General features: G+C 50.2%; 1 protein-coding gene across 1 annotated transcript; it reads left to right on the top strand.

Moving 5' to 3' along the window:
• Window positions 1-45479: 45479 nt before the first annotated feature.
• LOC120393211 (maestro heat-like repeat-containing protein family member 7) lies at window positions 45480-71325 on the top strand (the record flags this gene model as incomplete). Its single annotated transcript, XM_039517785.1, has 14 exons — window positions 45480-46249; window positions 47185-47321; window positions 48322-48419; window positions 52113-52208; window positions 53450-53529; window positions 54897-55020; window positions 55646-55732; window positions 57923-58027; window positions 59188-59323; window positions 63090-63190; window positions 64246-64395; window positions 65026-65180; window positions 65534-65673; window positions 70918-71325. Coding segments are annotated over exons 1-14 (1849 nt in total), but the record flags the coding sequence as incomplete, so codon positions are not given.
• Window positions 71326-71542: the final 217 nt, after the last annotated feature.

Raw genomic sequence — 71542 nt, 5'->3', positions numbered from 1 at the left:
TGCACGCATATAACAGTGGAACTGCTGTACTTCTCCACAGAGATTCATGTTCAAGTCAATGTGGTATGAGTAAACTAGCTTTTGGGAACCTTGTGAATATTGTTCATCAGATAAGTCCATATCGTTTAGAAAATAAAATCTACTTGATACTTCTTTGTACACTTCACCTCTCCTCTTCATATGAGCTTCAAGTGCATCAATTATAGCGTAGTAAGTAGATACGCGAAATTTGTCTCTAGGATTCAATGCTGTTTCTGTTGCACTGCTATCATTTGCTTGTTTTTTCCTGATTTACTTGCGGGACTGGGTTTCTTTGTAGTTAGTATCAGGCAAGATATCTTTTGATATGTCTTCAAATCTTTTGAAATCATTCCTCAAAGTGTGTAAGTGGTCTGCTAATGATTGACAGAGGTCTGCACATGTTTTCAAATCCAATTCTTTTTCTTGGAGAGTTTGACTTGTGTGGTAAAAGTATTGTTGTAAAATTTCATTCCACATGGTCAACATGAATACAAACTCTAGTTCTTGCATCTTGTTTGCAATGTTTTCTGCCTCTCGTATAGTTTCTCCCTTTTGTAATTGGTCTTCAGCTATACTTTCTAATGCATCCACAATCTTTGAGTAGGACTCCAGAATTGCACTTATTGCCACTGCATGTGCCTCCCAGCGAGTATTAGAAAGAGATTTCAGCACACGATCATTGCCCAAATATGTTTTAAGAACTGCCCATCGGTGTGTTGAGGCAGAGAAAATGTCTAAAGTAACTGGACTGTTGAGAAAAACCTTACTGTCACCGGACAACAATCAACAGCACTGCGGCCAACAAGATTGAGAGAGTGTGCAGCACACGGTATGAATATGGCATATTTGTTCTGTTCTAAAAGCTTCTTCTGCATTCCTTGATAACACCCTGACATGTTGGCAGCGTTGTCATAAGACTGACCTCTGCACTTTGAGAAATCTATTTTGCAAACTTGGCACAAATAATGCAGTACTTGATTTGCCATTTCTTCACCAGTGTGGCTTTTCAAATTGAGGAACGTTATAAATCATTCAACTGGTTTTCCAGCTGTGGGAGACACATATCTTAGTACAATACGCAACTGATCAATATGTGAAAGATCAGGTGTAGAGTCGACAGAGAAACTGAAGTACCCAGCAGTACTTATTTCATCCACAATAGCTGACCAAACTTTGTCACTCATTAGACCAATGAGTTCATCACATATTGTCTTGGATAGGTATGATGGGTTACCTTTGCCAGCATTCCCATATTTTGAGATATGGCATGTTAAAAATGGGTCAAACTGAGCCACAAGCTCCAACACTCCTAAGAAATTTCCATTCTGCAATGATCCAGATGTGTCATTTGATCTCCGGAAAGGCAGACCATGTTCAGCTAATATTTGAAGAACGGCTATAACACGCTGCAAGACATGTTGTCAGTATTCACGCTCCCCTTTAATTTGTTCTTCCAATTTTTGTGTCAATCCAAAGCCCTGTCTTCGATTTAAATATGTCAACATTGAATCTCTGTGAGTAGTACTATTTTCATGTTGTTCAATTAAAACAGTATTCCACCAGTCACTAAATCCATCTGCAGCAAACTGGGATGTTGAAGGTTTATATGCAAAAAGTTTGCAAACAAAACAGTACACAGACCCTGTTGATGGTGAATACAGTAGCCATTCACGAGTGTATTTCTCACCATTCGCTTTCATGCCAAAAAATATTTTTTGTGGACAATATCTTGTTTGTTTGCCACTGGTAAATGTCCAATCTGATTTCTCAAATGGCCCAGTGTGGTGTTGACAGTCATTTGGTCCACGATCTATCCAGTAAGCTACATCATCGGTACTGAAGTCAACCCACACACCAGGATCTTTTCTCCTATTATTTACAGCATGAGCAGGTTCAATCTCTGACACATCCACACCTTCTAGAACAATGTCTACCACCAGGAGTAGGATGATCAGTTACAGTCTCTGATTTCCTTGCATTATTTCAATCTACGTTAGTAGGACACCCCCCTGGTTTAGGTGGGGATGAGTAATACAAAGAGAACAGAAAACCGGGGAACAGTGTGTAGTGGAGTGTAAGGAAGTCTAACAAAGTTCTGATTTTTCCCATGATTACTACTTCGATGATGTTTCAAAAAAAGCAAATATCTTTTTTTTTTGTTTAAATACCTCTTTTTTTGGTGCCCCCTGCTTTGCTGGTGCCCTAAGCACCCTAATAATCTTTGTACAAAATATTCCTTGTGAGATATCATTTAAAAACTAGGTTTCAGAGTAGCAGCCGTGTTAGTCTGTATCCGCAAAAAGAACAGGAGTACTTGTGGCACCTTAGAGACTAACGAATTTATTTGGGCATAAGCTTTCGTGGGCTACAGACCATTTCTTCGGATGCATAGAATGGAACATATAGTGAGGAGATATATATACCCATACAGAGAGCATGAAAAGGTGGGAATTGTCTTACCAACTCTGAGAGGCCAATTAAGTAAGAGAAAAAAGCTTTTGAAGTGATAATCAAGATAGCCCAGTACAGACAGTTTGATAAGAAGTGTGAGAATACTTACAAGGGGAGATAGAGTCAATGTTTGTAATGGCTCAGCCATTCCCAGTCCCTATTCAAGCCTAAGTTGATTGTATCTAGTTTGCATATCAATTCCAGCTCAGCAGTTTCTCATTGGAGTCTGTTTTTGAAGCTTTTCTGTTGCCAAATTGCCACCCATAGGTCTGTCATTGAATGACCAGACAGGTTAAAGTGTTCTCCTACTGGTTTTTGAGTATTATGATTCCTGATGTCAGATTTGTGTCCATTAATTCTTTTGCGTAGAGACTGTCCGGTTTGGCCAATGTACACAGCAGAGGGGCAAATCCTACATGCATGTGAGTAAATTTACTCATGGGAGGAGTCCCATTGACTTAAATGCAGATTATTTGTGCAAGTATAGTTTAATCCTGGAAACACTTACGCACTTGAGAAACTGTTAATAATTCATCAGTTTCATATAATGCTGTTAATACACTTGGGATCAAATTCTGTGAGCATCCACTGAAGTCAATGTACCTTTGTGCAAGGGCACCATGTGATTCTTGGCACCATTAGTGTGAAAGTTTGAATGCACTGGGATGGACTCTTGCCTGTATTGGAACTCTACCTTCTTGATAAAGTCTTGTCTCTCTGATCTGTAGTTTCCTGGTTAATAAAAGGGATCAGGAAACTTGCAGTTGGGCTCTTTGCCACCCATCATCAGTCAGAAACTTTTCAAGTCATTATGCCACATAATGCCACTCAAAGCTCTGTATACAGTAGGCAGCATGACTGATCTGTGCCTAAAATTAGCAGGGTTCTGATGTCGGCTGAGCAGTGCCACAAAAAGAAAACAGTATGGGCCTTTCCTACTGTGGAGGCCAAGAATTAATTAATAGAAGTTTGAAGGGATCTTAATGTATGTTAGCTAATTAGCAGAGGTTAAGATGTTACCCTGTAACTGGTGCAGAGTGAATTGTGTGAAAAGTCGTTACGACCTTGTGAATTGCAGTCTTGTTTTCTGTTCTAGTATTGCAGACAAATAAGATAACGAATAGGCTTATGTATAAACAAATGCAAATGTTTACTTTTACTGTCTGCAAGTATGCTAACCATGGTCTGCTAGAAAGGTATAAAGATTGTTATAATTGTTTACTAATGGAGAGAGATCCGTCCAGGGCAAGGGGCAAACCTAGCTCCTGACTCTCTCTCTCCCTCTTGTGATCACTAGAGTATTATAATAAAGTATTTGTTTCTGCTGCATCCAAACAAAAAGTGAGAACTGAGTTTTTCTTCGACAATTTGGGGGCTCGTCCGGGATGGCAACGCCCACGGACACACAGACGGCTGCTACGGATCGTTCCCCTTCGAACCCCATGGCGCCACAATAGAGGTAAGAGACCTTTTGAAATCTCTACTGGGGTATCGGAGGAGGACTGTCTGTGGGGGACGTCTGTTTCTGCTGGGCTCACGCCATCTGAACTTATTGACTGTGCAGCAGGATCAAATGCAGAGTGGTATTGGGGAGAGGCCCCAATAAGGTTAGTTTATAGCAGTACTGGGAACTGCTGAGTTGGCCAACAGGTACATGCATAAGGTAATGCATGAGGTAATGCATAAGGTAATGCATTAGAATGCACCGGTGCTGAGGGGTTTTGTTTTACCGCCTCAAGAGGGGTTGTCATACCGCCTCATAGTATTGGTCCGGACCAGGTAACGATGCATCTTGGTTAAAAAAAAAAAAAAAAAAAAAAAAAAAAAGATAAAAAGAAAAAAAAATTTTAAAAAGAGATAAAAAGGGTTAAAAGAAAAGGATAAGAGGCCTTGGTGTGTGTGTGTGTTTACCTGTGTGAGTGTTTGTTGCTGGAAGACGCCCAGATTGCCCTGTGAAGCGATTGCTAATGATCAGGAGTAGTCTAACGCAAGCCCAGTAACTAGAGGATCTGTAGGAGATCCGACCCACGGTGGGCTGACTCAGCTTGGCATAGTCCGGCGAGGAAGCTGCCTGGGTCTAGGAGTGTGTGAACCCATCTTCCCTCCCTTTCCCTTCTGTGTGGGCTACTGACAATCTGATCGTTTCCCTGTAAGCAATTAGAGTATGCGGCTTTATCTCCCGGAAATGGAGTCTTTAGCCGACGCTCTTTGCTGAAAGGACGTGTACGAGAGTCGTAGTCTTTCTTGTGAGTCTCTCCTGTTTGTGCGTACCCTGTAGGAGAACTCCTTAGATTCTGGTCCATGCGCGGACAGGGAACCCTCTGAGTTTGTGTGATTGGAACATGGGGAGGGACAGTCTAAACTTTCCACCTTACCCCTAAGGGTACCCTGCATATTACATGTACGTACATTATGGTCCTCAAACCTGCAGGTATTTAAATGATTGGACTCTATACACGCGTGAAAATTCATTTAAACAATGCCCATTAGAAGGTACCTTTGACTTAGGTAAACTTACATACCTCCGAGAAACCCTTAGATCACACGCCTCTGCTGCGCAGTGCGAGCAGTTTCTGTCTTGGTGGGAGGAAGCAACAAAGAGACTCCATGAGTCTCGAGTGCGGAGTCTGAAGGACTCCCAAGATAAATTAAAAATTGAAGTACAGGATTTAAAACTTAAATGTAAGACATCCAAAGGTATTCCTGCTTCAGTGCAGCCCTCTGCTTCTCTTTATCCTCAGTTAGTTAAGCCTGACAGTGAGGAAGAGACTGCAGAAGATATAGTGGATTTTTTTAGCAGCATTCCACAGCCGCTGCCAGCCCCCCCCACGACCCCCCCTTCTCGGGCTGTGCAGGCAGTGGTTGTCTCGCCGCCACAAGTATCAACTGCCCAAGTTGTTCATTCTCCTTCTTCAGAGGAATTATCTTCTTCCTTACTCACTGACACCAGTAGTCCGATTAACCCTGCTTCTGCTGGTAACAATGCTGGCTACTTTCTTAGAAGCACGACACAGGCACTCCAGGCTCCTTTGAGAGACTTGCCTGGAGCTGGGGCTGTAGGGGGGTTGGTTAAGGTCCATGCCCCTTGGACGCCTGGGGATCTTAGAAACTTGGTGAAAGAATTTCCTAAAATCAGGAGGAGCCGGTAAAGTTTAGAGAGGAGCTCCAGACAGTGATTCAGTGCTATAATCCATCTTGGGCAGATATTAATCAGCTTTTACGAGCTGTCCTGCCCGCTGAAGTTCAACAACGCCTTAATAGACAGGCTGCTTGGCCTGATGCCGACCCTGGTATTGCGGATGCTTTGACAGAGGCTAGAAATCGTCTCTTGACCTCTATTTCAGAAGTTTGTCCTAAGAAAACAGATTGGACCAAGATTGCAAATTGTAAACAAAATAAGGGAGAATCCCCTGCTGATTATCTTGATAGACTAACAAAGGTCTTTGAACAGCATTCAGGAATTACTGATCCAGCTGATAATGCCAGGGAAGCGGTAGGAGCTGCTTTTGTTCAGGGACTCTTGCCGAAGGTTCAGCAACCATTGAGAACTATTTGTATTGGCTGGCAGAGTAAACCCCTTTCAGAATTGGTGACAGTTGCAAATCACTGTACGGCTTGCATAGACCAGAAGAAAGAAACTAGTGAAACAAAACTTATGGCTTTACAGTTACAAACTTATCAGCTTAGGGGTCGTGGAGGAATGAGAAGAGGACGGGGACGAGGTCGTGGGAGAGGTATGGGAAGGGGTTCCTCATATCCTGCCCAGAATCCTGCCCCGACTGGGAGCACTGCGTGCCACTTTTGTGGTCAGGAGGGTCACTGGAGGAATGAGTGTCCCAATCGGTTAGCTCAAAATCCTACTCAGTTCCCAAATCCTGAAGCTCCTGTATTCTCCCCACAAGGAACCCCTTACTAGGACAGCCTGAGGAAACGTAACTGCATCATGAATCCTTTAATTCCTATTAATCAAGAAGGTCCATTTGTTGATTGTGATATTGCTGGTAAATCTGTTACTTGTCTTGTGGACACTGGGGCTAGTAGATCTGCTCTGAGATCCTCGGAGTTTCCCTCTGTTCCTTTGTCCACTTTGTCTGTTAATGCTGTGGGCATTTCAAACTGTCCTGTTTCGCATCCTGTCTCAGTACCCCTTGAAATTTGTCTTGGCCCTCTAGAAGATAAACATTCCTTTCTACTCAGTTCTACTTCTCCTGTGAATTTGCTGGGAAGAGATCTGTTGTGTAAATTAGGTTGTACCATTTACTGTACACCAGATGGCGTATTCTTACAGGTTCCTGGTGAGAATACTAACCTGGTGTTGGCCACACTCCATATATCCGAGCCAGCTGCGTCGAAGTCTCCACTCAGCCCTGACCTTGTACATTTGTTGTCACAAGTGCCCCCCCATCTCTGGTCTCGTCATGCAAATGAAGTGGGACAGATTAGAACTGCCGAACTGGTTAAGATTCTTGTGGACCCTGCTAAGCTTTTGCCGAGGATTCCACAATACCCACTGCGTCCTGAAGCAGTGGCAGGCATAGCTCCGGTTATAGAATCTTTATTGCAACAGGGTATTATTGTTCCCACTATTAGTTCTTGTAATACTCCTATCTTTCCTGTCAAGAAGCCAGGAAGGAACACCTATCGGTTTGTTCAAGACCTTCGTGCTATTAATGCTGTGGTTTTGCCTTCTTTTCCAGTGGTTCCAAATCCAGCTACGATTCTTTCTTGTATTCCACCGTCAGCCACTCATTTTACGGTTGTAGATTTGTGTTCAGCTTTTTTTTCAATCCCAATTCACCCGGATAGTCAGTATTTGTTTGCTTTTACTTATAAAGGATGTCAGTATACCTGGACCAGGTTACCCCAAGGGTATACTGAATCTCCATCTCTGTTTTCTCAGATCCTAAAGAAGGATCTGGATGATGTGGTTTTCCCTGGAAAATCAGTTCTTATACAGTATGTGGATGACCTTTTACTGGCGTCTTTCTCTTTTGAATCTTGTAAAATTGATACTCTGACACTTTTAACTGCTTTAGCTGCCAAAGGTCACAAAGTATCCCTGGAGAAGCTCCAACTGTGTCAACCCAAGGTTCATTATCTTGGTCATGATATTTCTCACGGCAAGCGTCATTTATCAAATTCTCGTGTTTCAGCTATTTTGCATATGCCTAGGCCTAGTACTGTTTCTCAAATGCGCATTTTTCTGGGCATGACTGGATATTGCAGACAGTGGATTTTAGGTTATGCTACACTGATTAAACCCTTGCAGGATCTGACTAAGTCTGGTACCCTGAACCTCTTCCTTGGCCCCCAGAGGCTGAGAGTGCTTTTGTTGTTATTAAACAGAGACTTTCTACTGCTCCAGCCCTGGGACTTCCTGATTATACTAAACCATTTACTCTTTTCTGTCATGAGCGTAATGGGTTTGCTTTGGCTGTATTAACGCAAAAGCACGGGACAAACACCGGCCCAATTGCTTTCTACAGTACTGCCCTGGACGCTGTGGCGGTAGGATTCCCCCCATGTTTACGGGCTGTTGTGGCTGCGGCCCTTTCTGTTCAGTTATCTGAATCTATTGTCTTAGGTTCTCCTTTGCGTGTGTGTGTTCCGCATGCTGTGGCTGCACTCTTGTTAAAATCTAGGACGCAGCATTTATCCGCTTCTCGTCTTATCAAATATGAGCTGGTTTTGCTATCTTCCTCTCATATTACTTTGGCTCGTTGCCCTGTTCTTAATCCAGCCTCTTTGTTGCCTGGACCTGATGATGGAGACCCGCATGATTGTGTATTTGTAACGTCTGTTCTTACTCGTCCTAGGGATGATTTACTGGATGTGCCTTTGCAGAATCCTGATCTCCTTTACTTTGTGGATGGCTCGTGTTTGCGAGATTCTAAGGGTAAATTAGTTGCTGGTTATGCTGTCTGCACTACCAGTGCTGTTGTTGAAAGTGCTTTCCTTTCTTCAGTGTTTTCCTCTCAAGTAGCTGAACTTGTGGCTTTGACTCGAGCTTGTGTTCTGGCTCGAGATCAAACGGTCACTATCTATACGGATTCTCGTTATGCTTTTGGGGTGGTTCATGATTTTGGATTGCTTTGGAAATATAGAGGCTTCCTTACATCCACTGGTTCTCCTATTAAGAATGGTTTTTATGTTTCTGCTCTTTTGGATGCTCTTTTGTTGCCTAAAGCTATAGCTATTGTTAAATGTACTGCTCACAAGACCCCTCATGATGAAGTTACCCGTGGAAATGCTTTGGCTGACTCTGCAGCTAAGGCAGCGGCTCTTTCTGCACCTCAGGCTGCAAATTCCTGTGTATTGATAGAGCAGCCTTCACTGGCCTCCCTTGACGATCTGGCTAAAATCCAGGAGGCAGCATCGAGAACTGAGAAGCACTCTTGGAGTGCTGCTGGCTGCATTTTACATTCTGATAATCTTTGGCGTGCCCCGGATGGTCGCCTGGTGGCACCGAAGATGTTATTGCCCTATCTTGCTCGCATATACCATGGGATGGCACACGTGAGCAAAGGGGGGATGGTTGCTGCAGTTGCCCGAGATTGGTTTGCACCCATTTTCCCTTCTGTTGCCCATTCCTACTGTCAACACTGTGTGATTTGTCAACAACACAACATTGGTAAAGCTGTTAAAGCTAAGCAGGCAGCCCACCCTCCTCCTTGGGGACCTTTTGTAAATATTCAGATTGATTTTATTCAAATGTCTAAATGTTGTGGTTATGAATATGTATTAGTTTTAGTTGATGTATTCACCACTTGGGTTGAAGCTTTTCCCTGCAGGAAGGCAGATGCCAAGACTGTTGTGAAACTTCTGCTTAAGGATTTTGTCCTCGTTTTGGCATTCCTGTGAGTATCAACAGTGATCGTGGAACTCACTTTACTGGACAGATTGTAAAGGAGTTATGTGCAACATTGCAGATCCAACACAACCTTCACTGCCCTCATCACCCACAATCTGCTGGGACAGTGGAACGCCAGAACGGGATTTTAAAAAATAAACTGGCCAAGATTTGTGCTGAAACGAACTTAAAGTGGCCAGATGCCCTTCCATTGGCACTGATGAGTATGAGAGCCATTCCCAATCGAAAGACTGGACTCAGCCCTCATGAGATTTTGACGGGGCGCCCAATGCGACTACCAACTGCACCCCCACTGACCTTAGCTCAAATGGACATTCATTTGATGGATGATATAATGCTTAAGTATTGTCAGGCACTAATGAAATGTGTTAAGTCTTTTTATACACAGGTGAAGGAAGCCTTACCGAAGGATCCTGTGCAACCTTGCCACTCGTTGGAACCGGGAGACTGGGTCTACATAAAGATCCATCAACGAAAGACTGCCCTGGCTCCACGCTGGAAAGGCCCTTTCCAAGTCCTGTTGACTACCAACACTGCTGTGAAGTGTCAAGGACTACCTGCCTGGACCCATGCATCGCACTGCAAAAAGACCCCTCCACCTCGGGAGGACACACCTACTGATGATCAACGTGCTCCTTCTTCTAGCCCTGCTGTTCCTGCTGGACAGCGGAAGAAGAGGACAAGGTGACGTACTGGTGACCTCTCCCTTGTCCTCTGACGGACCTACTGTGCCTTTGGATTTTTCTAAAGGAATTCCCACATTACAACCCTCTTCCCTTTATCATGCTAGACCACGATTGTTTTTGGGGAAGAGAAGAAGATACATTCGTTCTGCAAACTCCTCCAGAGTCCAGGGATTCCTGACTAAAAGAGACATTATGAACTGGCCCTGGTGGAAGAAACGAAGCATCGTTTATTGGCAAGGAGGGAACTGTGGGGATCGTGCTTGGGCATGTGGGGTTGAATGGTGGCTTGGATTTCTTCCAGGGGCAGGGCTCTGTGCTTATGGACAAGTACCCTGGGGATGTACTGCCCTCCCTAATTGGCTTTCAGATAATGACTACCAAAAGCATCTTGCTACCACAAAGGTTACCCCCACTAGCCCCACTAGCCCCTCAACCCTGGCCGTCACTTCTGTAATTTATCCAGATGTAAACAAAATTGTATATTCTAATGAGATTCGTTGGCCCAGACCTTCCCATCTTAGTGATTTATTAGAATATTGCTCAGAAAGCCTATATTTTAAAGTTCACCAAACTTCCTATGAGCGAACCATTGAGTGGAAAACAAATGGATCAGTGGAAATAGGGATCCATAATATTACTGCACATCAGCCCCGAGATTTTATAAATGGAATTGATAGGTTCCATAGTGAAGTAGATATGATGGTTTTTCCTGGAATTTGTGCTATGTTACCTGAAAGAGGCCCTTATTGTTATTTGGTTACTCAATTAGTGAATAATCAAACGACTACCCACAGAGTTTGTTCTGCTACTGGAAATTTTACTTGTATTGAGACCATTCCAGTGACTGATAATGTGACCTGTACTTTATTGCAATACACTCCCTCTTATGCTATTGATGTTAATACCTCTCAGAAATATATGAAGGTCTACAACCAGCAGATGTGGTATAGACCTACGCTGAGGGGAAATGTGCCAGAATATCGGTGGACTGTACTTAACACTACGCTAGGGACTGTGAAGTTTACATTGCCTTTATCTAGTTTTCAGATCACCTCTACATATCTAAATTGTTCACAAGGGGCTGCCATTAGATTAGCACAACAGAGGGCCTGGGTTATTTCCTCTAGAAAGAAGAGGGATCTAGCCGGATCCTTGTGGGATGGGGCCAATTCTGCAGCTGCTGTTTGGAATATTTTTAAGACCCAGGAACATGATGAGAAATTGGGCCAATTAGAAAAGGCCACCGGCCTGATTTCTGGGGCACAGCTAACACAAGTGCAAACTGGGGTGGGTGAGTTACATGTCATTTCCGCCCTTAGTTCTCTGACCCAGAATTTATTGCGAGAGATGGTACTGAATATCACTGCGGCTGGGAAGGCATTGCAGTGGGATCTAGCATGTTCGGAAATTCAGGATTTCCTGAATGACCAGCTGATGGCCATTCGGAATGATCTAGTGCACCAAGCTTGGCCCACTGCCCTTACAGTCACGTCAGGAGTACCATCTGATCTGTGGCCATGGAGACATACTTGGAGACTTTCTGGATGGAAATGTGGACGTTCACAGTGCTCCTTCCAAGCATATGGACCGGTTAAGGGGTGGGCTCCCACATACCGAATCCTGCCGGGTCCATGGGGAGGATGCATGTGGGATTGGGTGATTCACCGAGATATCTGGGAAGTGAGGCCACCTGATTCTCCTAATCTCTTTTTAGTTAGTGCTCCTGGGCTTACCGCTGATGTTTGGATGGGGTTAGGGAATTTATGGACATTTTGGCCGTTAGAACCACCACAGCTTCAGTGTATACGGAAACTGGAGCCAGGGGAAGTTGTCACTGTTTATGACCATATTTGCTGGGAGGGTAGTGGTCAAGGAACTACCCTTACAGGACACCCACTTTTCAGGCTAATGATAGCTGTGTGTACGTTAATACCACCACGTTACAAGATATACATATTAATCTTACCACTGCTGCAGGCAATCATATTATTTACTGGCCTGCAGATAGAATGTTACATGTAGCTCTTAGATTTCAGGTATATTTTAATTGGACTAAAGTAATACCTGATCGCTTTCAGAATTTGCTTTCATTGTTGCCAGAGGTTCGCAGAATCTCTGCGTTGCAAGGACAAATTCACATGCTTCAGAATATATATCATGCTGAACAGAATGCCTTTCATACAGCTTATAGAGTATCTACTTTATGTACTAAGTTTGATATATTGTGCTTTGTTACCAAAACTGCACGACAACCCCATTATTTTATTCCTATGGGGATGTTATTGTTTGTAGTGTTGTTAGTTGGTGTGGGATTATGTTATTGTTGTTGTTGTTGTAATAGACGTAATGATGGTAATAATACTTTTCATGTTCATACTAATCATTCATTGTCATTACATCCCATGAAGACCCCTAATGTTACCATCTCTCCTGTAGACTCTGAGATCCATGATTTAATGCACATTGAAATTTGACATATTTGTTGTACTAGAAGTACAAAAGGGGGGAGTGTGGAGGCCAAGAATTAATTAATAGAAGTTTGAAGGGATCTTAATGTATGTTAGCTAATTAGCAGAGGTTAAGATGTTACCCTGTAACTGGTGCAGAGTGAATTGTGTGAAAAGTCACATGACCTTGTGAATTGCAGTCTTGTTTTCTGTTCTAGTATTGCAGACAAATAAGATAACGAATAGGCTTATGTATAAACAAATGCAAATGTTTACTTTTACTGTCTGCAAGTATGCTAACCATGGTCTGCTAGAAAGGTATAAAGATTGTTATAATTGTTTACTAATTGAGAGAGATCCGTCCAGGGCAAGGGGCAAACCTAGCTCCTGACTCTCTCTCTCCCTCTTGTGATCACTAGAGTATTAAAATAAAGTATTTGTTTCTGCTGCATCCAAACAAAAAGTGAGAACTGAGTTTTTCTTCGACACTACCCTCACCTCTCTTCTTTTCCCCCATCCCTGCCCCCCCATGACAAGTATTCTCCTTGTTCCTTTCCGTGCTCCCTTGTATCCACCTGCCCACCTTCCTGCCTTTCACTCCATACACACAACTTACAAAAAAGACTGTTTGCCTGGCACTGACTCCTCTTCTTCCCTGCCACCACCATCAGTCTATCAGGGCTATGCTGGGAACACACTCTATATAGCATCAGCACCGAGTACACTTCTTGTAATCAGCTCTCTATTCTTAGGGTACGTCCAGACTACCCGCCGTATTGGCAGGTAGCAATCAATTTATCGGGGATCGCTATATCGCATCTCATCTAGACGCGATATATCAATCCCCGAACACGCTCCCTGTCGACTCCGGAACTCCACCGGAGAGAGCGGCGGTAGCGGAGTCGGCGGGGGAGCCGTGGATGTCAATCCCGCGCGGTGAGGACGGGAGGTAAGTTGGAATAAGATACTTTGACTTCAGCTACGGTATTCCCATATGTAAGGGGACTGTTGCCCCCTTACTAACATTCAGTGGGGGTGTTTTGGCTGCTAGCTCCCAGCACTAAAAGGGGAGGGATTGATGGCAAATCAGGACCCTGAGACTGACAGTCCCCAGGAACAATGGCAAGAGGCCAATGCTCCAGGTCAGCCTGATTGACAGGGCAGGCCGGCTAATCAGGGAGACAGAAGGCCAGTGTGGGTCCAGTCCTCCGTGTGTGAGCAGGAATGTGCCGGAGTCGGACAGAGTGGGGCCGAGCTAAGGAGGAAGCAGGGGCCCAAGCTGAGCTGGAGAACAGAGCCAGGCCAGATCCAGAGGGGCCAGAGCTGCAGCCAGAGAGCCAGAGGCACAGCCCAGAGAGAGCAGATCCTGTGCTGGGAGCGGAGCTGTAGCCAGAGAGCCAGAGGCACAGCCCAGAGAGAGCAGATCCTGTGCTGGGAGCGGAGCTGCAGCCAGAGAGCCAGAGGCACATCCCAGGGAGAGCAGATCCTGTGCTGGGAGCAGAGCTGCAGCCAGAGAGCCAGAGTGTGGTGAGCAACTGGGGCCAGCCAAGGGGGGGAACCTTGGTAAAAGGGCCCAGCGCAGAAAGACGCTCCAGCCAAGGGTCCATGCAGGCCAGGCTGGGAGGGGGATCTTAACCTGACTGGGGGGCTGGCACTGGGAAGAAGGATCCCACCACCCAAAGCCCGGAGGTGTGTGGTCACCACCATTTCAAGTGTCCCACCCACAGCATCCCTGCAGCACAGCCAGGGCCTGAGAAGGAGGCCTGGGGCCTACAAGGAACAGACTGCAAAGTGAAAGTGACCATACATACTGGTTTTACCAGTACAGTACTGGTTTTTTGGACATTGGTCTGGTTAGTCGTGAGATGTAACCAGTACAGTTTAGGACTACAAAATCAAAAATTATTAATTTATCAAAAGATTGAGTACATCAAATCAATCCTTGATAAACCAGCCTAAATCAATTTTATTAATTTATCCTAGTTTTAGTTTTATTTTACACTACGGTTCTCGTCGTTGGATCTCGGCAATACTTGGCATTCAGCACACGCACTCTCACTATATTGTGGCCACGGCGCCTCTTCAATAATACTCCCGCGCATTACATACAGCCCGACCGTGGGAACTCGATGATGACGTCATCACACAGAGCCCGCCAAAATCGACCAATTCGGTGTTAGCTTCGGACTATAAAAGGCCCTCCGCAGCACAGGACAGGCACCAGTGATCTGGCATCTTCGGACCATGACACTGGCCCTCAGAGCTCCGCGCTCCCTCGGTTACTCGAAGCTCCGCCCGTTTTCACGGCGCACCTCGCTGATTCGCCAGGACCCGATGACTTCGCCCCCTTGGACCAGGATCGACGCCTTCGCCCCTTTGGACCAGGACCGGCGTCTTCGCCCCCCTCGATCCTGGACCGGTGACTTCGCCCCCTCGGACCAAGACCGACATCCGACGAAGTTTGTAATAATTGTTTATTTTTGGACACCCATGGCGCCAAAACGACGAAAGTGCGTCTTCAATGATGAGTTAAAATCGAAATATACATTCATCAAAGCAAGTACTAATAATGACAATAGTGAGGTGGAATGTGTAAAATGCAGAAGTATATTTTCTATTGCAAACAGTGGAAAAACTGACATTGAAAACCACATACAAACAGTCAAACATAAACGGGCCATGTCTGCAGCAATTGCAAGTATGAGTGTGACATCATATTTTAAGAAAAAACAATTTGAAGATGCTGAAAGAAAACTAGCTGCAGCTGAAGGTTTATGGGCGTACCACACAGTAATGCATAATCACTCATTCCGATCAATGGATTGTACCTGCAAACTGATTAAAGCATGTTTTGATGCCAGGTTTACATGTTCTAGAACAAAATGCGAGGCAATAGTTACTGATGTGCTGGTGCCTTATGCGAAACAGTTATTGGAAGAGGATTTAGATGCTGCAAATTTTATTTCTATTTATTCGGATGCATCAAACCACAAGGAAGTAAAGTTGATTCCCATAATAAAAAGATATTTTTCATACCAGTATGGAATACACGTCAAAATTTTGGAAGTAAAAGATTTGCCAGGCGAAACATCTGACATAGTTACTGATTATATTTTGGAAGTGTTAAAAAAGTATCGTTTAGATACCAAGGTACTTGGATTTTGTGCTGACAACACCAATACTAACTTTGGAGGAATGCGAAGAAGTGGGAAAAATAACATTTTTACCAAGCTGAAATCAAATTGGGGTGGAAGAGAGCTTGTGGGAATTGGTTGTGCTGCTCATATTTTGAACAATGCTATACAAACTGCAGCCGACCGTGTACCAATTGATGTGCAAACTTTTATCACCAAGTTTTATTCATACTTTTATATATATACAGTGCGCGTTAATGCATTGAAAATTTTTTGTGAATTCGTGGACATCGAATATAAGAAAGTCTTGGGATACAGTGCCACACGATGGTTGGCGTTACGACACGCGATTGAGCGCGTCCTACAAATATATCCTGCCTTAAAATCATATTTTGCCTCAAACGAGAAGAGCCCCACAATTATCACAAATTATTTTGATAATTCAGAGACAGAGTCTTGGCTTTACTTTTTGCATAACGTGTCATCAATGTTCCACAATGCTATTTTGAAAATAGAAGGACAGGAGATTTCTATTATAGAAACTAGCAATATTTACAGTGACTTAAAAACAAAATTAGCTGACAGAAAAGCAAACGTTTTCTTGCCGTTACAGGTACGGCAAAATTTGAAGCAGCTTGAGGAAGAAGGCATATTAAAACCTGCTATTTTCAAAGAAAAAGTGGCAGAATTTTATGACACGTATTCAATATCTAGAGGAATGGGAAGGACCTATTAAGCATACCGAAAAATTCAGTTGGGTTTTGTTAAACGCTAAACTCACCCATGACAACATTCAAGTTTGCAGTGATTACATTCTTCAGTATTTTTCTGAAATCAATTTAGCAGAAGATGAACTGTTTGATGAAACCTGCTTTTTCCTGCGCTACATTACAGATGAAAAAATTACTCACTGGATACAAAATTCTGTACCAGTATCGAACAGATGGGTTGAAATATTCAAAGCCTTCAGTGAAAATGATGTTTCCTACAAAAATATTGGCAAATTGGTAGAATATTGTCTCTGTTTACCAGGAACCAATGCACCTGCCGAACGTCTTTTTTCTTTGATGAACAATATCAGGTCCAGTGATAAAATCAATTACATGTTGAAACTTTGAAATGTTTGCTAATTACTAAATATAATTTTAACCAAACTTGCATGGAATTTTATAAAAACATCCAGGAAAACGAATTATTATTAAAATCAATCCACTCTTCACAAAAATATAAGAAGCAAAATTAGGAATGTAGATTAAGTACTTTTGTACCATTTTATATTAAAACCATTTTGTTTTACTGCTACACTTGTTTCTTTATTACTTGGATCCCAAAATCCTAAGTATATAATTATGTACTAATCTGCCCATATCAAATATTTGTTTTTTTTCGCAAAATTACTTTCATAATATATAATATAAATAAAAGAAGTACATTTTATTGTATTCTTTCACTTAAAGAAAAAAAAGATAAGCATACTCCGCAATATTTTTCAATTTATATTCTACGACAGCGACTATTACTCATGCTGGCTGAGCTATTTTAAATGTCCTGGTTTTAAATTTGAAAAAAATGGTCACCTTACCTTAGGCAGCAGCCGGCAGCAGCAGAGGCAAGGGAGAGAGACACGCTGTCTGCTTCAGGCAGGGAAGCTCCAGCCTCCGGGGCGGGGAGGAGAGGAGGAGAGGGCTGCCGAGCAGGGCCCCCCCCTCCCCTCCGAGATGCTACAGTCAGCAACAGCAGCTTGCACTCACTGCTGTTATGCTAGGCAGCGGCGGCAAGGAAGAGAGACACGCTGCGTTCAGGCAGGGAAGCTCTGGGGCCGGGCGGGGAGGGGTGGGGGAAGCTCCAGCCCTGGCGGCGGCGGGGGGCGCTCCAAGCAGGGGAGAAAACATTGGTGGAGCAGAGCCCCTGCTTGGGAATATTCCTGGGGCTAAAGCCCCAGGGAGCCCATATAAGTTGGCACCTATGTCAGTGATGATGGTGGGGGAGCCAGTTGGCTTACAGCCAGAAGGCAGCAAATCTGAACCTTCAGCTACAGGACTCCATCCATATTCAGCTGCCCTGTGTTCCCAGCAAACGGCACCTTGAAGAGGACTTAAGGCTCTTGGTCTCAATTCAAAGTGAGACTGGAATCCTTCCTTTGGCCTGACTATTTCAATGCAAGTTCTTTAGGGCAGTGTATCTATTGGGTTTCTGGGAAACTGGGTGGGCGGAAGCCCACCCACTGCTAAGTGATCCCTTTAGGGCAGTGTAGTGGGGTGGTCCCCTACTCCTGTCTGGGAGGGCTGCAGTGGTAAAAGGAAGTGGCCGCAGCTGGGCCATACCCCATCAGGCCACAGCTGGCCTGTACAAAAAGGCTGGGAACCAGAAGCTCAGATACTCTCCCTCTGCATTCAGAGAGAGGGAGCCTGGCTGCAGGGAGCTAGACACAGGGTACCTGAGTGGAGCAGGGCTGGGGAAAGGGAGAGGAGCCAGGGCGCTCCTGCCTGGAAAGCCCCAGGCTGCGGCCTAGCAAAAGGCCAATAGGTACTGGGGGTTGCAGAGGGCAGCCCAGGGGTAGGCAAGGCAGCAGGTCCAAACCCAACCTTGCCAGTGATGAGTAGGCTGATACTGCAGTCTGCCCCAGGGGCTAGACAATGACTGGCAGTAGCCTTATACAGAAGCGAGGTGGGAATAATGGGTGGGGTTCCCCGGGGCGGGGGGAGACCCTAAGACTGAGGGGTTACTGCCACAGGGCAGCGCCCCACATAACAGGGCACCGGGTCCAGGAGGGACATGGGGGGCCAAGTGGCAGGTGGATCACCGGCCTGCAGAGGGTGCTCCGGGCTGGAAATCGAGCTAATTCCCAAGGACAACCAACAGGAGGTGCCGCAGGGATGAGTCCGCACGGTTACAGGCAGGGACTGTGTTTTACTGTGTTCGCTCAGCAACTGGCACGGTGTGGGCCTGAGTGCAGCGAGCTAATTAACTAATAACGCCACTCCTCTGCTGAGCAGGAGCGGGTATCAGGCCCTACAGGTTGATTTCTCCTCCAGTAGGAAGCCAGTGATATGGAGTCAGGGTACTGGCTTAGTGCCGCTTGTTTAGTTGCTGTGTATAAACCAGTCCTGGGACAGCGGGGGTCAGACCGCAATCAGAATCCTCAGGCCAGACACCAATGCCTACTTCCCAGGGAGCAACTTCGCTCCCAAGAACTGACTCCAGTTAGAGACATTCAAGGCAGAGAAACAACTCTCCTGCTGCTTGCAACAGCTCCCCCATGAAAGAACCCACATCCCAAAGCTAACCAGGACTTCCTAAGCGTGTCTTCCAAGACTGTGTGCCACTCACACCCCAAGAAAAGGGATTTCTAGGTCTGTGTATAACAGCACCACCTGCCAGAACAATAAGCCTGGGCTGGCTCTGCTGCAGCATGCCACACAAAGCCAAATTGCCCATCCAGCCTCTTATGGTTTGGGTTGATTTGGGCCAGCTGGGTCACGGCTGGTTAGAATTTGGACTCAGAAACTTTTCCTGGTTTCATCTCCAAGCCATTTCTCGGAGGGGGCGGGGGCAGCCAGGCATTCAGGGCATGGGTGCCAGCTGGACACAAGACTGTGAAGGGACAGGATGGGAGTAGGTCCCTTGTAGGTTGAAGCTGCAGCACAAGGTGTGAGTGGCAGCTATTTCCCTAGACCACAGCAACTTGCTTAATAACTCCAGGGTGAACAGCCACAAGGAGATGAGGAAGGAAACCCACATGAAATGGCTGTGACAGCTCCCCCTTCCCAACCTTCCAGCCACAGGCCGGGATTGCAGAGCTCTGGCTCACTCCCCAAACCAACCTGGCCACAAGAATGCCGGGCTTCCCAGCTCCCACCCCAAACCCTCCTCTGAATTTCTACAGTTAGGGGGGAGGGATAGCTCAGTGGTTTGAGCATTAGCTTGCTAAACCCAGCATTGTGAGTTCAATCTTTGAGGGGGCCATTTAGGGATTGGGGGCAAAAATCTGTCTGGGGATTGGTCCTGCTTTGAGCAGGGGGTTGGACCAGATGACCTCCTAAGGTCCCTTCCAACCCTGATATTCTATGATTCTGTCCACTTTCTCCTCCTGATGTCCTGCTCCAGACAGATCTCCTTGATGCCACAGGGATGGAGAGGATCCTCTAAATCATAATATATGGAGATATACCTATCTCATAGAACTGGAAGGGACCCCAAAAGATCATCAAGTCCTGCCTTCACTAGCAGGACCAAGTACTGATTTTGCCCCAGATCCATAAGTGGCCTCCTCAAGGATTGAACTCAGAACCCTGGGTGTAGCAGGCCAATGCTCACTGCCCACTCATCTCCCCTCCATTCCCAGCTCACCCTGAGTCTGGGAGCCTATGACTGGGCTTCACAACATCTCCATAAAGCTGATCGTTGAGTAGAGGACCCAAACCCCAGCCCTAGGTGCGCCGCAGAGCCCAGTGGGTGAGCCTCTGCAGGACCCAGCTACCCTGTGCCTTCCAGGGTCACTCGCCCCATGCGGATCTCTCTCTGCAGCCTCCTACCTGGAAGGGAAGTAGCCTCCAACAGCTCTTTTGTTGTAAGTGGCTTCCCAGAGGCCTGGCCAAGTCCTGGCTGCCCCTGTCCAGTGCTGAATCAGTGGAGCATCCCCATCCATGGAGGCAGGTGCAGGGAGAGCACATGTTTGAGCAGGGGGGTGGGAAATAATCAGCCAATCATGTGGGAACCTGTCTTCAGCATAACCCAAGGGCCAGCCCCATCCCTGGCATTGGTTGGCGAGAAGAGGTGGCGAGGGAGCCCTTGTGAATGAAGCCCCCACACCAGCCTGCATCGATGTGCCTCAGCTCTGAGCCACTGAGACCCACTACTGAGGTCCCAGGGCAGTTCAATCTCCACAGTCCATGGGTCTCTCTGGTCACAATGCCAACTGGGGTGTGGGGCGAATTAGCACCAGTGGGAGCGTGTAGGGGAGGAAGCTACGCTCCAGCCACCCACACCCTGGGATCCAGGCTGAGCCCCCAGCATCCAGCTGTGCAAAGCCTGGGGGACACCCCATGAAATCACCCCCTGCCCCCCACCTCCACCATTTCATTTCAGGCCTCTTGTAATGATGCTTTCCCCACCCAGCAAGAAGAAGGCCCCCCCATCCACAGCCTAGTCCTTATCGCTGGAGCCCATCTCTAGTCAAGCCCCTCTGCTGGCTCATAGACTGAGCGTTTTACTGCAGAGACGTGGGCAGCAGGCAGGCTCATGGGTGCTTAGGGCAGGGGGTGCCAGGCTACAGGACCTTTGTGGGTCAAAGCAGCAGCAGCGCAAGACCATGCAAGTCAAGGGAGGCTGCTAAGCTGGCACCGAATGCGTGCCTCTGATATTGCCCAACCTCTCCGAAAGAGGCTGTTGCACAAAGCATTGGTTAAATATCACTAGACCCAAGGAAAACATTGCCTAAGAGCCCCAGGCACACGTCCAAAGGATCAGATCATCACAGGCAGTTAGCTGCCCAGAAGGATGCCTCAGCATATCCTGGATCCATCCCCATGTGAATTCCAGCACCATTTGCTTCCCCGCCGGCCTGGTGAATTGGCCAGCATGCTCAGATATTGCAGAGGATCCCCAGACTGGCAATAGCCAGCGTTCTCTTCCCAGTACTGGCCTCCCCTACATGCACCGTGCTCCCCCCTCTCACACCACCTGATCCCCAAGGCCCAGAGAGAATGAAAGGGGGAGACAGTTACCAGGCTGAGCAAGCATCACCTCAACCAGCTCTCTCAGCCCATCTCTGCTGATTCCCCAAAAGCACGACCCATCACCCACTGCTATCCCAACCTGGGTTCCACCCCAACTGTCCACCCCACCCCCTGAGCTCTGCCCATGCCCCTCAATCCCTACCCACACCACAGCCCCAGATTCTCCCGCCGCCATCCCTCAGCTCTGGCAATGCACCCACATCCTGACTCCATTGTCCCAGGGCCAGATCTATGCAACCATTCCCCAGCCCATTCCCATCCCTGTCTCCCCTAAACTGTCCCTCCCTGGGTCCATTGATCCTTGTTTCACCACAGTCCACCTTGCCTTAGGAGTCAGTAATGCTCTGAAGTGACCAGGATGTTGTCACAGTGCTGGATAGGCAATGGAAATGCCTGTGGATCCCTGATAGGACAAGCCAAGACCCCATCACTTGCCAAGGAGGGCAGGTAACCCAAACTCTAGCATGCAGCAGGGAAACAGAAAACAAGTGTCCCTAGAGATAGATACAGGACAGGCCCAACAAGGAAAATATCAGAACACCACTGGCCATCACATACAGCCCCCAGCTAAAACCTCTCCAGCACATCATCAATGATCTACAACTCATCCTGGAAAACGATCCCTCACTCTCATAGACCCGGGAGGGCAGGCAGGCCAGTCCTCACTTACAGACAGCCCCCCAACCTGAAGCAAATACTCACCGCAACACAGAAACACTAACCCAGGAACCATTCCCTATAACAAACCTTGTTGCCTACTCTGCCCCCATATCTACTCTAGCGACACCATCATAGGACCCAACCACATCAGCCGCACCATCAGGGACTCATTCACCTGCACATCTATTAAGACGATATATGCCATCAGGGGCCAGCAATGCCCCTCTGCCATGTACATTGGCCAAACCGGACAGTCTCTATGTAAAAGAATAAATGGACACAAATCGGATATCAGGAATAGTAACATACAAAAGCCAGTAGGAGAGCACTTCAGTCTCCCTGGACATTCTATAACAGATTTAAAAGTAGCCATCCTTCAACACAAAAAACTTTAGAAACAGACTTCAAAGAAAAACTGCAGAACTAAAATTCATTTGCAAATTTAACACCATAATTTGGGCTTGAATAGGGACTGGAAGTGGCTAGCTCATTACAAAAGCAACTTTCCCCTCTCCTGGAATTGATACCTCCCCATCAATTATTGGGAGTGGACCACATCCACCTTGATTGTATTGGCCTTGTTAACACTGGTTCTCCACTTGTAAGGTAACTCCCTTCTCTTCATGTGTCAGTATATTTATGTCTGCATCTGTAATTTTCACTCCATGCATCTGAAGAAGTGGGTTTTTTATCCAAGAAAGTTTATGCGCAAATAAATCTGTTAGTCTTTAAGGTGCCACCGGACTCCTCGTGTCATCCCTGGAGCTTCTGGCCATGTGACTGGCAAGTGCAATGGGGACAGATGGAATGGGTCACTCATCACAAGGAGGTTTGCTTTGGTAGAACATCCCATCCAGCCCATGTCCTTCCATGGGTGTTAAGAAGTAAAGATTAGACCCCAGCGGGTGTAATTTAAAGTAGCTCAGCTGCCTTCCATGGAGCTTCCCCAGTTGAGGGTCTGGCCATTGGATGCAGTCCTTCATCCCTCTCCTGGAGAAGGCCATCACTTCCAAACGCCTGAATGCCACAGAAGCACATGGCTTGAGGAACCACCAATAGTCTGTGGAGCCTTTTGCCCCAGGTTAGGAGGTACCAGAAGTTGCAACTTTGTGGTGACCCATACCTGAAATGAATTTGGTAGGACTCAGTGCAGTGGCCAGGCATCCCCACCATGGAACCACCTTCCAGAGAGGCCATGGAAAATGGGCCTTGGAAACGTGAACTCCCCTTTCAAGCCCAGCTGTGGGCTCTCCAGGCTAGGGCTGAGGTACCTGGGGAGAAGAGGTGAGGCCAGCCCAGTGTCCCTGCCAGGCCAAGCTGTGGAAGACCAGGGAGCTTTGGTCTCCAGGACTCTCACCCAGTTCCTTTTACCAGTCCTAGAGCCACTTCATTAAAAGCTGCCTCCCCCCCGCCCCCCAGCCCTCAGATCCCAAGTGCGGAGGAGTCTGTGGCCTGGAGACAGTGCGGGGTGTGGGAGGGAGGATCCAGAGGCTGCAGTACTGATGCGGTCAGGGAGGGAGAGGAGGGCGCCGAGGCTCTGGCATGTGGTGACGGAAAAAAGAGTTTGCGAGACCATCACTGAGGATGGAAATAGTCAGTCGCTCATTCTGGGTAAGAGAAGGAGGAATCCAGGTTCCAGCCTGCCAACAGAGGGGTCATCAGCGGTCCTTTGAGCTCATAGCCACAGCGGAGCCATGCTGTCCGGAGAGGAGTCAGCTCCGGCACCTCCTTCGCTCCAGAGGACGGTCTCATTGGTGGAGCCACTGCTCTGGGATGTGGAGGCAGGGGAGGGAGGATGCATGGGCCCAAATGGGGAACATCAATTCTGCCTTTACATCATGAAGCCCAGCTGCCTCCCAGGGTGGTTCAAGGAACCGCAGCTGCCCCTGCCTGGGACATCATGCAGGGTCAGATGCATGGTGTAGATCAGCCTTTCTGCCCCAGGATCCTTTCCCAGCCACTAGCTGGGTTCAGCAGGACTTAGCAGGTGCTGTGGGAGGAGAGATAGCTCAGTGGTTTGAGCATCGGCCTGCTATATCCAGGTTTGCGTGTTCAATTCTTGAGGGGACCACCTCGGGATCTGGGGCAAAAATCAGTACTTGGTCCTGCTAGTGAAGGCAGGGGGCTGGACTCAACAACCTTTCAAGGTCTGGTCTAGGAGATAGGACATGTCTGTTAATTTAAATCTATGATGGCTGACAGGAGTAATGGAGTCACCTCTCTGACTCACCCATGGATTGCAAACGCCTGGCTATGTATAACACCCTCTGGTGCATCCTTCTCTCTGACTCCCACTACTGCAGCCTCTGAGCACTTCCCAGGCAGCTAAAGATAGCACAGTGACAGCCTTCCTTTCTCCATTCCCAGCCCAGAGAGGAGGGAGCCAGAGTCCTTAACAGAGTTCTGCTGGAAGGCATAAATGGTCCCGTCAACCAGTTCTTTGATCTCTAGACAATTGCAGCGATATTGGAGGCTGGGGCTGCGCCAAAGAGCTAGTAGAGGCTCCTTGACCTCCATTTCCTCCCTTTCAGTTTTCTGATTTCCCCCTAGGTCAATCAGGTTCTGGCTGTGGCTGCCTGGAACATTCCTCAGAATGTGGGAATTGATTGGACATGGTGATCCAAATGCCCTCTGTCTGCTGAACAACCAGAGACCATTTTGGGTGAGTCAGGGGCTCTATTTTACTTTATCGCAGTGCAATGCCTTGCCGTTAAATACCAGCGAGGCCGGGAGTGCAGTGAGATTCAGGAAAGGATCCTTCTGCTTGATTCAGGGCATGAGCCGCCTTCTATCAGACAGGAACAGTGGTGGTAGTTGAGGATTCTTAGAGTCACTAGCCGGGGTCTTTCCTTGAACCCATCGCTCACACCGTGCAGCGATTCAGAGACCCAGCACACACAGGGTGGGGTGAAGGCGAATGCCAACTTGGCTTTCTGCTCACATAGACCCTTACTGTTGTGTATTTGGTTGTCATGGTTTTTGGTTCCTATGGTAACTGAGTTAGATTATTAGGGGATAGCTCAGCCAGCTTCAGCCGGCTGGGTGAGTTCTCTGAGTCTGTAAATAAAATGGTGGTTTTGTTAGCTGTCTGCTGTCTGGCCTCAAGTGATTTCTTCCTAAACCGGCTGCCCCCAAGGATATAACACTTACCTCCTTGCTCTATGCCTCCACGGTTAGCTTGGTCAGGCCCCAGAGCAGCCTCCGTGCACCAGGTACCTACATGAGGGTGCAGACGCACTTGGCCGAGTCCCGGAGGTCCCACACCTTGATGTAGGAGGTTGAGACGGTGAAGACCAGCCCCGAGTGGTTGCAGTACTTGATGGACATCACATTGTTGGGGTGGCCCTTCAGCGAGGCGATTTCCTGGCCCGTCACCAGGTTCCACATTTTGCAGCTCCAGTCTGGGAGAGGAAGCAGGAGCACATGACACTGCAGGACCTTTCCGTCCTCAGCACAGGAACCCCACAGCTCCCCCCGTCACTGCCTCCCCCTGCTCCCAGGGGCGAGAGGGGAGCTCAGTCCCCGTGGGCCACCCAGCCCCTGGCACCTGCGCCGGACCTGCCAACGGAGGGAGGGTCTATCAGTGCCAGGTAAACACCTGCTCACTAGAGGCTGGGCAGAGGCCCCAACAACTGGCTTCAGGGATGTCACCACACAGCTGTTCAGCCTAATGACTCATGCAGCATGGCTGCCCTCTGCTGGGAGGAGCCAGAACTGCACCGGCCCGTTGTGGGGCTTGGGGCTCTCAGGCAAGCCGGCGCTGTCCGAGCAGGAGGCTCGTGTCCTGTCCCTGCAGTTCAGGGCGGCTCAGGCACTCCCTGGGGTAACAGGCTCACTCCCCAGCGATCACACCCAGAGCTCAGCAGCCAGCCCGCCCCCGAGGCGCGCACCTTTGGATCTGGAGAAGAGCAGCTCGTCAGTGGCATCCACACAGAGAATGGGCTTGGAGTGTCCCTCCGCCAGGGAACTGCACTGCAGGGGGGTCGTCCAGGCACTCCTGGCACCGCCCACGGGGTTAATGAGGCCCCTTCCGTGGGAGAGAGAAAGGGTGTCAGCAGGGGGTCGCTGGCTGGGTGACCCAGGACAAAGCCAGATCCCACCCCGTGAGGCTGCCAGGACCTGCTAGTGGGGCTCCATAAGACCATAAGAACGGCCGTACCGGGTCAGACCAAAGGTCCATCTAGCCCAGTATCTGTCTACCGACAGTGGCCAATGCCAGGTGCCCCTGAGGGAGTGAACCTAACAGGCTATGATCAAGTGATCTCTCTCCTGCCATCCATCTCCATCCTCTGACGAACAGAGGCTAGGGACACCATTCTTACCCATCCTAGCTAATAGCCATTTATGGACTTAGCCACCATGAATTTATCCAGTCCCCTTTTAAACATTGTTATAGTCCTCGCCTTAACAACCTCCTCAGGTAAGGAGTTCCACAAGTTGACTGTGCGCTGCGTGAAGAAGAACTTCCTTTTATTTGTTTTAAACCTGCTGCCTAATAATTTCATTTGGTGACCCCTAGTTCTTGTATTATGGGAATAAGTAAATAACTTTTCCTTATCCACTTTCTCAACATCACTCACGATTTTATATACCTCTATCATATCCCCCCCTTAGTCTTTTTTCCAAGCTGAAGAGTCCTAACTAACCTCTTTAATCTTTCCTCATATGGGACCCTCTCTAAACCCCTAAGCATTTTAGTTGCCCTTTTCTGAACCTTTTCTAGTGCTAGAATATCTTTTTTGAGGTGAGGAGACCACATCTGTAAACAGTATTCGAGATGTGGGCGTACCATGGATTTATATAAGGGAAATAATATATTCTCAGTCTTGTTTTCTATCCCCTTTTAATGATTCCTAACATCCTGTTTGCTTTTTGACCGCCTTTGCACACTGCGTGACATCTTCAGAGAACTATCCACGATGACTCCAAGATCTTTTTCCTGACTCGTTGTAGCTAAATTAGCCCCCATCATGTTGTATGTATAGTTGGGGTTATTTTTTCCAATGTGCATTACTTTACATTTATCCACATTAAATTTTGTTGCCCAATCACTTAGTTTTGTGAGATCTTTTTGAAGTTCTTCACAATCTGCTTTGGACTTAACTATCTTGAGCAGTTTAGTATCATCTGCAAACTTTGCCACCTCATTGTTTACCCCTTTCTCCAGATCATTTATGAATAAATTGAATAGGATTGGTCCCAGGACTGACCCTTGGGGAACACCACTAGTTACCCCTCTCCATTCTGAGAATTTACCATTAATTCCTACCCTTTGTTCCCTGTCTTTTAACCAGTTCTCAATCCATGAAAGGACCTTTCCTTTTATCCCATGACAGCTTAATTTACGTAACAGCCTTTGGTGAGGACCTTGTCAAAGGCTTTCTGAAATCTAAGTACACTATGTCCACCGGATCCCCCTTGTCCACATGTTTGTTGACCCCTTCAAAGAACTCTAATAGATTAGTAAGACACGATTTCCCTTTACAGAAACCATGTTGACTACTGCTCAACGGTTTATGTTTTCCTATGTGTCTGACAATTTTATTCTTAACTATTGTTTTGACTAATTTGCCCGGTACCGATATTAGACTTACCGGTCTGTAATTGCCGGGATCACCTCTAGAGCCCTTTTTAAATATTGGCGTTACATTAGGTAACTTCCAGTCATTGGGTACCGATGCCGATTTAAAGGACAGGTTACAAACCTTAGATAATAGTTCCGCAACTTCACATTTGAGTTCTTTCAGAACTCTTGGGTGAATGCCATCTGGTCCCGGTGACTTGTTAATGTTGAGTTTATCAATTAATTCCAAAACCTCCTCTAATGACACTTCAATCTGTGACAGTTCCTCAGATTTGTCACCTACAAAAGCCAGCTCAGGTTTGGGAATCTCCCTAACATCCTCAGCCGTGAAGACTGAAGCAAAGAATCCATTTAGTTTCTTCGCAATGACTTTATCGTCTTTAAGTGCTCCTTTTGTATTTCGATCGTCAAGGGGCCCCACTGGTTGTTTAGCAGGCTTCCTGCTTCTGATGTACTTAAAAAACATTTTGTTATTACCTTTGGAGTTTTTGGCTAGCCGTTCTTCAAACTCTTCTTTGGCTTTCTTATTACACTCTTGCACTTAAGTTGGCAGTGTTTGTGCTCCTTTCTATTTGCCTCACTAGGATTTGACTTCCACTTTTTAAAGGAAGTCTTTTTATCTCTCACTGCTTCTTTTACATGGTTGTTAAGCCACGGTGGCTCTTTTTTAGTTCTTTTACTGTTTTTCTTAATTTGGGATATACATTGAAGTTGGGCCTCTATTATGGTGTCTTTAAAAAGGGCCCATGCAACTTGCAGGATTTCACTTTAGTCACTGTACCTTTTAACTTTTGTCTAACTAACCCCCTCATTTTTGTATAGTTCCCCCTTTTGAAATTAAATGCCACAGTGTTGGGCAGTTGAGGTGTTCTTCCCACCACAGGGATGTTGAATGCAATTGTATTATGGTCACTATTTCCAAGCGGTCCTGCTATAGTTACCTCTTGGACCAGCTCCTGCGCTCCAGAGCAAAGCAAACCACAGACAGTGGCTGTGGGGAAGCTGGCTCCCCAGACAGGCACCCCGGGGGCAGGTCACACCCTGTTGGTGCTAATGGCTCAGGGACTCGTGCAGACCCTACCTTGGCTGGGGGCAGAGGGGGGCGGGTGAGAGCCCAGCTGGGACTGCCGGGACCTAGGGCAGGGTGGGGATGGTAGAGGGGGCATCGAAGGCCCAGCTGGGACTGCCAGCTCTGGGGCCATTCCCGGTGCCAGCCATGGGAGTCACTGTCTGCCATTCACTGCTCTTGGGGCTGGGCTCCCTGGAGATTCACCCAGGGCCGGCTCTAGGCACCAGCAAACCAAGCAAGTGCTTGGGGCGGCACATTTTCAGGGGCGGCATTCTGGACAGCTTTTTTTTCCTGCTTCAGGCGGCAAAAGCCTAGAGCCGGCCCTGGCAGCAGCAGCGCATCGTGCGCAGGGGGTGCCCTGGGGCCGCTGCGGTTCGCGCCTTGGGGGAGCAGCACCCGCACCTTGTGGCTGGGCCGGGTGGGCTCCAAGCAGGGGACACTCAGGCTGGGGGCTGCCCTGCGGGGCGCATGGAGCCGCCTGCAGGTGCCACAGGGCGGCCACCCCCCAGCGCCGCAGCCGGAGCTGAGTGAAGCGGCCCGAGCCACCCAGGGACTGCGGCAGGGCAGCCAGAAGCAGCAGGGACGTAGAGGGCAGGGCGCTGCCATGCGGGGCCCACATCCCGCTCTCTGGGGCTCTGCTCTCTGGGGCTACCCTGCCCTGGTTCCTCAGCCCCCTGCCGGGGCGGTCCCCACGCTCTGCCCTCCTGGGTCCCGGCCGGTCCTGGAGGCGGGAGCCCTGGCTGGAGGGACCCTGGGCTGAGGCAAAGCCTGGGAGCCCCACTGCATCCCTCGACCCTGCCAGCGCCAGGCCGGCTGGAGCCGAGGGAGGAGAGAGTGGAGTCAGCACTGGTGGTGGAGAGCCCAGGGCTGGGGCGGCAGGGAGTGCGGGTGGGGTGGGGTAGGGGGGATGGAGAGACCCCAGGGCTGGGGCAGCAAGAGGTGCGGGGGAGGGGGGGAGAGCTCAGCGCTGGTGCAGAAGGGGGTGTGGATGGGGTGGGGTAGGGGGACAGGGAGAGCCCAACGCTGGGGCAGAAGGGGGTGCATGTAGGGGGGGAGAGCCCAGGGCTGGGACGGGGGCAGCCAAATTCTTTTTTCCTTGAGGCGGCAAAAAACCTAGAGCCGGCCCTGGATTCACCTTCCCACCCGCTCCTTCCCCCGTGAGGTCTTACTTGTCCAGCGCGGAGCCCTGGCTCTGGTTGCTGGTGAGGCGAGAGAAGACGTCGTGGTTGTTGCACGGCCTGGTGGGAGGGGATGAGGAGATGTGAAGCCAACGTCCAAGTCCTGAACCGGGTGTTCAGAAAGAGACCCAGGATTACAAGCCTGGTCCAGGGATCTACTACCTGCCCTGCACCTCCACTCAGCACAGGGAGGCCTGCAGTGCTAGCCCATGGCACAGCTGGATCCAGCCCCGAGCACTATACCTGGGCACCGCTGATTGCACAGGCTGATCCCCCCATGGGGCTAGGCCCATGTGCTCTCCAGCCTCTCCCCAGCTCACCTGCATTAGGGGGTGCTGTGCCCTGTGTGTCGAACTGGGAATGTTCTTAATGTGTTCTTTGAATGCTGAGTGGGGAGTGTTGGCCTGGGAAGGTTGCAGGGGAGTTTTGCTGGGACTGTCTGCATTGGGGGATGGGAGACTTTCCTTGAGGGAGGATACCTGAGCAGGTAACATGAGAACCCTGGAAGGGGGTTGGAGGCCAGGTGACACCTCTGCCCGGGAACTGGACAAAGGGTGGGAGAGGAGCCGGGGGGGGAGGCTAAGTGAGAGGCTGGAGGGAGTTTCAGTTTGGAGCTGGCTGGGAAAATGGAGAGGAGTCCAGATGGGGCTCTGATCTCCCAACGGGGCTCTGGCCTCCCTGCCCCCCCCACCCCCGCAAGAGGGACCTAACTGAGGGGGTCCTGTTGTCTGAACCTGCAAGACCTGTCTTGGACTGTGTTCCTGTCGTCTAAATAAACCTTCTGTTTTACTGGCTGGCTGAGAGTCATAGTGAATCACAGGAAGCCTGAGGTGCAGGGCCTTGTCTCCCCCACACTCCGTGGCACTCGGTACCCTACCCATCCTCAGCCTGAGCCCCCCGGCCCAGCGTTAGCGGGCACTGTGCTCTGTACCCTACACCCTGTATCTCCCAGCCCTGCTGCCCAGCATTAGAGGCGCTGTGCTCTGTACCCTACACCCCGCATCTCCCAACCCTGCTGCCCAGCATTAGAGGCGCTGTGCTCTGTACCCTACACCCCGCATCTCCCAACCCTGCTGCCCAGCATTAGAGGCGCTGTGCTCTGTACCCTACACCGCGCATCTCCCAGCCCTGCTGCCCAGCATTAGAGGCGCTGTGCTCTGTACCCTACACCCCGCATCTCCCAGCCCTGCTGCCCAGCATTAGAGGCGCTGTGCTCTGTACCCTACACCCCGCATCTCCCAGCCCTGCTGCCCAGCATTAGAGGCGCTGTGCTCTGTACCCTACACCCCGCATCTCCCAACCCTGCTGCCCAGCATTAGAGGCGCTGTGCTCTGTACCCTACACCCCGCATCTCCCAACCCTGCTGCCCAGCATTAGAGGCGCTGTGCTCTGTACCCTACACCCCGCATCTCCCAGCCCTGCTGCCCAGCATTAGAGGCGCTGTGCTCTGTACCCTACACCCCGCATCTCCCAGCCCTGCTGCCCAGCATTAGAGGCGCTGTGCTCTGTACCCTACACCCCGCATCTCCCAGCCCTGCTGCCCAGCATTAGAGGCGCTGTGCTCTGTACCCTACACCCCGCATCTCCCAACCCTGCTGCCCAACATTAGAGGCGCTGTGCTCTGTACCCTACACCCCGCATCTCCCAGCCCTGCTGCCCAGCATTAGAGGCGCTGTGCTCTGTACCCTACACCCCGCATCTCCCAACCCTGCTGCCCAGCATTAGAGGCGCTGTGCTCTGTACCCTACACCCCGCATCTCCCAGCCCTGCTGCCCAGCATTAGAGGCGCTGTGCTCTGTACCCTACACCCCGCATCTCCCAGCCCTGCTGCCCAGCATTAGAGGCGCTGTGCTCTGTACCCTACACCCCGCATCTCCCAGCCCTGCTGCCCAGTATTAGGGGGTGCTGCACTCCATACCTGACACATCACCAGCCCCAACCCCCCTGCCCGGCATTAGGGGTGCTGTGCTCTGTACCCTACACATCTCCCAGCCCCAGACCCCTGCCCGGTGTTAGGCAGTTTCTAGTGTCTGCTCGGAGACCCAATTCTGCCATTATGTCCAGCCACATCTCCTCTCATGAGGCTGAATCCTCCCATCTCCCCAGACTCACCATAGCCCAGGACTTGGGGGGCACCTGCTGGCAAAGTGGCCTCGATCCCCACCACGCAGGCAGGGGTCATTCAGCCGGCGATAGCCCTTCTCTCGAGCCCTGAGTGCCTGTGTGTCATGGCTGCCTGCAGGGGTTCAGGGCCAGCAACTGCTTCGGGGGAGAGAACAGGGCCTGGCTAGGTAGGGGCTCAAACCGATGAGTGTCAGTTTGGATCCTCAGCGAGCCGTAAGGGTGCAACGCGGGACGGGGGGGCAGGGTGGTCAACCCCAGCCAGTTCATCATAGACCTTGTCCCTGAGGCCTCAGTAGAAATGGGGATGTTCACCTGGCTGCACGCAGATGCGAAGGACTGGAGAGGGAGGTGGCGGACGTGCCCTTTTGATGCCCGTGCCTGAGCACATGGGGAGAGCGGGGGCGCAGGCATCGCTCCATGGTACTGCTGGCAAATGTCTGTGACTCAAGTGCCCTGGGTGCACATGCCCCTACGGTGGAAGATCTACAGGCACGGGATGGTGCCTAAGGGGAGCTACAGAGCCAGTGGTGAGAGGGTTTGGCCTTTGACAGTCTGCTCTGGGTGCCTGGGCTGTCAGATCCCAGCCAGCCACTGGCATTGCCAGACCTCCTGATCTATGGTGCTGCTGCTCTCCCTGCTTCTAGGAGTCACTGCCTCCCCCTGGGCCAAGATGTGACAGTGCTGCCCGTGGGAGACAGCTGAGGTCACTCAATTAGGGTGAACTGCAAACAGAACGGGGCAGACAAACCCCAGAAGCTGGTGGTTATTCCAATACTTAGATTTACCAAGCCAGCACAGAACAGCTTCTACCATACCCCACTGGTTACTCAGAAGTTCAAACACTGCAGTTCCCTTAAAGTGACCAACCTCAAGCCTCCATCCAGACACACATGTCAGATATGATGATGATTACTGAAAATCTTATCTCATCATACAAAAGAAAAGGTTCTTCCAATCTCAAAGGATCAGCCACATACCCAGGTCCAATTATAACTAGATCTTACCTAAAATACACGCTATAGCCAATTCTTATTAACTAAGCTAAAGTTTATTACAAAAGAAAAGCGAGAGAGTGTTGGTTAAAAGACCAATATACATACAGACTTGAATTCAGTTCTTGAGGTTCAGATACATAGTAGAGGTGAGCTTGTAGTTGCCAAAAGTCCTTTTAGAAATAGTCCATAGGTTATGGTCCAATGTCCATATTCAGGGTGACTCCAGTCAGTGACTGGGGATCTCAATCCTTATGGCTTAAGGTTCCCCCCTCTTGAAACCCAAAGCAGATATGAGATGAAGTAGGATCATGTCCTAGGGTTCTTATACATTTCCAGCAGCCTTTTGGCTTGAGAAAACAATAGGCCTAATGCTCCTTCTCCCAAACATCCTGGCAATTAACACAGGGTAATTTAGCCATTAAATAGTTCAGATACGGGTTACCACAACCTTCAAAGAGACACATAGAAAATAATACTATTTCACTCAAGCATCTTCCTAAATGTTAATATTCCTTTTTTGATCTTTAAATTAAAGCCATAGCAATAAACAAGTCTTGTTTGCTTACATCACAAGACCTGAGCAAACACCTACCCTTCTACCTCTAACAATGCAGACCTGCATTTCAAAGCTCTATTCATTACACATCTTCCTAACCAGTTTCTAAAGTTCAGCCCTGGGTCAGGTTAGTCTGTGTTAGGCCTGAATGAAAATATAGCAGACAAAACAGTTATGCTAACCTGACTGAAATCAGGCTAGCAAAGGTTTTGGGTAATCCCAGAGTGGAAAAGTACTGAAAAGCAGCATTGTTTTACAGAGCCCTGGAAAACGTGAGACAAGCCTGAGATAAACCAGGGATTGCATGGCTGGCATACCATTAGCTGTGCTAAGGACAGTGTTTGAAGAGCTGATAAGGAACTCTAGCATCCCACGGTTCAGATTCTAACTTTTGGTTGAGTTATAGGTTTGTTTAAAAACTCCCCTGTATTTCTAACTTTTGGGTGTTGTTAAGATATAATTAATAATCTAAAGTTGTAGACATAAAGTCTAGGCATGTGTGTATATTAAAAGTGTCTAGTTTTAAGTTGTTAAACAAAGGGGGGTGGGTTTTGCTCAAGTGAGTGATGTATGACGTAATAAAACTGTCTATATAGGCTAATGCTAAGCTGTAAAAAGGGGCTGGTTCTCACTGGAGATGAGCAGCCTTTTGTTGATGCGTGCACTTGTCAATAAAAGGCTTTAGATCGGACCTTGCTGGTGTTGCCTGTCTCTTTGTGAACAGACAACGAATTTCGCTGTTGGGGTTAAAGTCCCTAACATCTTTGGCGACTCCGGCCGGGACTTTGTCTGACTCTCCGGCGGGGGATCAGACTCTGAGGCAACGCAGCGCGCATCCTCTGGTTTAGAGGAGCCTTGCCTGGTAATCTGATCTCTGCGTCGGTGATAAGGCGAGTTCTGTGAACCAGCTGAAGCTCGTAGAAATCCAGCAACATCCACCTACCCGTTGAGTAGGGTTAAGGTTGCCTGGGTTAGAGTCCCAGTGCAGATTGTCGGGGTTTGAGTCCCTGACAACTTAGGTCTGGGTTAGAGTCCCAGTCCAGGTCTGGGTTAGAGTCCCAGTCCAGGTTTACATAGGATCCAAGTAGTCTGGGTTAGAGTCCCAGCCTGGGTTTGAGTCCCAGTCCAGGTGTTTGAGTCCCCTGGAGAGGTAAGTGAGCGCTCGACGCGGGAGGTGGGGGTTAGAGTCCCTTTACCTCGACGCGGGAAAGAGGGGTTAGAGTCCCCTTACCATATGGGACAAGTTGGCAGTAAGTGCCTGGGGGACGCCCCATTGTCTCTAATACTTAAAAATTAAAAGAAGATTTCTGGAATTGGGTAGCTTTTGGAGCTGTATGTTTAAAGCTGTATGGAGAGCTCTTGTAAAAAAAAAATCCCCCAGCATATGCCCCAGAGCCACACTGGGAGGAAGACTGTCCGTGGGGACGTCTGTCTCTGTTGGGCTCACGCCATCTGAATTTATTGACTGTGCAGCAAGATAAGATGCATAGTGGTAATAGGAAATAATGGCTTTGGTGTGTGTGTGGAAAATGGGAGAGGGACAGTCTAAATATTCCACCTCACCCCCTAAGGGTACCCCAGCATGTTACATGTACGTACATTATGGTCCTAAAACCTGCAGGTATTTAGAGAATTGGAATCTTTACACGCGTGAAAATCTATTTAAACAATGCCCATTAGAAGGTACCTTCAATCTAGATAAGATCATATATCTCAAAGGAGCTTTTAATCACCAAAGAAAAGCCTCTGACACAGTGTGAGCAATTTGTCTAGGAATGGGTTAATTTGAAATTTAGCTTGACTTGGTGAAACTGGAGAAGCCACAGGCTGGAATCTGAACTGGAATCTCTAAAAGAGACACTGCAGGAGATTCCAGGGTGTAAAAAACAGCTCTCCCAAGAGTGGAAGCATGTTGAAAATTCTGGACAAGCTGTATACAGGATAATCTCCCGTCTGCCTATTCCCCTTCTCTGAACGTTATACAGACGTGGCCAGTTTGGACATGTGTGAGTATTAAAGTGGCTTAAGGGTTGAAGTATTTATGTTCTTCCTGAGTAATGTGGGAGCGTTCCCAACACTCTTCATTGTTGTTTTATTATTTTTAATTAAGCTTTAAAATTTGGTTATAGGGTGTGTTTTATCCTCCCCCAACGTCCTGCAGTAGATGAATTGGTAACAGATTTGTCACAGTTTGGTGAGCAATTGAGAATGGGGGAGCCCTATAGAATTTACACCATCTATCTGTTTTACCTTTGTTATTTTGTGTTTCTTTGTTTGGCACTGTTGGTGTGATATGTTGAGGATTGCATGATTAAAGGTGAGCCTACTCTCAGCTGCAGTAAGTCTGAGAACTGGAAAGGGGATCTACCCTCAGTTGCAGCAGGACTGGGCAATAAAGTAGTTGGAGAAAAGAAACAAATATGTACTTAATAACTAGAATTAAGTAATTAAGAGCATAGATCATGACCCAGGCAGCAACTCAAACCTGCGCCCAGGGCAAGTTGCAGGCTTTGAGACAAGATTTCCAGTTAGAAAAGGAAGCCCTGGTTAAGCAAGTACCAGTCCTTTAGGGACTTGCCAAAATGTAACTATTTGTGCTCAGCATACACCGTAACAGCAGTGTGTTTGCTACAAGAGGAAATTAAATAATTAAACACCAGTGGGCCGTGCATTTTGCCCAGGTGGCAAGCCTCACAAGGAAGAACTCGGGTAGTTTTGTGAGTTAAAATGTTTTAGAGAAAAGACCAGAAGGGTGGGGGCTAGTTAAGAAGCCAACCCTCCTAGTTAAAACTGGTAGTGGAATACGTTGGTACACATGAAAAGAGACGGTTCAAAAAAAAAAAAAAAAAAGGATCGGGCCCAGGCGGCCAGGCAACAGACAGAGAGCTTGGAGAACAGGTTGGAAACTTTTAGGGAGTAGTGAAAAACCAAAACAGAGTAAGTAAGTATACGCATAGGGGTTCATATACTCAGAAGAATATTTGGAATGGTGATCTGAGTTGGTAAGTGGCTGTTGAAAGGACAGGCAAGTGATTTAAGGCACAGTGAAAAGTTAACTCTATAGTTGCTGGAGGGAACAGCAGTTGAACTTTGTAAACGTACTACAGTAAAAAGTTCTTGGTGTCTTTGAAATGTTTGTAAATAAATTCAGGCAAAGAAATTATTAGATTGCAATCATTTGGCTATGAACAATTTTGTTAAATTAGCTGAAGAATGTATACAGTGCTATGTAATTAAAATTGTATTAGGCTCTAAGAGCACTGTGAGTGATGATGTTTTCTTTCAGTGTTTACAAGCAGGAGTTACAAGTAAAAAGTGAGCCAGCAAGCATCTGTATTAATGCAAATTATCTAACTAATAATATAGGAGCCACTAAAACAGGGGCTGCCTATAAAACACATACAAGAAAATATGGGGTAATTCCCTTGTTTTGCCTAAAATCAACAAGAGTCTTTGTATATTTTTAGTAATGATTGCATGCCCAGAAGGGGTAGACTTCTGTTTTTGTCTTTCAGATAATCAGAGAAAACTGATGCTAGCTGAACAGCATTCAACATACCATGCCTTTGATGGCACAGTAAAAATTATGTTTTGTGTTTTATGTTCTGTCTTGTGGTGTCTGTCTCGTGGTCAAAATTGTTTTGTTTATGGGATAGTCTGGATTGGAATACAGATACTTGTTTTGTTCAACTTGGAATACAAAGTGTTTGGATAAATTGGGAAAAATATGGTATACTAAAGCTTAATACATTTCCTTAAATAAGAGAAAGAGAAATTTTATTGGCCAAATCTTTTAATTGAAAATTGTTAGTAAAACTTGCATACCAATAGTTTTTGGAAGCAAGGACATGGAAAGTTAACCCACTCCCCATATTGTATTTGGATCCTTCTGGCTATCTCAGATTTCTAGCCAGAGGGCTGGGGATGGTGGGAAACTATTGGACTAGAGGCTCTATGAAATAAACTCGTCCAAGTGGGTGTGCTTGTCCTAGCTTGTTGTCCCAAAGCTCTAAAAAAAAATTATTTTAGTAACAGACTATATGTGACAAACTTTACATAATAAGACTAATGTACTGTATAAAGGCAATGTATATGTGTTCATTGTTAGAAAAGGTGTATAAGTGAAAACTAAGTTTCCTTTGTAGGTTAAAAGAAGCCAAAAAAAGGAAAAAGGAAGAAGAATGAGTTAACTGAGGAAAAATAGCTGACAACCAAGACAAGGGGGGCTTAAATGTGCCCACACAGCTGTAAAGTCTGCAAATCGCTGACAGGCACTAATGAAATGTGTTAGGTTTCTTTTTTTTCACAGGTAAAGACGCACTACACAAAGACCCTACGAGCCCTGCCACCCTTGGAACCAGGAAACTGGATTAATGTAAAGCTCCACCAGCGAAAGACTGCTTTGGCTTTATGCTGGAAAGACCCTTATTGAGTCCTGCTGACCACCAACAGCGTTGTGCAGTGTCAGAATCCAGGATTTCCTGACCAAAAAGGACATTAAGGACTGACCCTGGTGAAGAAACAAAGAATTATACACTGAAAAAAAATATTTGTGGACCCCTGTTTGGGAATGTGGTATTGATTGGATTTTGGGGTTTATTCTACAGGCTGTACCCTGTGTTTTGGATAAATCCTTCAGCATGTATTGCCCTCCCTCATTGCATTTTGAATAACATTGTCCTTATCCAGTTTTTAGATTGCTTTTGTATACCCAGATTGCTCATAAGGGGCTGCCATTAAATTAGTATAACAGAGAGCCTGGGCTATTTCCTCTGCAACAAAGAGGGACCTAAAAGCCAAGAAAATGATGAGAAATTGGGCCAACTAGAAAAGGCCACTAGACTTATTTTTGCAGCTCAGTTATCTTAAGTACAGGCTAGAGTTGGTGAGTTACATGTCATTTCCACCCTTAGTTCTGTGACCCAGACATTACTGACAGAGATGGTACTGAATATCACTGAGGCTGGAAAGGCATTGCAGTGGGATCTAGTATGTTTAAACTGATCCTGAGCACTGGACTAGGCCCACTGCCCTTACAGATGCATCTGGAGTACCATCTGATCTGTGGTCAGGGAAACATACTTGGACACTTTCTGGATGGAGGTGTGGACATTAACAGTGCTCCTTCCAAGCATATGGACCGGTTAGGGTGGGTGTTGGCTCCCACATACCAAATCCTGCTGGGTCCATGGGGAGGATGCATGTGGGACAGAATTACTCACCGGGACATTTGAAAACTTAAACCACTTGGTATACCTCACTAATTGATAGTCAGAGCCCCAAACCAATAAACTGTTACCCCTGAAGGCAATTTAAAGCTTCGTTTGCAACTGAACAAACTGTAACTCGGTTGTGCCCTGCCAAGCGGTAATTTGTTGTCCCAAGAGTCCCGTTGGTCCTCTAGGGACAAAGGGGGGATTGTTAGGCCTGAATGAAAATATAGCAGACAAAACAGTTATGCTAACCTGACTGAAATCAGGCTAGCAAAGGTTTTGGGTAATCCCAGAGTGGAAAAGTACTGAAAAGCAGCATTGTTTTACAGAGCCCTGGAAAATGTGAGACAAGCCTGAGATAAACCAGGGATTGCATGGCTGGCATACCATTAGCTGTGCTAAGGACAGTGTTTGAAGAGCTGATAAGGAACTCTAGCATCCCACGGTTCAGATTCTAACTTTTGGTTGAGTTATAGGTTTGTTTAAAAACTCCCCTGTATTTCTAACTTTTGGGTGTTGTTAAGATATAATTAATAATCTAAAGTTGTAGACATAAAGTCTAGGCATGTGTGTATATTAAAAGTGTATAGTTTTAAGTTGTTAAACAAAGGGGGGTGGGTTTTGCTCAAGTGAGTGATGTATGACGTAATAAAACTGTCTATATAGGCTAATGCTAAGCTGTAAAAAGGGGCTGGTTCTCACTGGAGACGAGCAGCCTTTTGTTGATGCGTGCACTTGTCAATAAAAGGCTTTAGATCGGACCTTGCTGGTGTTGCCTGTCTCTTTGTGAACAGACAACGAATATCGCTGTTGGGGTTAAAGTCCCTAACATCTGCGAGTTAATTAACTCTTTCTGGCCCTGTTTTTCTTCAGTGAGATATTAGATCAGACTCATAATGTCACACAAGACCCCCGCAGCAATCATCTCCTGGGGCTGCCGAGGCACTGAGCAGCTAGCAAGGCCTGAGACTCAGCTGGTGGGGAGGGGTAGGAGGCTGCTCTTAAAGCAGCTTGTGCGTTGTTGCCGTGGTGGAAGGGGAAGCAGAGATGGGGCCGTTTTACATCCCATGGCCAAGGCACCCAGCAGCTTGGGCAGGTGCAAAGAGCCGCCCGCGTGAGCTGGGAATGGGAGCTGGGGGTAAGGAGAGTTCAAGAACCCCCATTCTGCGCTGTCACAAGGAGGAGGAGCCAGGATGGAACTGATGCTCCCACTCGGGGATCTGGGGAACCCCCTGGCTCCAGCTGCATAGATACAAGGAGGGGCTCTGGCCTGGGGTCTGCACGAGCTGGGACTAGATGAGCCCAGTGGTCCCTTCTGGCCTAACGTCTGTGACTGTGGGGAGCGGAAGGTCCTGTGATGGTGCCTCCCATAAGTCTTTATGAAAATAGGACATAGCTGGAATATGTTTTGTGCTGCCTGTGCCATGTAACGTATCTCTGTAAAGGTTATGGTCTACTATATCTAGTCATCCTATTTGTACACATCTATCATTTTCTACTTGAGGTTAAGAATATTGGCTGTATACTTGCTTGATTTCTAAGTAAGCTTTGTGAGGCATTTGGTCAGCTTCTTTAGGAAGGAATTCGCAAGGCTAAGTACCCGATCAGGAAGCACTTGGGGAACAATGCCTCTTGGAATGCTCCAGTCCACATAAGAAGTCTTCCTGGAGACATACACGATATCACGTGGACAATGGCTTCTACCTGTAAAGACTGTGAGTCATGCATGGACATGTGACTTGCCCAGGTGACTCCAGGACTCCATCTTGGAGCTGGACTTTCCATAGGAGTGAGGAGGGGGATCTCCACCCACAAGAGAAAGTCTATTTAAACCTCTGGGAGACCCCTCCATTTTGTCTTCAGCTGGCTAAAGAGAGAGCCTCCCCACCCCCAGGATATTTGGACGAAACTGCAACAAAGGGGTGTGAGTGATTGCTGGACCCAGGCTAAAAGGAGATTAGTCTGTAAAAGGGTGCCTTCCGGAACTGGTGAGGATCTTATCAGTATTCAGTGTTTGATTAGACATAGATTTGCGCATTTTATTTTATTTTGCTTGGTGACTTACTTTGTTCTGTCTGTTACTACTTGGAACCACTTAAACCTACTTTCTGTGTTTAATAAAATCACTTTTTACTTATTAATTAACTCAGAGTATGTATTAATACCTGGGGGAGCAAAGAACTGCGCATCTCTCTCTATCAGTGTTATAGAGGGTGAACAATTTATGAGTTTACCCTGCATAAGCTTTATACAGGGTAAAACGGATTTATTTGGGTTTAGACGCCATTGGGAGTTGGGCATCTGAGTGCTAAAGACAAACACACTTCTGTGAGCTGTTTTCAGGTAAACCTGCAGCTTTGGGGCAAGTAATTCAGACCCTGGGTCTTTGTTGGAGCAGACGGGAGTGTCTGGCTTAGCAAGACAGGGTGCTGGAGTCCTGAGCTGGGAGGGAAAACAGGAGCAGAGGTAGTCTTGGCACATCAGGTGGCAGCTCCCGGGGGGGTTTCTGTGATCCAACCCGTCACAGGTCCCTCCCATGACCCCGGTGGGGAAGGACAGGCTCTTAAACCCTGCGAGGCCAGAACCAGTCTGGGCTGGGGCATCCCATGGCTGGGGAGTCACACACTGGCTGGCTTGTGACTCGCCTACCCATTGTGACATGCCCCCTGCTGGCTGGCACAGCCTCATCCCCTCACTGTCAGGCTTGGCTCTGGCAGAGCGAGTGCTTTCACGTGCTGCTGAGAAACGCTGAGCCAGCCGTTTCAGCTCTGCCACCGGCAGCAGAAAGTGGGTGGACCATATACACACCGGCTTTTGCCCACTCCTGACTCCAGGTAGGAGAATCTTCTATTGCCCACCTCTGCTTTTCCATTGCATCGCCAGCCACACCGAGCCTTCTGCGAGCTCCTGGCTGCCAAGTGCCCTGGTGCTGGCTGTCTAGCCCGGTGCCAGTGAGGAAGTGGGCAGCGGCATGTGCACAGGAGGGAGTCTGGGGCGGCTAAACAGAAGGGGTCGCACCAGTCAAGCCCAGAGGGGATGGAGACAAGGAGGAGGGTTTAGCGGGGCTGGTGGCAAGGCACGGGAAGGCGGCACAGGCTGGTAGATGAGGCATTGGGCTGGGACTCTGCTGTAAGTCTTCTGAGTGAGATCAGGTGAGTCCCTGACGCTCTGGGCCTGAGCAAAGTAGGGAGAGTAAGTCCCTGCTCCATGGGGGGGGGGGGGTTGAGATGCTAAATACAACAACACCCGCATGCTCAGCTGCTGCTGTGATGGGGCCAGGTAAGTGTCCAGATAGGGAGGTAGCTGGTGGCCAACATGGGCCATGTGGGGGTGATGAAAGGCAAATGGGAAGAAGCATAAGAGGTGTGTGTCATGGAGTCCCTGGGCAATACTCTGGAGCTGCTCCCTATGAAGCCAGTCAGGACTCTGGTGAAGTCTCCTCTCTGTGAGCAGGCTCTTCTGGGCCAGAAGCTCACAGGGCTTCCAGCTTCCTGGGTCTGACCTTGGAGCATTCAGCATCCTCTGCCCCTCCTTGCGCTTCCCACAGTGAGTCTGCCCAGGCAGGGTCCTAGAGAAGCCAGAGGGTCCTGCACCCCCTCTTCGCAGTCAGACGTGACTCTTAGCCAGCCAGGAAAATAGAGGTTTATTAGATGACAGGAACACGGTCTAAAGCAGAGCTTGTAGGTCCAGAGAACAGGACCCCTCAGCCGGGTCCATTTTGGGGGGCAGTGAGCCAGACACCCACGTCTGCACTTCACTCCTCATCCCCAGCCAGCTCCAAAGTGAAACTCTCCAGCCCCTGCTCTCTGGCCTTTGTCTCTTTCCCGAGCCAGGAAGTCACCTGATGCCTTTGTTCTCCAACACCTTTAGCTATCCTCTTGCAGGAGGGAAGGGCCCCGGCCATTAGCTGCCCGGAAACAGTGTCAGCCATTTATGCGCACTGGCCTTTATCCCACCACCTAGAGACTTAAGAAATGCATAGGGGAAACTGAGGCACCCCTACAGTATTCAGAGGCAACATTAAGAACAGTCCCACTTTGTCACAGTGAGGGAGTTGGAGAGTCTGTGGGAAGCCCACTCTCTTGTGAAATCAACCACCCCCAGACAGTGTGGGTCCTTCGCAGGCCTGAGGGTGCTGATCTGGGCTTTGTGCGCTACCCAGGGCTCTAATCCTGGCTCATTCCCAGGAAGCTGGGAATGTGAGTGCTGGAGCTGCCAGCTCTGGGCATCTCCCTTCCCAGCACGAGATTGCCTTGTGGCGGGGGGTAAGCCCACCCCAGGAGCTGGCATTTGTTGGCCTCTTCCACAGAGCACTGGAGTCTCAGCCGCTCCAGATTGGGGGGAGGGGCCAGCTGTGAATTTGGAGCCAGATCCGGGTTTGGATCTGAATCCGCCGGTGCTGCGGAGCGTTCAGATGTGGGGAGCTAGCTCCTGCCCACGCCATAGCACAACGTGCCACTTCAGCCAGCCACCTGCCAGGCTCTGGCAGCGCCCAGTGTGGAACTGCAGCTGGGCCCTCCAGAGCCGAGCTGCTGCTCCTCCTCTCTGCTGGCCAGCCAGCCGCAGCTCCTCAGCACCTGCCCGCTCAGCCCCACCTCAGTGCGCCTGCCTCCCAATCTCCTCCTGGCGCTGAACCTCGCCCCGGCACCTGGCATGTCAGTACCCAGCGGGGCTGGGAGCCAAGCGCCCTGGGAGCCATCTGTAAGGGGCTGAGTCCTCCTGTGCTGGGCTCCAGCCAATCCACAAGCCAGGAACTGGCCTTGTGACTCCCAGAGCAGCTATATCAGTCTCACAGCAGCAGCTCAGTCTGCTCAACATCACCCAGAGCCAGGAACTTGCTCCTGCCTGACAAAGGCAAGAGTCTGAGCCTGCTCCAGCCTTGTTCCTAGTCCTACTCCAGTCCTGGTCTCCCTCCAGTCCCCATTCAGGAGACGCAGCGTGGGGGGAATCGGGCTGTGTCTGTACAATGTCTAGCACCGCGGGGCCCTGATCCCGGACTGAGCCCTCTGGGCACTACAGAAATACAAAGGAGAACAGCAGGGCTGGAGGATTTACAGGCTCCTTGTGAGGAGGGCTGGTTGGGTTGAGCCCGCAGTGAGTCCACAGTAACACAGAGCTGTGCTAGTGATGGAAGATCTATTTCATCTTCCCTACCTAGCACAGTTCATAACTTAGCACTGACCAGCTGCAAGGATCATGGTGGGCCCTGGTATGGCTGTAGCAGCAGATTCAATGTTCGGGAAAAGCAAGATCTGTGCAATAGGCAACGTTGTTCCATCTGGGCACCAGCCAGCTCCTGTGCCCCAGAGAGCTCCCACAGCTCACACTGAACCAGGGACAAAGCGGGCAGGAGGTTGGAAGAGACCCAGGAGACCCATGGTCATTTCCCAGCTCTGACACAGATATTCTGCGTGGCCTCGGCAAGTCCCTTATTCCTCTGTGCCACAGTTCCCTGTCTGTTCAGTGGGGTAGCAGCCAGGCCCTGCCCTGCAGGGGGTGGTTAGATTAAATGCAATCGAGGTTGGGCAGTGCTCTGATGCCATGGGGATGAGGGCCAGGATGGTGCCTAAGACAGACCAAAAGCAAGGGGGAGCTACAGAGCCGGTGGTGAGAGGGTTTTGGCCTTTGACAATCTGCTCTGGGTGCCTGGGCTGTCAGACCCCAGCCAGCCACTGGCATTGCCAGACTTCCTGAGATATGGTGGGGCTGCGTTCCCTGCTTCTAGGAGTCACTGCCTTCCCTGGGCTGAGACCCCCGCAACAATCATCTCCTGGGGCTGCTGTGGCACTGAGTGGCTAGCAAGGCCTGAGACTCAGTTGGGCGGTGGGGGGGGGGGGCTGCTCTTAAAGCATGGGCTGGGAGCTGGAGGAGGAGAGAGTTCGGGAACCCCCGTTCTGTACTGTCACGAGGAGGAGGAGCCGGGATGGAAGTGATTCTCCCACTCAGGGATCCATCCGGCAACCTCCTGGCTTCAGCTGCATGGACGCAGGGAGGGGCTCTGGCTTGGGGTCTGCAGGAGCTGGGACTAGACAAGTCCAGCAGTCCCTTCCAGCCGAACGTCTGTGACTGTGGGGAGTGGAAGGTCCCTCCCATGACCCTGGTGGGGAAGGACAGGCTCTTAAACCCTGCGAGGCCAGAACTAGTCTGGGCTGGGGCATCCCATGGCTGGGGAGTCACACACTGGCTGGCTTGTGACTCGCCTACCCATTGTGACATGCCCCCTGCTGGCTGGCACAGCCTCATCCCCTCACTGCCAGGCTTGGCTCTGGCAGAGCGAGTGCTTTCACGTGCTGCTGAGGAACGCTGAGCCAGCCGTTTCAGCTCTGCCACCGGCAGCAGAAAGTGGGTGGACCATATACAGACCGGCTTTTGCCCACTCCTGACTCCAGGTAGGAGAATCTTCTATTGGCCACCTCTGCTCAGCCACTGCCATGATGGGGCCAGGTAAGTGTCCAGACAGGGAGGCAGCTGGTGGCCAACTTGGTCCATGTGGCAGTGATGAAAGGCAAATGGGAAGAAGCATGAGAGGTGAGGGAGCTGGAGAGTCTGTGGGAAGCTCCCTTTCTGGTGAAATCAACCACCCCCAGACGGTGCAGGTCCCTTGCAGGCCTGGGGGTGCTGATCCGGGCTTTGCGTGCTATCCGATGCTCTGATCCTGGGTCATTCCCAGGCAGCTGGGAGCGTGAGTGGTGGAGCTGCCGGCTCTAGGCATCTCCCTTCCCAGCACGAGATTGTCTCTGGGGGAAGCCCACCCCAGGATTTGGCGTTTGTTGGTCTCTTCCACAGAGCGCTGGAGTCTCAGCCGCTCCAGATCAGGGGGAGGGGCCCTCTGTGAATTTGGAGCCTGATCTAGGTTTGGATCTGAATCCGCCAGTGTTGCGGAGCGTTCAGATGTGGGGAGCTAGTTCCCGCCCGCGCCACATCACAATGTGCCACTCCTGCCTCCCCAATCTCCTCCCTGGCTCTGCACCTCGCCCCCTGCACCTGGAATGTCATTAGCGAGCTAGGCCTGACCACCTCCATCACCTTTGCTGACCCCATCACTTCCATAGGGAATGGCACTGAGGATGCCAGGGGAACTGGCATTCTCAGGTTGCCAGGAGCCATTGTTCTATTTACCAAGACAGTCTGATGCCAGGACAGTGCCCCTGAGCTCTGGACAGGGCTAGGGCTGCATTAGGACACCTGCCGTGCAGCTGCTGTAGAGTCAGCAGGAGACATTGAGTGAGGAATGGAGCCCCCCAGAGCAGGGGCCATTCAGGACACCCATCATGGGAGGAAACAGGCCTGGGATGCTCTCCAGCGGCTGCTGCCACACAGGCCTTGGAGAGATGATCCGTGAAACCCCCAGAAAGCGCGGCCCCTGGCACACAGCTTTGTAGCACTGGGACCCCATACACATAAGCCGCCATCCAGCAGGGCCTTGGGCCAGCCCCACCCTCTCCCACTGCCCCACTCTGGGAGGCCAGGGAACAGTTCACAACTTTGCAATGACCAGCTGCAGGGATCCTGGCGGGCCCTGGTATGGTTTTAGCAGCATTTTCAATGTTCGGGAAAAGTGAGATCTGTGCAATAGGCAACGTTGTTCCATCTGGGCACAAGCCAGCTCCTGTGCCCCAGAGAGCTCTCACAGCTCACACTGAACCAGGGACAAAGGGGGCAGGAGGTTGGAAGAGAAGGTGCCAGCCTGGGACCCAGAAGACCCATGGCCATTTCCCAGCTCTGCCAGAGATAGTCTGCGTAGCCTTGGGCAAGTCCCTTATTCCCTCTGTGCCACAGTTCCCTGTCTGTTCAGTGGGGGTAGCAGCCAGGCCCTGCCCTGCAGGGGGTGGTCAGGATAAAAGCAATTGAGGTTGGGCACGTTGGAAGAGAAGGTACCAGCCTCTCCGCTGCTCTCCCACCTTCTGCTCCTGCCCTTTCACGGGGGGGGGGGGTGTGTGAGCAACTCCTGCTGCTCACGAGCCCGCCCCAGCTGCCCCACCCCCCTGGCCTCGCCCACCTGGGAACTGCCATGGCCCCAATATTCCTGGGGGAAGGGATTAGGGTAATTTCCCTGGGCAGGAAGAATCCTGAGTGGCTGGATCCAGCCTGTCTGCTGTGCAGCTTGTGAACCAGCAGAAGGAGAGGTGGGAGTGACCCAGGGAGGCCGTTTGGCCTGCGGGATGGGGTGCTGGCTGGGCATAAGGAGACCTGGGTTCTAATCCTGCCTGTCCTGCTGACTGGCTGGGTGACTTTGAGCACATGCCTTCACTTGTTTCTCTGCTGGCTGCCTTGGCTAGTTAGAGTCTGAGCCCTACAGCCCAGCGATTGTCTGCAGCACCTGGTGCAACAGGGCCCTGATCTCAGCTGGCATCTGTAGGCGCTGGTGGAACAGAAATAATTGGGCTGGCCCTGATGCTGAACGGGGCAGTCACCTCTCGTCACTCACAAGCAATGCCTTGTCCTGGCTTCTTGCAGGATGGCTGAAGAAGCCCCCAAGGACCCCTCAAAGCCCATCGGTGCCTGGGAGGAGACAAAACCTCCCCAATGGAAGAGTTGGCAAAAGAGCCCACAGCAGAAGCAGGAGCTGTGTGTGCCTCAGCCCTTCCATGCCGGTGAGTGGGTACCTCCTGCGTGGGCGGAGGGGGCTGCAGAAATGGCCGGGCCATGGCCCTGCATTGCGGTGGGGCTTGGCCCTCTGGGGTTGGGTGGCAGGACTAGGGTGTCACTGGGGGGAGAAGACTCCATAGACCTTGTATTGCTCTGAGCTGCCATGAGATGGAGAGACAGGAAAACCCCGGCAGGGGGGAATGGCCCCTCCTGCTGGCAGCAGCTGCAGCCTCTAGAGCTGATTGGGGCATTAGAAACGGCAGCCGAAGCATGGGGTGGATACTGACTGAATCGCCCACCCTTATCTGTCACGCTGCAGGGTTGGAAGATATTTTCCACCCGTCAAGGGGCTGCTTGGTGCAGGGTGGGTTGTTAAAGCCTAGGATTGCAGGGCACCGCCAGAGCATAAGATGCCCCCTGGTGTTGCAGCCCCATCTGCTGGCTCCTTTGTTGCATGTCTCAGCACAGGGCATTTGGGGGGGAGTGTTGACGATGGGAGCCCAGTGCCTGCCCAGGTTACACCCGATGGCTCTGGCTGGCTGTTGGTGGCAGGAGAGGCAGTCAGAACAAGCAGAACGGGCAGGCTCTGGGTCCCCATCTCTCACACAGACTGGGCAACTGGTCCTCTCCTCCTACACGAGGACCAGACCAATTCACTGCCAGTCCCTCTGCCCTCCAGCAATGGCCTGGAGAGTTGGGACACCACTCATGGCCTGACATCATCCCTCCTTCCAGATGTGACGCTCTCCAAATCCCCAGACTGAGCCTGCATGCTGGGCGGGGAAGTGGGGTGGCTGTTGGGAACCAGGGCTCTGACTGGATCTTTGCTGGGCTGGGCAGCAAAGAGGTGAGGAATCCAGGAATCGCTGTGCCAGACCCTGCTGTGCATCGGGGCTGCTCCCCTGCTGGGGCGGAAGTGAGGGGTAAGGGTTTTCTCTAAGATCTCTGTCACCCAGCCTGCAGCTTGGTAGACCCAGGTATTACCACCGCTCTGTCTTTGATCAGATTCACCAGCCTACTGTAACGCCTGCTTGATGAGGCTAGACTCGGAGGAGAAAGAGGCTCTGGATTACATCGAAGCCTTTCTCACGAGCAATGAACAGGTACTAAGAGCCCTCCTCTGACCTGTCAGCTAGTGCCCTGTCCACATGCACCATCCGCCCTTCTCCGGGAGACGCATGGATTCTAAGGCCAGATGGGACCACTGTGACCTCCTGTATAACACAGGCCAGAGACCAGCCCCCGAATAATTCCTGTTTAAACTAAAGCATCTTAAAAATCTCCTGTCTTGAGTTACAAAAGGTCACCCACCATGCCACTTGCTCAGTTGTTCCAATGGTCTATTACTTTCTCAGTTAAAAACGTACATTTCCAGTTTGAATTTGTCTACTTTCAATTTCCAGCCCCTTTGAGGTGCCACCTGATGTATCGGGATACCACTGAGCCCGCCTGTTCTGCCAGCCTGGGCCCCATTTACCTTGTCTTGCTGGGCTTGGGCAGGGCCACCCAGAGGGGGGGGAAAAGTGGGGCAATTTGCACCAGGCCCCGGGCCACGCAGAGGCCCCCACGAGAATGCCGGAGGCTCCCTCCGCCTGCCCCCATCCCCCGGCGCCTCAGCGCACCGCCTCCAGGAGTGGCCCTGGACAGAGCTAAAGCAGCGTGGCTTGGGCGGGGCCTGAGCTCCTCCCACTTGGAGCCACGTGGTAAGGGGGCGGGGCCAGAGCGCCTCCCGCTTGAGCTGCATGGTAAGGAGGCATGGCCTGAGCACCTCCTGCTTGAGCTGCATGGTAAGGGGGCATGGCCTGAGCACCTCCTGCTTGAGCTGCATGGTAAGGGGGCGGGGCCTGAGCACCTCCTGCTCAGAGCCGCATGGTAAGGGGGCGGGGCCTGAGCACCTCCTGCTTGAACTGCATGGTAAGGAGGCATGGCCTGAGCACCTCCTGCTTGAGCTGCATGGTAAGGGGGCGGGGCTGAGCTCCTCCCACTCAGAGCTGCGTGGTAAGGAGGCATGGCCTGAGCACCTCCTGCTCAGAAGCACATGGTAAGGGGGCGGGGCTGTGAGCTCAGGTCCCGATGGAGCCAGGCTGCTGCAGTGCTTTCCAGGCCAGGAAAGCTCCTGGACGCGCGCGCCTGAGGCTCTGGGAGAGTGGGAGGTGGGAGTAAGCAGCATGGTAAGCCCTCTGAGCTGGACACCTCCTGACAGGCCCCCCCAGCCCTGAGCCCAGCTCCCCACCCAGCCCTGGGCAACAGCAGCACCACCCCCAGGCAGCGCCGGCCCATTGGCACCAACCATCACCATCACCCAGCGACAGCCCATTATGTAATTGCAAATGTATACATACTGTCAAGGTTCCTTCCCCACTCTGAACTTTAGGGTACAGATGTGGGGACCTGCATGAACACCTCTAAGCTTAACTACCAGCTTAGATCTGGTTTTGCTGCCACCACTCCTAAATACTAACTCCCTTCCCTGATAGTCTTGAGAGACTTCTTCACCAAGTCCCTGGTGAACACCGATCCAACCCCTTGGATCTTAACACAAGGAGAATTTAACCATCCCCCCTCCTTTCCCCCACCAATTCCTGGTGAGTCCAGATCCAATCCCCTTGGATCTTAAAACAAGGAAAAATCAATCAGGTTCTTAAAAAGAAGGCTTTTAATTAAAGAAAGAAAGGTAAAACTCATCTCTGTAAAATCAGGATGGAAAATAACTTTACAGGGTAATCAGATTCATAGAGCCCAGAGGAACCCCCTCTAGCCTTAGGTTCAAAGTTACAGCAAACAGAGGTAAATCCTCTTAGCAAAAAGGAACATTTACAAGTTGAGAAAACAAAGTTAAACCTAACACGCCTTGCCTGGCTGTTACTTACAAGTTTGAAATATGAGAGACTTGTTCAGAAAGATTTGGAGAACATGGATTGATGTCCGGTCCCTCTTAGTCCAAAGAGCGAACACCACCAAAACAAAGGGCACAAACAAAAGCCTCCTCCCCGCCGCCAAGATTTGAAAGTATCTTGTCTCCTTATTGGTCCTTTGGGTCAGGTGTCAGCCAGGTTACCTGAGCTTCTTAACCCTTTACAGGTAAAAGGATTTTAGTGTCTCTGCCGAGGAGGGATTTTATAGTATTGTACACAGGAGGGCAGTTCCCTTCCCTTTATAGTTATGACACACACATTAAAGCATTGAATGTTTTAAAATCATGTATTTCGTGTATACCTCTACCCCGATATAACACTACCCAATATAACACGAATTCGGATGTAACGCGGTAAAGCAGTGCTCATGGGGTGGGGCTGCGCACTCTAGTGGATCAAAGCAAGTTCGATATAATACGGTTTCACCTATAATGCGGTAAGACTTTTTGGCTCCACAGGACCGCGTTATATCGAGGTAGAGGTGTATTTTCAAATTATTAAAAATTATTTTTGAATGTATTTCACTGGTTATTTTTACATTTCCAAATACATGACACTATAGTATTGCAACTATTTTTTTATGGAAGGGGCTCCTGAAATTGCTTTGCCCCAGCCCCCCGAATCCTCTGGGCGGCCCTGGGCTCGGCTCACAAGCCACTTTCAGCCATACACTCAGGCAGGGCCATGCCCAGCTGCAGAAAGACACAGACCCTGAGATCAGCTCTGGGAAGACTCAGCTGAAGGGGCTTGTCCCAGTACTCTGGTGCCCACCTCCTTTGGAGTACAGACCCAAAGGTTTTATGAAATTTGCCTCCTCCCTTGATGTGGAGAGAGGCATGCCCAACTCTTTGCCCCTCCCCCCAGTTACTAATTGTACAAACTGGGTTATGGTACAAACAAGAAATAAGATTCTTAACTACAAGAGGTAGATTTTAAGTGGTTCTAAGAGATAGCAAACAGAACAAGGCAGATTACCTTAGTAAATAAACACAACATACAAACTAAGCTTTCCACACTAGATAGATAGGATCTACACTAGCAAATTCTCAGGCTGGCAGATTCTTAAGATTCTTTGCTGTGCAGCTTGGATTTCCCAGGTTTTCTTACACAGGTTAGGAATCTCTCTCCAGCCTGAGACCATCACTTCTCATAGTTCAATCTTTGTCCTCAGGTGTTTCCAGGTGTCTTATTGCAGGGAGCGTGAGGTCCCCGATGTCATTGTTCCCTTTATCTCCTCTTCCCACCTGCTGGAAAACTCTTTGCTGCGACCTGGGTCCAACAGTTCCCACTGTGTAGCGTTATCTCAAGAGGTTTCTATGCTGTTTGTGTGCATTTCCTCAAGAAGCCATTGTTTGGCATTTTTACTGTTGTACCTGAAAGGTTGTTTTGAACCTCACAACGTGTTTCAGGAACACATACATAGCTGAACTTCATAACTGCACATACAGCGATAGCACATACAATCCAATGAGACATTAATGTCTAGCAGATAAAGACTTTTACAATACCTTACAATATGTACTTTGTACAAAACATATCCTAATGACATGACAGTGGTGAATATTGGGGTGTCAGGGTATCCCACCCAGATGTTCCTCCCACTCTGTCAAGCCCCTGCTAACACTGTCTGGCTGCTTAGCTGCCATGTTGCAGTTCCTCTCTGGACACCTACCCCGTGAGATCTGCTCCTCTCTGGTCCGGTTTCATACAGAGCTGCCCTGCCCTCCCCAGATAGTCACTCCTGTTGCCGGATGAATGGCCTTCTGCCATTTGGCATATCAAAGCCTGAGCAGCACTGGGGGGAAGCTTTCTGACATCTCTCCCACTGGCAGCTCCTTTCCACGCTAACCTTCCTGTTTGTGTCTAATCTCTGCGGGCGAGGACGAGGCCAAGAAACTCAAGTTCTTGGATTCCATCAGCACCCTCAGAAGCCTGCCTGCTTTTATGAACAAAGCCCTGCTAGTGGAGAAGATAAAGGTGAGTAAAACACACACTGGGGCTGTGTTACTTGGCGGGTTTAGTGATTGTCCTGGAGATCTTTGCAGATTTGTCGAACTTCAGCTGCCAATCATTGGATCGAGTCAGACTGAAGAGCCCATTATCCAGTATTTGCTTCCCCTGTAGGTACTTACAGACTGTCATCAAGTCACCCTGTAACTTTCTCTTCGTTAAGCTGAACTGATTGAGCTCCTTGAGTCTCTCACTATCAGGCATGTTTCCCAGTCCTTCAGTCACTCTTGGGGCTGTTCTCTAACCCCCCTCCAATTTATCAACATTCTCCTTGAATTGTGGGCACTGGACCTGGACACAGGATCCCAGCAGCGGTCGCACCAGTGCCAAATACAGAGGGAAAATAACCTCTCTAACAACTGGAGATTGCCCTGTTTGTACATCCCGGGATGGCATTAGCCCTTTTGGCCCCAACTTCGCACTGGGCGCTCATGGGCAGCTGATTACCATGACTGCCAAGTCTTTTCCAGAGTCACCGCTTCCCAGGTTAGGACCCCCCATGCTGTGGGTGTGACCTGCCGTCTTTGTTCCTAAACATATAACTGTATTGAAACGTAGATTGTTCCCTTGCACCCAGCTTCCCAAGTCACCGGGTCGCTCTGTGTACGCCAGTCTCCCTGCCCAGAGCCCCAACACTCCGCAGTCAGTGCCCACTAGGGAACTAGCAACAAATCTGCTCCGTAGATTTGGAAAGTCTTTGCTCTCCAGCGCTGCAGAAAGCTTTCCAGAGCTAACCTCCCTTCCTGAACGTGGGACAGCGTGGGCTGGTGGGTGGTCCAGTGGGCTGGGGCTCAACACACAGGGTTCTACTCCCAGTTCTGCAGTAAGACCTTGGGCAAGTCACTTCCCTCTGTGCCTCAATTTCCCTCCCATGCCTTGTCTCGCCTAGTTAGCTCGTGAGCTCTCTGGGGCAGGGACTGGCTTTCACTGTGTGTGTGCAGCACCGGGCACAAGGGGGCCTGATCTCAGGTGGAGTCCTTGGGTGCTAATGCTGATGGAGCCTTTGCAGAGCACTGGCGCGTGACACTGGGACACTGAGCACAGGCCCTGCACTGCGCTCCCCGGCTGGAGCCCTGCACACCATCAAGCCTGCAGTAGGACGACCTGGCTGCCGAGCCCACGTGTTGCAGGCCCTGCGCTTTGATCCCCTGTCGGAGCCTTGCAGGAGCTTGGAGCCCAGCTGGCATTTCCCCACATTGTCTCCTCAGGAGCTGATTGATCACGAGTCCGTCGACTCCCTGACCGGCGTGATGCGTCAGCAAGCTATGCTCGCCATCATGAAGCTGAGGTACCCAGCCTGCCCGGCCCAGCCCCAGCCAGTGCTACGTGCAGCCAGACACGCCAGCCTCTTGGCATGGCCAGTTTTCCAGGGCATTTCTCTGCTCCTCCCCATCTTCTGATTCCCAGGAAATGTGGCACCAGATGATGGTGCTGGTGCATGTGGACTGGCACCAGTGGGTAGGTGGTGGAGGTTCCTTCGGTGCCTGGTGACCTCTCCATGTGGCCTTATGAAGATATGGTGGAGGGGGCGTGGGAGGCAGGACCAGTCCCCTCTGGGGGGAGAGGGGCAGTTAGGTGCTGCTGGAGCGGAGCGACTGGAGTCGGTGCCAGCTGTGCCAGCTGCGCCACACTGGCAGCTCAGCGACTCCCAGTGGCTGAGAGGCTGGGCAGGCTGAGCCCTGGCACTTGGCACTGCCTGTGCCATGGGGCTCTCTCTCAGTGCCACTAGCGCCCTGCTCTGAGCTTCCCTGTCCATCAGGCGCCTGGAAGGTGATGGATGCTGCGGGCTGGAGCTGGGCTCTCGCTGTTGGCTCGATAGGTTCCCCAGGAATGGGAAGAGGAGGCGGGCAGGAGCTGGAGCAGCTCTCCCACTGCACACTGGCTTCCTGACAATGGGGCAGGCGACGGCATTGGCCATGATCGCGTCTCTGCGGGGTGAGAGGGGAGGGATTTGCGTCAGCAGTGGGCGAGCTGTTCTCACTGGCTGCCGCCTGCCACGAGGCGCGCTGCAGGGGCAGCTCAAGTAGTCACCTGGCACCTCATTGCATGTGCTGGGGCCATGCTCTGGCAGTGGGGGTGAAGAGGTTAATGCTGTCTGGGCTGTCCCCACCTTCCTGCCCCCCTGCACACAGCTGTGTGCCCTGTCCAGCAGGCTGAGAGCAATGGGCAGGGGCAGGGCTTAGATCTCTGCTTCGGTTCTGCCCGGCTGCGGGTTGATGCAGCAGCTCGGTGCTGGCCTGACTGTGCAGCCGCAGTGCAGACGGCTGTGGTGGGAGGGTCTCTGCCCCAGCGGGCAGGACTGGCAGGCTCCTCTGCACTGTGGCCGCTGGGTTCAGAGGCGCTGGTGCCAGCAGGCTCTAGTCTCCCGTCCATGCCATTTGCAGGATGTTGTTTCTCGGTGAAGCGCAGCGATCTCTGCCCCAGCCGGTGAGTGCTGGTGGGGTCACAGCAGACAGCTGCAGGCTACACTAAGTCCCTGCCTGCTGGTATGGGAGAAGGCAGCACCAACTCCTTCCACCACCCCCTGGCCTGTTCTCATCTGCCACCCGCCAGCTGGAGCTCCCGCAGGTGTTTCCATGTCCTGGGAGCCTGAGGGCAATATTAGCACATCAGTCCCGCCTCAGACCCCAAATCCGCATGTGTCTCTTCTCTTAGCAAAATGAAGCTACCGGTGCGGATCCTGACACAACCCAGCCTGCTCGCCACCTGCTTCTCCAGCATCTTCTCCCTGCCTCCAGCACACACCATGGAGGAGGTGGAGGCTGCTCTCTACACCAAAGTAAGCCCCAAACCGGCCATGTTGAGCTGTCCCAAACTGAGTGGGAATCCTGCCACTCGCTCGTGTACTGTCCCCTGGGTTACCTGGCACTGGCATAAGAGTGTAATGATCACAGCTCCCGACAGGACTTCAGCTCAGGACCTGCAGCACCAAAGCACAGGCCCTAAAGCACAGGCCCAGATAAAGGAGTAACTCCCTCCTAGGGTAGCAGTAGTAGGCATTTATCCTTCACATGCACTGACAATTAGTGGGGAACAGACACTCCCTTCACAAGCACATTCATCCCCCATGCGTGGCTGGGGGCACAGGCCTGAGATCGGCTGCTTCAGGTGCACATAGGCCAGGGGAGCCGAAACTTGGCTGGAAATCTGCCCTCCAAATGTGGAGTCCTGTCTGACTCTCCCAGTGGGATAGACTGTGTGCAGTGGGCTTTTTGGAGAGCAAAGACAGGTGGGGCCCTGTTGCCAAGAGGAGTTTGTAGTAGGTCCCCATGGATACAAGTGAGTGGGTGAGCTGTAATACCAGGGGCTGCTATGACCTGGGGGGTGTCACACGCCAGGGCATTGGTTCATCACCTGGCTGGGTAACTCCACTTGCTCTGGTTTCTCCTCTGCTCTGCATGCAGACTTTGAAAACCATGGATGAGATGCTGAAGGCCTTGGTGTGCGAGGATCAGGAGCCCAACCTTCTGGTGCTGCAAATCATCTTGAAGGTCTGGAGGCGTGGGGGCAGGAAGGGGACTAGTCCTGTAGCTGGGGTGGGGCTCAGGGACCAAGGCTCTGTTTAATCCCAAGCATGGGACATCCCCGTGCCTTCGGCTCCTCAGAGTACGTTCTCTACAAAGGTTCTTGGGCTGAGGGCCATGTGCCCCAATTATATCTGAAAAAGTCTTTTTGGGGTGGGGGTGGAGGAGCGGGGGCGGGATCTGCTGTGTTCTCCACTGAGCCCTCATGTGAACCTGGCATTCCTTTGTGTTCACTATGGGCCCCACCAACCTGGCCAAAGCCCGAGCTAGATTCCCCAACATTCTAGTTCTGGGGCCACAGGAAGTAGATTCTGTGGGTGGTTTGTGCTCCCAAAAGAGGGAAATGTCCTTAACAGAGATTCGGTCTCCTCGATCCCAGAACCTGGGAAGAGGGAATCACAGAAGTGCAGGGCTGGAAGGGATCTCAAGAGGTCATCTACTCCACCCCCTGCACTGAGGTAGGGCCAAGCATTCCTAGACTGTCCCTGTTGAGTGTTTGTCCAGCCTGTTTTTAAAACCTCCATGATGGGGAGTCCACCACTTCCTAGGTCACCTGTCCCAGTGCTTAGCCACCCTTAGACTTTTCCTAATATTTAACTTAAATCTCCCTTGCTGCAGATTAAGCTCATTACTTCTTGTCCTACCTCCAGGGACATGGAGAACAATTTGTCACCATCCTCTGTATAACACCCTTAACGTATTTGAAGACTGTTACAGGTGCCCTCCGTCTTCTCAAGATGAAACATGCCCAATTCCTTCAACCTTTCTTCACAGGTCAGGTTTTCTAAACTGCTGATCATTTTGTCGCTGTCCTCTGGACTGGCCCCAGTTTGTTCACATCTTTCTTAAAGCGTGGTGCCTACAACTGGACACAGAGCTCCAAGCTAACACAATTCAGAATGGCATTTCCCTTTTTCACAACAGCATCACACTGTTGATTCATATTCAGTGTGAGATCCATGATAAGCCCCAGATCCTTTTCTGCAGTACTGCCACCTAGCCGGTTATCCCCCACTTTGTTTTTATGCATTTTTCCTTCCTAAGTGTGTTACGTCACATTTGTTTTGACTGAATTTTATCTTGTTGACTTCAGACCAACTCTCCAATTTAGCAAGCTGATTTTGAATTCTAATCTGTCCTCCAAAGTGCTTGCAACCGCTCCCAGCTTGGTGTCATCCGCAAACTTTACAAGCATCCTCTCTTTCCGTTAACCAAGTTCTTAATGAAAATATTGATTAGTACTGACCAGGCACACCCCTGGGGGACCTCACTTGAGACACCCTCCCACTTTGCCAGCGAGTCAGTGATAACTCCTCTTTGAGTACGATCTTTCCATCAGTTGGGCGCCCACCTTATAGTAATCTCATCTGGATCAGACTGGCTTAGTTTGCTTAGGAGAATGTCTTGTGGGACTGTGTCAAAAGCCTTACTAAACTTCATATACATCATCATATACTGCCTGCCTCCATCCACTAGGCAAGTAACCCTGTCAAAGAAGGAAATTAGATTGGTTTGGCATGGTGCTATTTGTTATTACCCTATTATCTCCTCTAGATTCTTACAAACTGTTTAATAACTTGTTCAGTATCTTTCTGGGTACCAAAGTTAGGCTGACAGGTCTATAATTCCTTGGGGCCTCCTTGTTCCCCTTTCTGAAGACAGGTTCTGTGTCTGCCCTTCTCCAGTCCTTTGGGACCTCAACCTCCTAAAGGTTCAGCGATTTCTTTGCCTAGCTCCATCTAGGGTGAATATCATGAGGCTCTGCCAACTTGAATACATCTAACTGACCTCAATTGTCTTTTACCTGTTCTCTCCTAGTCTAGCCTGTATTCCTGCCCCCTTGTTGTTAATATTGTGTTAAGCATCTAGTCGTCATTAACCTTTTTAGTGAAAACTAAAGCAAAAAAGGCATTAAACACCTTGGCTTTGTCTGTGTCATCCATTCTTTGCTCTCCTTCCCTGCTGAGTAGTAGCCCCACACTTTCCTTTGTCTTTCTCTTGCTCCTAATGCATTTATAGAGCTGCTTCTGATTGTCTTTTATGTCCCTTGACAGTTAGAACTCATTTTTGCCTTTGCCTTGCTGATTTTCTCCCTATGTGCTTGGACTATTTTTTGGTACTTCTCCTTAGCAATTTGTCCCAATTTGTTTCTCTCAGGTCCTGCTCCCCTGGACCACATCCAGGGAGGTACATGAGCGGCTGAGGGCAGTGGGAAGGATCAGGTGGCTGATGGAATTCATGGGGTCTCAGTGCAAATTCCAGGTGAGCAGCCTGTGACCCTGGCCACCTCCTAACTACACTGAACAGCCTTGCGGTGCAGCATGCCCTGGCATGGAAAATGCAGGCCTAGAATAGTGACTCAGCAAGATCCTCAGTAGGAGTCCAATCTAACGAGCCCTGATGTCGATGGGTCTTTCCTCTGACTCCAGTGGGCTTTGGGTCGAGTTCCATCATTCTGTCTCCAAGGACTCTCCCCGCTGTTCCCCTAGCACCAAAGTCTGCTCTGCAGGGTCAATGCATTTACACAGGATTGCCCTGACAGCAGCCTCCGAACCCAGGTGTCTGTTCACCCACTTTGTCAGACGCCTGTGGGATGCCTTGGCATCAGCTTCTGCCAGGCTGCCAGATGAACGCCCCTTGCTCTGCATGCTCAGGGCCATTGAGCTGCTCCAGATGCTCCATCCCCCCTATGGAAGGGCCTCCCCTCCGGCAGCTGGACGGGGGTGCTCGGATGATGTGCCCCCAGAGGCTGGGGCAGCAGAACAGAAGGAGGGAGGTGGGAGGGGACACAGTGAAAGGGATGGGCGGGGCCAAAGGTGCCAGAGAACTGGGGAGTGGGAGTGGGGAGGCTGTGCAGACCCCGGGAGAGGAGGGCAAGGGGCTTGGTGCCAGGTGGGGAAGAGCAGGGAGCCAGTGCAGGGGCTGCAGGAGGGGGAGACGAGAGGACAAGGCTGCAGGAGAGAGCCGGCAGGAGAGAGCAGGCAGGCTGGGGGCGGCGCGGAAAGGGAGGGCTCTGGGGAGCTCCAGGATGGAGTGAGAGAGGCAGGAGGCAGAGCAGAGGAGTCCAAGGTAACTCCAAGCTCCTGGGCCTGAGGTCAAAGAAGGGAGGGGGATGGGAGAAGGGGCTGGGATTAGGAACTTGCCCTTGAGATGGAGACTGGACGTTAGTTCATTCGTTACCTGGGTCCCCACTCGGGGGTAACGTTTGCTGACTTTGCTGCCCAGATTTCTCCGTCCCTGCTGAGCTTTCCTCAGCCCCTGGTGATGGGCCCCACAGCTCCTCCTGCTCTCATTGTCCCCAGTCTCTCTGCGGTGGCCTCTGCCTCCCCCTGTTCTAACCCACTGCTAGGGCAATGCCAGGGGGACTCACTGCGCTAGGTCTGCAGGGGCGAGTGACTCCCTTTGCTCCTTCTCTCCGTCAGGAAGTGGAGGAGTTCAGAGCCCTGGGCCAGCTGGTGGGGTGTCTCACTCTGTGCTGTGTGGAGCAGGAGCAGGAGATCTGGCAATCGGCTGTGGAGGGACTTCACCACCTCTTCTCCTTCATGCAGCTGCTAAAATGTAAGAGCACTGGAGACCCTTGTCCTTCCTAAATACACTGACATGGGGTTTCCAACATGAAAAACATATTTATTGAACACTTCCACCTTTTCTGCAACCTTTAAACAGTCTCCATCTAGTAATGAGCCTACACCACTGCTACGATTTCTTTTGTTCCTAATTCACTTTTTTTAAAGAAACCCTCCTTAGTCCTGCAAGCCATGGAGTTTCCCCCGATGTCTTTAGCTTCCTCTATCCGTATTCTACTCTTCATAACTCACATAAGAATGGACATACTGAGTCAGACCAATGGTTCATCTAGCCCAATATTGTGTCTTCAGATAGTGGCCAGTGTTTCATGTTTCAGAGGGAATGAACTGAAGAGGGAAATTCTGAGTGATCCATCCCCTGACATGCAGTCCCAGTTCCTGGTAGTCAGAGGTTTAGGGACATGCAGAGTATGGGGTTACATGCCCTGATTATCTTGAATCCAATTATACTTTTAGCCTTCACAACATCCCACGGCAACAATTTCCACAGGTTGCCTGTGCATTGTGTGCACAGATACCTTCTTTTGTTTGTTTTTAACTTGCTGCCTATTCATTTCATAAAGTGACCCCTAGTTCTCCTGTTATGTGCAGGAGTAAATAACACTTCCCTAGTCACTTTCTTCATACCAGTCATGATTTTATAGACTTCTATCATATCCCCCCTTAGTCATCTCTTGTCTAAACGAAATAGTCCCAGGTCTCTACTACAGACCTATATTGTTATAACTATATTGCTCAGGGGTGTGAAAAATCCACACCCCTGTCGGCAGGAGCACCTCTCCCACTCACCTAGCCAGCGCCTCTCGGGGAGGTGGATTAAGAGCTTCTTTGCATAGGAGCATCTTCACTTAAACGCGACAGCGCCAGTGCAGCTACGGCGATACAGTGTTTGAAGTGTACCCTTGTCCCCCATCTTTTTTATCTCTCCTCATATGGAAGCTGTTCCATCCCCCTAATCATTTTTGTTGCCCTTCTCTGCACCTTTTACAATTCTGGTATATCTGTTTTGAGATGGGGCGACCAGAACTGCAGGCAGTATTCAAGGTTTCGGCGCATCATAGATTTATATAGAACCAGTGATGAGCTGCCAAAATCTTAACAACCGGTTCCCTATAAAAAGTTCTGATTTAAGGGAGGGAAGCAGAGGAGAGTCTGGGGGCCCCTGCAGGGCCTGGGGCAAATTGCCCCACTTGCCCTCCCCCCCGCAGCCCTGGAGCTCGTAGTCTCCCCCGTACCTTACCTTGCCGGCATCTCAAAGCAGCAGGACGACTCAGGAGCTCAGCTGAGCTGCCCAGCTGCTGGCCACGCTGAAGCTCTGCAGGGGGCCGGGAGGAGACATCCTCGTGGGGCCGGGAGGAGACATCCTCGTGGGGCCAGGGGGCCGTGGCAAATTGCCCCACTTGCCGCCCCGGAGCTCGCAGCCCCCCGCCCCTTACCTTGCTGGCAGCCCAGAGCTCAGCTGAGCTGCACAGCTGCTGGCCATGCTGCGGCTCTGCGAGGTGGGGGAAGCGGGGGAGAGCCCGGGGGAGACATCCTCGTGGGGCCGAGGGGCCGGGGCAAATTTCCCTACTTGCCCCACCCTGCAACCCCGGAGCTCGCAGCCCCCCGGCCCCTAACCTTGCCGGCAGCCCAGAGCGCAGCTGAGCTGCCCCGCTGCTGGCCATGCTGCGGCTCGGCGGGGTGGGGGAAGCGGGGGAGAGCCCGGGGGAGACATCCTCGTGGGGCCGGGGGCCCCTGCAGGGCCTGGGCCAATTGCCCCACTTGCCCCTTCCCCTTCCCTCCCCTCTGGCTAGCCCTGGAGCTTGCAGCAGCCCCCTCTCCCACCCCACTTGCCGGGCTACTCAAAAAGCGGCAGCAGGACGACTCCCGAGCTCAGCTGAGCTGCCCAGCTGGCGCCGGCAGCTGGCCACGCTGCAGCTGGGGGGAAGCGGGGGAGGGTCCAGGGGAACCTCAGCCTCCCCAGCTGGGAATCCTGGGAGCAACAGGATGGTCCCGCCCACGGACCGGAGTTCTTTGCCCACCCCCTGGCCCTTTAACAACCGGTTCTCCACGGAGGTCTAATTTTAGCAACCGGTTCTTGGGAACCTGTGGGAAACGGCTCCAGCTCACCACTGTATAGAACCATTATGATATTTTTCTGTTTTATTATCTATCCTTTTCCTAATGGTTCCCAACATTCTGTTTGCTTTTTTAACTGCCGCTGCACATTGACTGGATGTTTTCAGAGAACTATTTACGATAACTCCAAAATCTCTTTCTTGAGTGGTCATTTCAACCCCATAATTTTGTATGTATAGTTGGGATTATGATTTCCAATGTGCATTACTTTGCATTTATCAATATTGAATTTCATCTGCCATTTTCTTGCCCAGTCCTCATTTTTTTTAGATCCCTTTGTAGCTCTTCGCAGGCTGCTTTGGATTTAACTATCTTGAGTCATTTTGTATCATCTGCAAATTTTGCCACCTCACTGGTTACCCCTTTTTCTGGATCATTTATGACTATGTTGAACTACACTGGTCTCAACACAGATCCTTGGGGGACCACGTTATTTACCTCTCTCCACTGTGAAAACTGGCCATTTATTCCTGTCCTTTGCTTCCTATCTTTTAACCACTGACTCATGAGAGAACCTCCCCTCTTATCCCATGACAGCTTCCTTAGGTTAAGAGCCTTTGGTGAGGGACCCTGTCAAAGGCTTTCTGAAAGTCCAAGTACACTATATCCATTGGATCACCCTTCTCCACATCCTTGTTGACCCCTTCAAAGAATTCTAGTAGACTGGTGAGGCATGATTTCCCTTTATAAAAGGCATGTTGGCTCTGCCTCAACAAATTGTGTTCACCGACGATCTGATAATTCTGTTCTTTCCTATAGTTTCAACAATTTGCCTGGTACTGAAGTCAGGCTTACCAGGATCACATCTGGAGACTTTTTAAAATTCACTCACATTAGCTATCTCATACAGAGGCCGATTTAAACGCTAGGTTACATACCACAGCACTGCACATAAGTCTGTCTGGATGTCTCGTGATAGCTGCAACCTTTGCACCAGGCAGGCAATTTACCATGCGGTTCTCCCAGTCATCACAAACCCAACTGTTTATGTGTCTATTGATTGAATCCCCCATTACTATTTCCTGGCTTCTCTTTGTAAGTGGGATTCCCACCTCAGGAGGGGTAGCCTCAGTGTGAGAGGACATCATGACTTCATCTGGAAGGTGGGTCCCAACTATGGGATCGTCTCCTCTGCCCCAGCTCGATGTTCTCCTTCCCCGAAACTTTCACCCTCCTCAGCAGCACAGAGGCTGTCAGACTGGGAGTGGGACTACTCTACTGCATCCCTAAAAGTCTCCTCTATGTACCTCACTGTCTCCCTTGGCTCCACCAGTTCAGCCCTCTGGTCTCCTGGTCTCCGAGGGCCAGTAGCTCCTGGGCCAAATGCCCACATATGCTACCTACCCACAGGGCTGGTAATCGTACATGCTGCATTCAGTGCAATCAACTGAGAGCCCCACGCTGCTGCTGCCCTTCTGCCTGGTTTATTTTTACCTTCCAGGAGGTTAGTTTGTTTAGTTTGGGGAGGGATGGGGAACAGGTTATTGGCCTGAGTTTACAGTATGTTTGTTAGATGTACTTGTCTCTCACACACCCTCTCTAAACTTCCTTGCAAAACTCCCGCTTGCTAACCGAAGGTCTGATTTATATTGCCTGTTGTCTGTTTCCTCCTGGGTCAGCCAAAATGCTGGTGAAGCACGGCGCAGAGTATCGGCAGATCCTCAAGGACAGTCAAACTGAGAGAGCCTTCTGGGTCACCAACATCAGCAATATCACATCGGTAACTACAGTCAGTGCTTCCTGGGATTGTTGTGCCCAGAGTTATCAGGAGTCAGAAATTAACACCCTAGGAGTCAGGGGGAAGGGACAGACCCAGGATGTGACTAACCCCATCCAGCTGGGACAGAGACCTGCCTATGGCCCACTCCACCTCAAAGAATAATAGGCCTCAGGAAATTATCTAGTCCAACCCCTTACTCAAAGCAGGACCAACCCAACTAAATCATCCCAGCCAGGGCTTTGTCAAGCCTGACCTTAAAAACCTCTAAGGATGGAGATTCCACCACCTTCCTAGGTAACCCATTCCAGTGCTTCACCACCCTCCTAGTGAAATAGTGTTTCCTAATATCCAACCTAAACCTCCCCCACTGCAACTTGAGACCATTGCTCCTTGTTCTCTCATCTGCCACCACTGAGAACAGCCGAGCTCCATCCTCTTTGGAACCCCCCTGCAGGTAGTGAAGGCTGCTATCAAGTCATGTGCCCCAGCCCCCGCATCATTTTCCTTGCCCTCTGCTGGACTCTCTGATTTGTCCACATCCTTTCTCTTGTATGGGGCCCAAAACTGGACGCAATACTCCAGATGTGACCTCACCAGTGCCCAATAGAGGGGAATAATCACTTCCCTCCATCTGCAGGCAGTGCTTCTACTAATGCAGCCCAATATACCTGCCTACATGACACACCGCAAGATGCACTGGGGCTCATCCAAACCTGATCCCAGCTCCTTGTCAGGTTTGCTGGGAGCTTCCTCAGAGATTAATGCAATAAAAGGCATCACTGCATCTGCGTACGAGCATCAGCCCCTGCTGAGCCCTAGAGAGTGTATCCGTGCTGCGCAGTATTGTGCCCCCGTGCACTGCCACGCTGGCCTCTGCCATGCATGACAGCTTCCAATTGCTGGCTGGGTACTGTGCTGCCCAGGTGCAGTAAGCCAGGCCTGTCCCGGTAGAGTGGGGTTTGCCTGCACTCCTGGCCGGGCCAGTCCTGGCTGCTTGGCCGCTGACCAGATCCGCGCTGGGCAGCAAAAGGGGTTTCACTAGCAGTTTGTTTCAGCTGTTTGGGAAGTACTTCAACCCATCCGAGAGCATGGACTTCCTCCTCGTTGCTATCGACGGCGTGAGAGACTCCAGCGTCCATGACGCAGTGACGGCCAGGAACATGCTGCATAAGATCCTGGAGGTTCCCGGCCTAGGCTTGGTGAGGGTAAGAGCTGCAGTGAGAACACCATGCTGGGGGAGCCCATCCGTGGGAGACTCTGTCTCTGGGTGCTAGGCATTATTGGGGGGCAGTTCTCTGAACTGTGAAATGCAGGGGGTCAGTCTAGGTCAGGGGTCAACAACCTTTCAGAAGTGGTGTGCCGAGTCTTCCTTTATTCACTCTAATTTAAGGTTTCACGTGTCAGTCATACATTTTAATGTTTGTAGAAAATCTCTTTCTATAAGTCTATAATAAATAACTAAATATTGTTGTATATAAAGTAAATAAGTTTTTTTAAATTTTTAAGAAGCTTCATTTAAAATGAAATTAAAATGCAGATCTCCCTGGACCGTGGCCAGGCCCCGGCAGTGTGAGTGCCACTGAAAATCAGCTCACGTGCCACCTTCAGCACACATGCCATAGGTTGCCTACCCCTGGTCTAGGTGATCACCATGACCGCTTGTGGCCTTGCAGTCTATGAATCGATAGGCTGGGAACTGGTGCTGTGTTCTAGGCCTGGGGCTGGTGAAGAGGTTCTGGGAGGGCAGATGGCTCTCAGGTGCAGCAGGTCCTTGGCTCCCCAATCAATAGCCGTGCGAGGAAGCCAAGGCCCCCACCTCCCCATTTTCCTTCCAGGTGTCAGAGGCTGTGAGGAGCATTCATAAGCACCTGGACTCCATCAGCGAGCCACTTGCCCGGCAGGAGCTGCTCAGGGCCCTTCTCCTGCTGGGTTCCCAGTTCAGCGAGGAGGTGGTCGGAACCCTGCTGGGCTGCTCACTGTCATGTGACAGGTACGGGGCTGCGGCTACCACCACTTGCACTCTGGGTCCCCCGGACTGGTCCCGCTGCCAGAGACAGGGGAGTGCAGAACCCTCCAGAGATCTCCTGCTCCCTGCAGAGCTGCTGCTTCTCCTGGAGGGTTTTGCAGGCTGGCTTGCCCTGTACAGCATCCCTCGGCCTCTCCTGTGGCTGACACTCAGACCTGGCTCCATGTAGCCTGCACCAGCCAACGGGGTCCTTGCAGGAGCAGGAGGGCAACAAAGGGCCGGCCGGTGAGGGGAGACCCAGCAGGCGTGCCAGTGCTGAGGGGTGCAGGAGGCTGGCAGGGCTCTGATCGGGTGCCACTGGCTCTCTCCCTTTGCAGTGTTGCTGCGGAGATGTGGAAGATGCTGACATCCCAGCCCAAGAGCACAGAAAAGATCCTTAGGAGCTGGTCAGCAGGCTGCAGGGCAGGCTCCACGACGGCATCAGCTCTCTCAGAGACCGCCGGCGCGCCTCCTGGCCGTAAGTACCAGCCCCTGCAGCAAGGGAAGGAGTGCTGTGTGTCCCCATCATGGCCTGAGGGGGTCTCTCAGTCTCCCACGGGGTATAGTCATTGGGCCAAAGAGAGAGAGAGTGTGACTTTAGCCAGTGCTATATTCGAGCTGGAACACGCCGAAACGCTCTCCTGGTGCTATTCAGCAGCACTCATAGAATCACAGGGTGAGAAGGGATCGCAAAGTCAGCCTGTCCAGCCCCTGCAACAATGCAGGACTTCTTGTTTCTAACTCCACCCTGGACAGATGGCTCCAGCCTTCTTCTGAAAACCTCCAGCGAAAGAGTTTCCACAAGCTCCCTAGGCATCTTTCCCATCGTCCTACTCTTCTTACAGTTAGGAAGTTTTTCCTGAGGCTTAATCTACATCTGCTGTGCTGTAGTTTGACCCCATCACCTCTTGTCCTGCCCTCCGTAGCAAGAGAGAACAACTTTTCTATCTTTTTTATGGCAGCCTTCCAAGTATCTGAAGACCATTATCTAGTCCCCTTAATCTCCTCCTTTCCAAACAAAACATAGCCAGTTCCTTCAGCCTTTTTTCTTATGGCTTGTGTTCCATCCTCTAATCACCTTTGTCACTCGCCTCTGATCCTTTCCAGTTTCTCCACATCCTTTCTAGACATTGGTGACCAAAACTGACACCGTACTCCAGCTGAGGCTTAAGCAGCACTGAGTAGAGTGGTACTATCGCCTCCCATGACTTGCATGCTATACCCAGGGGCGGCTCTAGTAATTTCGCTGCCCCAAGCAGGGCGGCACGCCGTGGGGGGCGCTCTGGCGGTCGCTGGTCCGCGGCTCCAGTGGACCTGCTGCAGACGTGCCAGCGGAGGGTCCGCTGGTCCCGCTGCCCAGTGGAGCATCCGCAGCCATGCCTGCGGAGGTCCACCGGAGCCGCTGACCAGCGGACCCTCTGCTGGCACTCCTGTGGGAGGTCCACCGGAGCTGCCTGCTGCCCTCCCGGCGACAGGCAGAGTGCCCTCGCTCGCTGGCTCTCATTGCCGCTCTGCGCGCGCTGGCACGCTGGCATCTGGAGCCGGCCCTGGCTATACCTCTGTTAATGCAACCTAAAATTGCATTTGCTTTTTTTGCAACAGCATCACATTGCTGACTCATGCTGAGGTTGTGATCCACCACAGCTCCCAGATCCTTCTCAGCTGGTTATCCTCCATTCTGTATCTGTGCATTTGCTTTTTCTTCTCTAAATGTAGCACCTCACATTTGTCTTTGGTGAATTTCATTTTGTTATCTATAGCCCTGTGACGCTGTAGGGAGAGGGATGGATTGATCTGGAAATGGTGTTTAGTTTTACTGGGACTGTCTGCATGGGGGATGGGAGAGCAGGGGATGACTTTAGGTGAGGGTCAGTACCTGAGGCTGTAACCTGAGCCAGAAAAGGGGGTGGGATGAGTCGATACTGCATACTAAGGTTATTCCCTGTTTACACTGGTGCCCCAGCGCAGCAGCAGCAGCAGCGCAATCCTCTTTATTTCTCTCGAGGAGGTGGAGTACAAGCAGCGCTGTAGCCAGGGAGATACAGCGCTGTATGTGCCTTGCCAGTGTGGACGGGGAGCAAGTTACAGCGCTGTTGGTGGCTTTATTGTGCTGTAACTCTCAAGTGTAGCCAAGGCCTAAATCCACGTTCACACTCAGCCATGCTGCATGAAATCACACGCGTGGAGCTGAGCAGTGGTTTCAGCTCAGCTGGCACTTCTGACCAGTATAATCAAGAAAGTCATGCTAGGCATTGACAATTTCTGTCAGTGACAGACCAGATTGGTTACACAGCTGCCCTACCTCCTTTTCACTTTATCTAAGGCCTTGGCTACACTTGAGAGTTACAGCACAATAAAGCCACCAACAGTGCTGTAACTCACTCCCCGTCCACACTGGCAAGGCACATACAGCGCTGTACCTCCCTGGCTACAGCGCTGCTTGTACTCCACCTCCCCGAGAGGAATAAAGAGTATTGTGCTGCTGCTGCTGCTGCTGCGCTGGGGCACCAGTGTAAATAGGAATAACCTTAGTACGCAGTGACTGATCTCCGAAGCTTCCCATAATCCTTTTAAGTGAAGGTTCCGCTCTTGTTTTGTTGCAAACTCTGGCCCGGGAGCTTCTTATTAAAAAAACAAACACAGCTCCTGTTTGCTGTAAATGAGCAGAGGCAGAGGGCTCCCTTTGGAAGGCCCACAGCTAGTGTTTGCTTGAATAGAGGGGGAGGGAGGAGGGTCCGTTTCGGCGAGCGGCTGCTTATCTGGTCTGTGAGGAAAAAGACAAAGAGGTGCTATTCACTTTCAGTAAGTCAGAGAGGGCTAGGGGAGGGGGTTGAACTTGCAAGGCAGCTGCTGACACAGTGTTGGCTCCAAAATCCACTCTCTCTCCCCACGCTCCCTGTCACACTCCACCCCCCCTTTTGAAAAGCACGTTGCAGCCACTTGGAACGCTGGGATAGCTGACCATAATGCACTGCTCCCAATGCCGCTGCAGATGCTGCAAATGTGGCCACGACAGCGCTGGCAACTGTCAGTGTGGACAGACTGCAGTGCTTTCCTACTCAGCTGTACGAAGACAGCTTTAACTCCCAGTGCTGTACAGCTGCAAGTGTAGCCATACCTCAGCCACATGACTATGATTGTGAATGGAATGTAGCAAGGGGCTTATTCCGCATACATCATCACTCACGTTTAGCAAGCTACATGGCCCTTCATTTTCCATGTGGCATCCTCTCAGCTGTGCCAGAACTTGGCTCAGACATCCTTGTTCTCCCTCTGATTCACAGACACAGAAAATACAATATGGAGAAAGACGCTTTGTGGAAATACTTGTAAAATTAGATCAATGCATTACAGCAGGCCTTTGCTACTCCAGCCCGTTATGCCTTGATGTATTTTAGGTTACTTGTGTAGCCTACTAGCTACATTTAAAATAAACTTTTATTATTTCAGCCTGATACAGTAATGTCTGTAGTGCAGCAGCATGATTTATTTTCTATTTTCATTAGCCTATAGGCTAAAGTAAAGAAAACGTATACGATTCATTGGGTTTTTACCACTGTACTGTACACTACTGTCTAGAGTTATATCTTTTACATATTCTATTGTAGACACAGTAATGGCATTTCTATTGTATTCTATTGCATACACAGTAATGGCATTTCAGCACAATGATTTCAACATTTAAAATAAATTGAATAGCTACTATGGGGGGGTGTACAATTAAAAAAAAATCCAATACCTTGTTATTTTGGACAGCTGGCCTGTCTCCAGCCATGCCTGGTTTAGCCCAGGATTACTGTACCAGAAATTCAGTAGACAAATAAAATGTGAATTTCTATAATTCATATTGAAGAAAATCAGTATTTTAGTGGCATTCCAGGACCTTCATATTTTCGACTACACCACTGTCTCTAGCCCAGTGGTTAGGGTTACCCAACTGGGAGACCTGGGGTCAAAACTCTGCTCCAATGACTATTTAAGTGTTCCCAAGTAGAGATAGATACCAAATTCCCTTTAGGGGTGGGGCTTAGGCCACATCCCTCTCCGCCGCATTTCCTATTGGTTGGTTTAGGCAGCTCCTCACTCTTAGCTTCATAGAGTTCAAGGCCAGAAGGACCTCATGATCATCTAGTCAGATCCCCTGCCTGACACAAGCCAGAGAACTGCCCCCAGATCATTCCTAGAGCAGGTCTTTGAAGAAAACATCCTGTCGTGGTTCAAAACAGTCAGTGATGGAGAATCTATCACCACCCTGGGTAAATTCTTCCAATGATTAATTACTCACTGTGACGCTTATGCCTTATTTCCAGTCTGAATGTCTACCTTCAACTTCCAGCCACTGGATCATGATAGACCTTTCTCTGCAAGACTGAAAAGCCAATTACTAAATATTTGTTTCCCAGGAGATACCTATAGACTGTAATCAAGTCACCCTCAACCCTCTCTTTGTTAAGATGAATAGATCGAGCTTCTTGAGTCTCTCACTATATCTCTACCAGAGGTCCTGATTTTTATAGGGACAGTCCTGATTTTAGGTCTTTTCCTTATATAGGCTCCTATTACCCCCAACCCTGTCCTGTCTGGTCACCCTATCACTATAAGACATGGTTTCTAGTCCTTTAATCATTCTCATGGCTCTTCTCTGAACCTCTGCAATTCATCAACATTCTTTTGCATTGGGGCACCGGAACTGGACCCAGGATCCCAGCAGTTGTCACACCAGTGCCAAATACTCCCACTCTAGATTCTTCTGTTTATTTATCCCAGGATCACATGAGCTGATTATCCACCAGGACTCCCAAGTCCTTTACAGAGTCTCTGCTTCCCAGGATAGAGTCCTCATCCTGTTCCTAGATGTATTCATTTACAATGAGCCATATTAAAACACATACTGTTGGATTGCTCCTCAGTTTACCAAGTGATTCAGATCGCTCTGTATCAGTGACTTATCCTCTTCATTATTTACCACTCACCCAATTCTTGTGTCATCTGCAAACTTTATCAGTGACGATTTGATGTTTTCTTCCAGGTCATTGATGAAAATGTTAAATCGCTTAGGGCCAAGACCCGATCCCTGCAAGGACCATCCTGGAAACACACCTGTGCAATGCTGATTCCCAGTTTACAATTACATTTTGAGACCTATCAGCCACTTTATAATCCAATTCAAGTGTGCCACGTTACTTTTGCATCTTCTAGGTTTCCGATCAAACTGGAGTGCAGCGCCAACTCAAGTGCCTTACAGAAGTCTACATACATTATGTCAATACCATTTCCTTTATCTTCCAAACTTGTAATCTCATCAAAAAATTGTTGATTTGCATTAAATAAATTATCCTCTTTAATTCTTTATTAATTGAATCTTATACCAGCTGCTCCATTATCTTGCTCTGGGATCGATGTCAGGCTGACAGGCCTGAAATTACCCAGGCCATCCCTTTCACCCGCTTAACAATTGGCCCAACTGACTCTCTCTGGAGCATATACGGAGCCTGGGCACTTAACCCAGGGCTGTGAGTCCACTGGGCAGCAGGGCACATGAAGCTGGGCATGGCCACGCTGGGCCAAGTCCCTGTGTGGTTCTAGCCAAGGTCTCACAGGCTAGGAATTGAACCCAGCATCCCAGGCCTTAGCCCCCAGCCCAGCCCACCCTCAGGTGCCCTGGGGGAGCGGGAAGGACGAAATCCCTGCAGCAATGTCTGTCTCCTGTTCTTATCTGCAGGCCACAAGAGCCCTATATGTGATCCTGCAGGAGCAGGCCTGCAGGCAGGAAGTGAAGGAGCTCTTCCTCAGCTCTACGCGCTGCTCTTCCACGCCACCCACACAGTGCAGCACACTGCTCGCAGGGAGAGGAGCATAACCAGGAGGACACGGCTGCACCCTCAGCTCCCGCCAGGTACCGCCAGCCCGACACTCCAGCCTGGGTTCTGCAGCGCCTGCAGGCACGCAGGGCCTGGCCTGGGCTCACCAGTAACAAGAGGCTCGCCTGCACACAGGTTCGCGGTGAAGGCCATGGAAGCTTTGCTTCGCGCTGGCTACAAGGAGCAGGCCACCTTCATGATGAAGCATGGCCGCTGGGACCTGCTCATGAGCCCGACACGCACCACAAAGGTGTCTGCCTGCTTGCCCGGTGAGTGCTGCCCAGAACCGATCACAGCAGCAGCTCCTCCTGGCCCAGGACACGGCCACATTGCCTTCCCTGCTGGGTGAGACGCTGCCCAATCGCCTGCATGGAACAGGCCGCAGCCTCTGTGCTGCTGGCCAAGGGTCAGTCGGCTACTTCTCCACCCTGCGCTGCCTGGCGAAACCGCTTCCTGCATGGCTCTGCAGGCATGGCTGGGCAAAGA

This window comes from Mauremys reevesii, unplaced genomic scaffold (assembly GCF_016161935.1).
Source record: "Mauremys reevesii isolate NIE-2019 unplaced genomic scaffold, ASM1616193v1 Contig164, whole genome shotgun sequence".
Taxonomy (NCBI): Eukaryota; Metazoa; Chordata; order Testudines; family Geoemydidae; genus Mauremys; species Mauremys reevesii.
Note: the sequence above shows the minus strand (reverse complement) of the source record. Positions and strands in the feature narration are given on the sequence as shown.